The sequence below is a fragment of the Rhyacophila brunnea genome, unplaced genomic scaffold, assembly GCF_057557595.1.
Source record: "Rhyacophila brunnea isolate RB1 unplaced genomic scaffold, BYU_Rbru_1.0 scaffold_41, whole genome shotgun sequence".
Lineage (NCBI taxonomy): Eukaryota > Metazoa > Arthropoda > Insecta > Trichoptera > Rhyacophilidae > Rhyacophila > Rhyacophila brunnea.
The window spans coordinates 1,350,357-1,422,445 of NW_028233078.1; the positions used below are offsets into that span (position 1 = coordinate 1,350,357).

General features: G+C 25.9%; 1 protein-coding gene across 1 annotated transcript; it reads right to left on the reverse strand.

The window, feature by feature from the left end:
• Positions 1-24,035: 24,035 nt before the first annotated feature.
• LOC147066671 (uncharacterized) lies at positions 24,036-41,329 on the reverse strand. Its single transcript, XM_085955084.1, has 3 exons — positions 40,471-41,329; positions 39,485-40,386; positions 24,036-24,044 (listed from the first exon to the last, which is right to left on the reverse strand). The coding sequence occupies exons 1-3, from the start codon at positions 41,327-41,329 to the stop codon at positions 24,036-24,038; spliced, it is 1,770 nt and encodes a 589-aa protein (XP_085811210.1).
• Between the last annotated feature and the right edge of the window lie 30,760 nt (positions 41,330-72,089).

The following is a 72,089-nucleotide window of genomic DNA, read 5'->3' on the forward strand; positions in this document are numbered from 1 at the left end:
AAAATTCACAACTTCAAATTCAAAACGCAACGAATCGAACCGTTCACCTATAAATATAATTGAATCTTTCACCTACGACTATAACCGATTCTTTGTGTATTTTAGAAGCATTTAGGCATATTAATGGGGTTTAACACTTGCATATTACAATCAAAATAGCTTCATTTTTAATTCCAATATTATGCCACTGTGTTTTCGGAAGATAAGTATATGCTGATTAAAATAGGGCTAATCATAACTTGAATAGCTTCAATTATAATAACGTCACTGTATGCCATAAACACGTTTTTATATATGATCTGGAAGATATAAACACGATATTCAGATTTTTTAACAAGAATTTAATCACACTATCAAAAAAGAGAACTACAACAACTGGAAGAGGATAAGGTTCTTAAGAGTTTTTTTTTTCAATAATCGACGTAATTAATTTATTCCCCTGAATCTTTTGTTTAATTAAATGTTGAACTTGTTGAATTATAAAGGTTTCAGTTTGATTTATTATTAGTTTAAAAATCAAATTTGATTATTTAATTATGTTACGAGCACAACTACAATATCCAGCAAAAAATATTGGGCTTTATATGTGTATTTTAGTATATTCAAAGCATTTTGCTTTCTACACGTTTTTTAATCTAAACCTGTTTAATATATAGAAATTTAAAAAACGACTGTTTGTTCCATATAAACAAAAAAACTTTACTATTATAATTTAAACCAAAATTTTATTATATAGTAAAATTAGGTGCACGTTTATTATGCATAAAATATATATCTTGCAGTAAATTTTCTTAGGCTGTAAATCTATAAAAAAATTTTGATTGAGATTAACAAAAAACACCTTTCGTGAAGACATCATATAATTTTTGCTCTTTAAATAATTTTTCGTAACATAAATATCCTTTTATTGCTCGTTTAACGCAGATTTATATCTAGAAAACAAGTTTCTATCAGCTAAAAATCATGGTTTTTATCATAAAGAAGGCTTTTTAGATGGATAATTTAACTAAATTCTTCCCTAAACTAACATTTCACAATAAAATAATAATTATTTATAATAAAATATTTTCTCTCGTATTATTAGAATCACGTGTCGGTTTGACTGTAATCTATGCTGCATATTTGCATTCTTTTACCCATATTTAGTTTATTTTGATCAATTCCTGTGTAGTTTTTGTCATTTTTTCGCAAGGGTATTTATTTAGGATTTATATAGAATTTTATCATTTATGTATTATATAGAACGATTATATCTATCTGTTTTTTTAAAGTATAAGCTAAAAAGTACCGATTAGATTCTTCTAAGCACAAAAAGCTCTAATTGAATGAAAAAAAGTACTATAATTTTTTAAAATTCTAGATTTCCTCACATTTTTTATAATAGTTTATATGTATCTTCTTTGACTCCGGCATTACTCTGAAATTTTAATGTTAGTTTAAATATTCGAAATGTTTTATTTAATTAATAATACATCCAAAAGGACGGAATATAATATATTAGTTTAACACAATCTTTATAGGAACATATATTTATTTTATTCATCGGCGAATAAAATAATCCTGAAAATGTCAAATGATTCCATTGATTCCGAAAGAAACGCGAAAATTAGTCGGGTAGCTTATTAAAAAATAAGAAAATATTGTAGGAATAAAACTTGTATGATTTTAGATGCAACAAAATCAATTAATGGCTTTAAAAAAAATATAGTTGTGATGGTTATAAAAATATTTATTGTATTAGATATATGATAGAGTAAATCTAAAATAAATACCTGAACTTTGCTCAAATATCTGTTCTTCTATTAAAAAAGCCACCTACAAATAATATATGGGAATACGTTGGCATAAATCTAGGATCCACTGGCAGATTAATAAATAAGGTCAAGAAATCAATATCAGAACATCATAACCAACAATATAGTGAATAAGGGTGGGCCTGAAGGCATTTTGTAAGCTGATGAAACAATTATATATTTTAAGGTTCAGTCTCTTCAAGAAATGAATCAATGGATGAAATCTGAGCCTTGAATATTGTAGACACTAGCGAATCACCTAGAAAAACCTAAGAATTATTTTTTCCCAATAGAACTAAAGAACATAATTACCGTTGTTAATTGATTGTTCAGGGAGGGTTCAGTATATATATACTGATAAATGGAAAGACTATAATGATAATAATTAAATGACCATGAGCTTTTATGTTTCCCGCACAAGGCTAATTTTGCTACTCCAAATTCTTTAGTTCATGGGAAAATGTTGGATCATACGATAAAAAGCTTATGTACAACTGAAAAAAGAGAAATATTAAAGAAATAAATAGTTAAAGGTCTTTAAGCTGTTTATAATATTAAATTCAGATTATATAAGGCTAACTCGATTTTATATTAATTTAAGGAGAAACCTTTGTGTATTTAATTATAAAACATCAACAAGTTCCATAATATATTCCAAAAATTTCACCTGATTTTATATATTTTCTTATATTAATTTTAATAAATATAATGGACCGGGAAGTTTGTCTATTCATCTAAAAATGTTACACCCTTTATGGTTTAGGTATACATGAGGTTTATAGAAATTTAAATATTAATAAGAATATCTTTATTTATTTTTTGTAATAATTTGCCACAGTATACGTATGATTATTCACCCTCAAGAATTTAATCTTTAATTTTTTCTATTGGTTCAAAACATAGAGATACTAATTACAATATTCAAGTAAATCAGAGTTATCTTAGTGTAAAAATTATGTAAATAATAAATTTTATTAACAAAATAAAACTGTTACGTCAAATTGAAGATGAAATTTCTCATTTTCCCTATTTAAATAGACACAAATTAATTAGCGTGCCTTTTTTATAATAAAATATATTTTTATCATTGACGTTTAACGTTGATTTAGTTATATATTTTTAAAATAATTTTTTTCTTTAGTCAAGCTAATAGAAGAATAATTATACATCTATTTCAGAAGATAAGGAAGGTATAGTTTTTCTATATAATTTTGCCCTGATAAAAAGACAACAGCAGATAGTTACAGGTATTTTTTCGGATTTCAAATATTATCTGAGGTTTAAGTTAAAAAATCATACCCCTTATTTTCTGAAACTGATCGGAAATATTCTAGTTAAACAAACTCTTTTTTTAAGAACAATTCTTATTTGTATCTTTTTAAGTAAAAAAACTTATCGATTAAAGGAAACATATTATTTTTTTTGTGATTCGGTATTTTATAGTCGAACTTGTCCCTGGTTTTTGAATGTCCAAGAATATATTTATGATTAAGTAATCTTTTTATTTGATTGACGTAATCTAGTGCACAAATTATCATGCAGTTTTCTGCCTTCTTCAATCACTTCAGTCCGCGTTTTCATGTCCATTTTTATATTCTTGAAGACTTCATACCTACAAAATACTGTGAATATGTATCCCTTACTTATGTTTTTTTCAATATTCCGCGCGGCATTTCTTATTTCATATATTTTGGTTTCGCCACGTAAAGCCTCTAAATATCCATTTACAACAATAGCGCCCATTTCAAATCCTAGTGATACACAAAAAGCATAATTTACGGCCATCATTTCATCTCTTGGATCAAGAGTTATGTTTATAAAAATTTCCGATGAATTAAAATACTCTTTGTATAAATTCGCATTTTTAGTATATTTAGTTATTTCTTTAGAATCAACAAATTTATTGCCGATTGTATTATTATTCATGTAGATCTTGTCTTTCAGATTCTTGTTGTCTATTTCCTTTTGCATATGTTTTATAAACTTAACCCTATGATTTACAGCTTTGTTAATAAGATTTCTAGCATATCCTTGGAGTCTGTATTCTTTCATCGTTGTTATAGTGTAGAGTTGAATAACATGTCTTTGCAAGTTGTTGCCGCATTCGAACCCAATGCGCCTAACACATAGTGTAGATATCAACTCACCACCATCTCTTGACTGATATGTTTCGCGATTATCTAAGTCTTTGTAGTACTTCTCTTTATTCAGACTGCTAGACTTCAAATTTGGACGAATTTTAGACATATATTCTTTTTTTTCCAAATCATTTAATCTATTTCTAGGTATGCATTTGAATATTAAATCCTTCGCTTTTATTTTTGAAGAACTTTGTCCCACTTCGGAATCATCATATCTTTTTGTCCCATTCACAGCATATAAAAAAATATAAAATAACATTTTCGCAAAATAATTTATTCATGGTCAAATAAATAATTATTTTTAAGTAAATTTGATGATCGCATTAATTAATTATAAATCACGAATATGAGGGGTCAAGAAAGATCACCACTTATTCTAAAATATATAAATAAAGGAAGAAAATTTTAAAGATCAATAATTAAACTAAATGTTTAATTTCTATGTTAAAAACAATAATATTTATAAAATCTAATATACAAGTGTTTTTTTTTGTTTTTTTATTGAATTATAATTCTAAATCAATCAAATTAGCAACAAATCGTCAATTTTACTTTTTTTAATAAAATCGTATAAAAAATACGATCCTTTAATTGCATAATTTTATTATCTACTTGATAAAAATAAAAGGTAAAATTTTTTTTAATTATAACTTTGAAATGTGGTTTTTCATTTTAAAGAGCAGAATGATGATGAGAGTCGTAAAAATCAGATGCAAATTTCTGATTAATATGAATGTCATTCGTGTATATATATATTGCTTGATGAAGGATTTTTAATCAAATTATCGACACAATTGTCCCTTTTAATTTATATTATTCAAACTACAAATTTCAGCTAAAACTCTCAAAAAATTATTTTTATATATCGGTAAATCTAGACAGACTTTATAAATAATTATAAAAATTATTATAATACCAGCTGGGTGGTATGGTTGAGTGGTTTACAAGTCGGACCCCAGTGCGAGGGGTGTAGGGTTCCACTTTGACTCACCCCACTAATTTACGAAGCGAATTTACTCCAAAGAAAAATACCCAAGGGGGAGCCAGTGAACAGTAAAAGATAAACCATAAAGCATTGACAAGCCATGAGAAATAGGAGGTTGCTGTGTAAGCGGTTGAACTGTGCCTCCAGAATGAAAAAGATCCCACACCGCTCAGCAAGGATATAGGTAAGTGATATGTGGCTGTAGCTTGTAGCTCTTAACGATGAACAGTAGACAGAATATCATTCCCTCCCATAATGACTGCTGCCTATGAGAAAGGGCCCAATCCACGGTGATTATGGGTGACAAGAAGTGCTGGGGGAGTTCCACAGAGAGACGCATCAGTTAAGCAATAGTTCCTATAAGTATAAAGCTAACTTTCTAAAAAGTAATAGAAGTAAAACATAAATAAAGTAAATTCGATTATAATTTTTTTAATATCAGCTTAAGATGATATTTTTTATTAAATTTCATAATTTTTATAAAAAATATGATAAAACCTATAGTTATTCAAAAAAAAGGATCTGTTGAAAGATTAAAATAATATATTTATGAAGCGCAAAAATAGAAATTAATTAAAAACGAAATAGATACAGTCAGGATCACTTTATCATAATAAAAAAAAATTTTAAGCCATGATATGTAAATTCCACTACGTACATCAATTAAAACAATTTTAGGCTCGTAAAAATTCAAAAAAGCACACTTATCTTACTTAAGTATATTGGTGCTCATATTTTCTTAATTTTCGAGGAAAATCTGTCACGAATATCGACGCTTTGGAATTTATTTATTATGGCTTCGGATTTTTTTACATGAGGAAAGGACTAAACACTAGGGTATTAAATACCACACAAAGTCACAGAACTATGTATCTAAATTATTATATTCGTTTATTTCAGAATTTTGTGCAAATATAAATTGATCTTTCGATGTAGTCATGTTTTTGGAGTTAATACAGCTGCTTAAACTGTAATTATAAACACTTTTTGGTAAAAAAAACAGGGACGTATATTTTTTACGATTTTATTTTGTATAAAAGTATGAAATTAAATTTATGTATTATATTATAAGTTCTATAAGCTTGAGTTAGCACATTATGTATTTATTTGTAGTCATAGAACCACATATATAGTATCTCGATATGCAGTAAAAGTATATTAATCGCGGCTTCTGATTAATATTTATTTATAAAAAAAATCTATCGATTTTTTTAATGTGCTGTTATTTCCCGCAAAATACTTAGGATCATTTTGTATCCTATTTATATATTTTTTATGCTTAGACTACAAATCTGGAATAATATTTATGATTTATAGATTTAAAAATTCTTTATTTTGTGTTTATGCTGAATGTCTGGGTTAAAAGACAAAAAGGTTGCGTTTTTTTTCATAAAATACAAAATAGTATATATTTAAGGCATTTTATACTTTTTATTAAAAGAAAATTTAAAATATATCTAATCGCGTAATTATTCCTTTGACCATATTTTCAAATATTTCTTGTTTGTGATTCATAAAAACTTGTAAATTTTATTTTTTCGTGTGTAAAATATTTGATTAAAATGCCTTGATTGGTTTTTTTATAATAAATATGTTTGAATAAAATAAAATCTATGAATTTAAATAAGTATAAAAACATATAATGCCTAAAAATGCTTCTTTAATTTTGTATTAGAACGAACATCCGAAAAAAATTAAGTTAATACGATTTCTTATCTATATAATTGGGTTTTCTAAATGAAACAAGAAATATACAAATCGATTTTCAAAAAATTTACAAAAAAAATCCCGGTTTTTCTGACAATCTTAAGCATATATTCTTTATTTATTGATGTAAAAAACAGAAAACAACACTTTCCTTGGAAAAATAAGAGGTTTTAAAAATTTATTTTAACATAACACATTTATTAAAATATATTGTTAAGTTGTACGAAAATTCTATAATTTATGTTTTTAATTTGTTGGGGGGGGCTATTTCTTGTTTAATAAATGGTTTCTATACGAAAAGATATCTATCTTCGTGAAAATTTCTTTCTCTTGTTGTGTTGACTCAATTATTCAAACTATTTAACCATTATCCCCAAAAAAGTTAAAAGTCACAAAGAAAAAGCGTTGAAACTAAGAGAGATATAACTTGTACCGTTTACATAAATAATACATCTGCTAAAGAATCTAGATTATTAGAGATTTATAATATATTCATATATACAAAATAAAGGTTTTAATGTTGTAATATTGCAACAAAGGGTTTATTCATTGATACCTTTGAATAAATAACGTAGTAAGATTTCTATATTTATTGGGAGGTTTATATAATTTTTGGCTCAGGAATTCAACCGTACCAGTGCATACATAACTATGTATTAAGCATTAAAAATCTAAAATTTGTTTTTAAAGTCATGATTAAACATATCAAAGAAATAATAATTTATTATTTTGAAATAAATTTTTCTAATGAATTTTAAATGCTAATTCTAATCAATATGGTGTTAATTTACTAAGAAAAATACATATTAAATACAGTTTAATAATCTTTGTAATTTTGTTTTAAGGGAGGGGGGTTAAGGATATAAGTTCACTTTCCGGTGGGTAGAAAGACATGGTTCAAATAAATTATAACAACTATAACGTAAGTTTGGTAAATTCTTGTGTATTAAAGAAGAATTTAGCACGTGAAAACTTATTCAAAAGATACTAATTTTTTAAGCTTTTTTTTGATTCATTCAACTCAAATTGTATCTTCAATAAAAAAAAACATTTTAAAGTTTTCTATAATATCGTGATTTTTTTTGCCAGCTTCATGTGTACTTCAAGGTTTATTACTTCTCTATTTGTCATTTCCCATGCTTCCTTAATTAAGATCCAAAAAAAGGATAAACTATCTGTTAAATCTTTTATTTAAATGACTTGGATTTGTATAAAATGAATTGTCCTTATATCTAAATTTTATATCTATTTTTCTATAATGTCTAGATACTACTGGTTTTAATTCAAATTTTATCGAAGCTCACAAAGAAATATCAGTAAAGATGGGCTCAATAATACAAGGCTCATATAAAATATCAATGATACAGGAGCGTAAAGATATTGAAAAAACTATGGATTTATACATTTCAATTTATACGTTGGTCGTGATAGCGAAGCCTATTATATTAAATATTCGCTCAATTGTATATCTAATTTTCAAATGTTTTTCATCGTATGTGTATTAGATTCCTCAAACAGCTGTGAATAAAAATCAAAGTAGATGATCTCTGATATTATATAATTGTCTGTTTATAGAAAAAGTTATCTGCAAATATAAATTTACAGTAAAATAACTAAAGACGAAAAATCACTGGATTGCAACAAAAATATAAATAAAACAAGCATTTTAGAGCAAATGTTTATAATTACTCATAATTCTGAATAAAGCGATGTAGTTGCTACAATAATATTACAAATCGACATATGATCTGGTTTCTTATATTTTTTTCATGAGAGATTTTTGATGGAAATAAAATATATAGTCACAAAAAAATTCGGTGCAATACTCTCCGCTTTTAAATTTAAGGGATAATTATATTTTTATAGAGCCACGCTTAACACAAAAAGAATAAAAGCAAATCGATAAACTAAAAAAAATTGAATTATATTCGTTTAAAATGTAATTTAAATACCGTGTATCCTTTCTCAATAAGCTGATTATTGGATTAATAGATATTTGACAAGTTTAGCTATATGAATGACGCTGAATAAATCACAAATGGTTATAATTTTGACTATGGAATGTATAAATAATAAATTCCTCAAAATTATTAAAATACGAAAATATTATAAAATAAAAAAATTCATAAAAATCGCACATATACATATTTATCACATGAAAGTCTAGATTTCGTTACTTTTAAGTCTATATATTCTATTATGTTAGTTGGATCTGCTTAAAGACTAGATTCTGCTTAATTTTTGTGCTGATTTCCTGTAGAATCGAGTATTTTTTAATTTAAACATAGAAGCTACAGGTAAAACATCCTTGGCGTATATAAAAATTTCAAGTTTGAAACTATAAAAAATCCTTTACCAATTTTTACGATATTTTAGATGAAAGATGTCGTTTTCATTCTGCTTTATAAAATGCATGATTAATAATGAGGCTATCGTGTCTGACATTCTGAAGATAGGGGGATTCTGTATGACCTTAAAAACCATATAAAATTATATTATTGTGATTTTAATTCTTACAGAATTTGAATACGCAAAAACATTTACATTTTTTGTGCGTTAATATAATACTTGACACTAGTGGTATAAATGATTTTTTTTAGATTGATATTAGACAATATAGGTGCCTATTATCTAAAAAAGTTGAAATTTATAATTTGAATATTTTTTCTTCTAAATTTATCTTAATAAGAACATATTATTTTTGAAAGATTACTAATTTCTTGTCCAATCAAATTTCAAGACATTCATAAAAATAAAATAAAATAAAATTTAAAATTTGTGTTTTTGTCTGTTTGGGAAATGAATCTGAGGTTGTATTATAATAATTTTAGAGGCCAAAGGATTTCCATAGCACTAATATACTATCAAAAAGGCGTTTAAATTTTTAAAAAACCAAAATCATAATCAATAACCAAGGCATAAATAGAACATATATTTTTACCTTTAAAATGATGAGTATAAGCCACATGAATTATAAAGAACAATTTAAATGCTCAAATAAAATGAACATGGCATTTTTACGATGTAAAGATTTTTTATTTGACCTGGTTGATGGCTAATTATTTGAGGTTTATGGTATATAAGCTGTAAGAAACATATGAGTAATTTTATTAGAGTTCATATATTGTAAGCAAATATTTTTAGATATAAGATTGGTCAAATTCCTTAAAATACTTGTATTTAGAATAAAATAAATTCTATCTAGAGTGCCGCTTGCATCCGATATTTTCTGTTTCATCAATAAAAAAGGGGTGCACCTATCATGTTTTTTTTTGAAGCTGAATTTGTTTACATTTATCTGAAACATCTGTAAACATATAAAAAAAATTATTGTTGAAGAATACCTTTCGATACAAAAAACAATTTATAAGCATCGAAATTTTCTAATAAGAGTAAAACATAGTCTTTTACATTTTTTTGACTTTGAAGTAAGATTTTTTTCTATTGAAATGCTTTTGTCGATTCTTTCGACATAAAGTCTATGTATGTGAGGGGAAGATCAAGTACATTCATATTATAAAATTTAAATAAATTCCTTAAAAAAGCCCAAATATCTTTATTTTACCATAAAATAGATGTTATATATACCTATTAGCTATAAAAGGCATTAAATTGTTAATATTTCTACCAAAGTCGTCTTTTGCTTAAATCTAAAGAGTTAAATGATAAACAATAATAACAGAGTCAAGTTTTCACCCTTTCCGACTCATATGTATTATATTTATCAGTTAATAAAATATAATATTCTATAAGCATTCAATTTAAATGACTTTTTTCAAACAAAATCTATATAGTTAAAATTAGGAAGATATAGTAATAGGGGCAATTATTCAATAGAATATCTTTTATGGTTATTGTATACGAAAATCTGTTTTGAACGATAAATAATAGATTAAAACCCCTTTAAAGTGATTCTGTACAATATATTATGGTATTTTATTTAAAATTAACTCAAAATTTCAAAAAAAAATGAATGTAAAATGTATTTTTTATATTTTATACGTTGCCCAATTTATATTACATTGAAAAATAATTTAAATTTGTTTTTTATATGTGAAAGCGATATTTTTTATAAATCTTGCTTTGTTAGATTGTATGTTTTTATTTAGAAATAATATAAAACAGGAAATTCTGATAAAGTTTTCTGGAGGAATAACGCACACATGTTTTTTCATGCAAAAAAATATATTTTTTTATAGTTTGACATTTAACTCATCTCATTTGAGAGAAGAAGAGCAGTTCTGAAGATAGATGAGGGGAAGGCGTCAAAAGATGTATCAAGGAGTGTGCAATATTCTCAATGAGCTGACCACGTCCAAATAGATAAAAATAATATTAACCATTAAGTAAAAAACTATTCATATTTTACTAGATTACACAAGTCGTAATATAATAAAACCACAATTTATAAAAGTAAAAATAAAACATCACATTTTAGTATTTTTAGAATTAACGCATAAATTAAATTTTATCCATCTTATTTCGTGCTTGATTCGCCAAGGACTGAAATCGAGTCCGCAAAAATCAATTTTAAATGATCTTGTTCATGAAATATTAACTTGTGGATTTATTTATCCTTAAGAAGCTTTTAAATTGTCTGTTATTGTACGTTTCTTTTTGCTTTTTAGCCCGTTTTCAGAGGCTCTTCGTTTCTTAATTAATTTTACGCTTCTTTGGTGAACTCTCTCTTGTCTAGCAAGTTTGAAACAATTTCACGATATAAACACGTTCATGGTTCAATCTCTATTCGGATATTGCCTATTTACACTTTTATTCCAATATTCCATTGAAATCGGATATTCAGCTACACAAATCAATATATAGTTTTTTGCTTTCCTTGATAAATTTTCTTTTTGTCAATACATGTAACTTTCTTTTACAATACATAATGTCCAATGAAAAACTAAAATATAGACATTTTTTAGTTTATAGTATTAAGGTTAGTAAACACTCTTTATGAAATCATATATGACAGTTCCACTGGTAATCACCTCGGAATCCAGATCAACGATGGGTACGTCTATCACAAATCTGTACGATACGCAGATTATGTACACACAACGATAATTTCATGTTTTATAATTAAATACACATAAATATATATATGGGCGAGGCCGTATACGACCTATCGCTTTTTTTTATTAGTTGAATATTGATCATTCCCTGAACAGCCGATTATTTTAAAATTAGAAGATCAAACTTGTAAATGATTATTTAATTTTAATTTATTGCTGCTTTGCAATTTCGTTGTTTAAATTTAAAAATTAAAGCTACAGCTTTATTATTCCATAACTTCTTGTTTTTAAAATTTTAGTGCAAAATATATACTTTTTCATAGACTTTTCGAAAAAATTCGATTCTTTGTGTAAATACAAACAAGATATGTTTTCTACTATGTTATAACTGATATATTGCTATATAATATATCCATCTACGAAGCTTTTTTACATTACCAGCTCAAATTTGAATTTTATAGAAGCAATCTATATACTATTTTATATAAATCGCATATTTTATATTGGTTTATATGCTTAATATATAACCTTTTGTATTTTTATGATAAACTGCGGTATTTCAATTAACCTTAAATTTCTTTCTACTTATTCTATAATTTAAATGTGTTTTTATGGTATTTCAATTTCGCACAATAAACTTTTAATCAATATAGGTGATTTTAAGAATTCGAAAATTATATTTTACTAATTATTAAATATATCCCAAATGCCAGTAAAACTAATTTTGAATCTAAATGATTAAAATTTTTAATGTTTATAGTGATTTAAAAATAATAAACTATATGTAGACTTTGTATTTTGAGAAAATTAAAGGGTAAAAATAGATATCATCGTATCAGTTTTTGACAATTTATGTTTTTTATGTGGTATTGACCATATTTTTTTACTACTAACGCATTAATTTAAAAATAATTTAGATCTAGAGATCATAGCCATTATTAATATTATAAATTCATCTGTAAAAATTTGGATATCAACATAACCTAAAATAAATTATGGTGTTAATTAAAATATTGTTAAAAATTTTGATTCCTTATCACTGATAACATTTTAAAGCTAGATTTCTTTATTGTGATAAGAAAATTTTGTCTCGTCTTATTATTATGATCAACTAATTTTTAAAAAAGTAAAATAGGGTGATATTATTAATAAAAAAAAGTTAAACTAAATTTATTTGTACTTTTTGACCTTCTTTTCGTATCTTTGATACCGCATAAGTTTTTATTTCCGATATTTTTTAATTTCTTGTTTCTCTAAATTAAATGACATAAATTGGGATTCGCTATATTTTAGCTACTTGTCTTTATCACTAACGCAGTATTTTCTATATTAGGGTAAGATTTAATCTGGATTTATTCGGATTTCTCTTTTTGTAATATTTCTGATTTGGCTTTCTTCTTCATAATATCGGTATAAAATTTAATTACCCCTTCTAAAAATTCGTTTTTTAACACTTAATCAAGTGGTTTAACGCTAAAGTATAAATTCAATAAAATAGTGCTAAAACAAAAATTTCTTGAGCAGTCTATTAAAAGTTCCAGGCAGTTTCTTAAAATCGTCGAAAATAACGAGCATTTAAATATATTTATATGTGTGCCAATAAAAGGTTAAACCTATTTCACATCCAATAAATACAACATAACTAGTTCTATGAAGTCTTTTTACTTACTAGACTATTTTAAAACACACAAATAGATCAGATTATGCAAAATATTCGATAATTAGTTTTGGCTCTTATAATTTTATTTTATTGATTATATTGGAATTTTTATTGTCATTTAAACACTTATATCTTCCAATCTATGATCTAGTTGGGATTTCGCATTCGTCTTTACTAATGTTCTTGATAGATTCAATATTTGCTTAAACTTCACGCCAAATTAGTTCATAAATATACTCTTGTACTCTATACTCTTATGTTTAAAATTCCCGAATATATAAAAGTTGAATATATTCCTTTTCCACGTGAATTTTCTTTCTTTATAGACAATGAAGACTCTGGTTTTTTGCTTCTCATGCCTAATAAATTTACCGCTTACATATCATATATATGCATATTGTCTAAAAATAATCCAGAAAATTAAAAATGAGCTTTTCTATATATTTATTTATCTTGGGTAGTATTTTTTTCTATCGGACTTGTTTCAATTCTAATTGTTTTTTCTTTAAAAGATGTTCATATTTTTCGTTCCAGGATCATAATCTATTATTATGACTAAGAAACATAAAATTGCATGAAATAGTATTTTCATCAAAACGTTTCTTATTATATGAACAATAGGAGAATGTTCAAAAACCATCGATCTCCAAACAAATGAAAAAATTAATCGAATTGTGATTCATCATAATCAAACCGCCACTATTCAATTGGTAATTGATATTTAGGCATCTATTGATTCATTAAAAAAATTTTCAACATAGTTCTTATAAATAGTTATCCTATATAATAAAATTAAATGCATATTATATTACTTTGCTAATATTATAAAATTAATTGTTTTAAAAAATAAATAAGATGGTTTTTCAAGCGAAGAGTTGTTGCCGCTGTGCAAATTCAAGTAATGTACTTACAAAACTTTTAGGAATAATACCATATATGTTTCATTGAACAAAATTCTTGTTCTAAAACTTTTCAATTAAAATGGGTATATATTTTTCTGTCTAGTCTTTTGGGGATTACGAAATCAGATAAACATATAAATATTTCTTTCTAATACCTTTTTGATAATATATACATGCAATCAATAAAATTTCATTTGGATCTAATATGCTGCTCTATCGAGTAAATCAAATACAATTGACCATACATATAAATAAAAGATCCATTCCACTATTTTCTTTTAAAGAAAAAAATATAACATAATTTTTTGTGCTAATAATTAATATTTATTTTATTCTAAAAAGAACATAATTGGCTGAATAAGTAATATTATGATAAAAAAGGCTTTATAAATATTTTAAAGATCTATTCCCCGCTTATATATGTTTTATAATGATAAACACATAAGTTCTAACATTTATATACGACTTATATTTCAGATAAAGTTGTTCTTATCACATAGAAAGCAAAAAAGGGATAAACTGACAAATTTATCCCAATATAAACCTCAGAGCAAGAAGTTTATGTTTAAAACCACATGCATACACGCTCTTAAATAATAATTTTTGTGAAGCTTGTACATTCTGATTTTTGGCGTCAAATAACTGTATTTTAAAAATAAATGCAAATATATAAAATATTTCTTTGTAAAAAAAAAGACAATTATGCATAATAAAACTTTATAAAAACCATGGATTATGATTTTACTGTGATTACATAACCCATTTCATTATCGAATAATAATGCTATATATTTTGGGAAAAGTTTAAATATTAATTTCAATAGCAATACTTGTATTCAATTATAGCATCTAAATTATCTTGAAAGGATAAGGAAGCTTGAAAGCTGGTCAAATTGCATTGAAACGACTTAACCTAAAATAATTGAATGTTATATGGGTTAATGTTTAATTTGACCTTTTAATTGTAACAAACAGATGGCATGATAAAATCATTAGAAGATAATTCCTATTTGATTTTTACTATCTCTTCCTCTGCTAAATTCTATCAATACACCTTCTTCATAAAGACATATCAGGTCAAGAGTCGTTCTGAATCCTAGAGAGTTGATTTGAAAATTATGATTATAACATAATCTTTACCTCGATCAATACTTCATTCGTAAAATTAATATATTAAAAATTCACATTTATAACGATGAAATATAATCTCACCAATGATATATGTCGGAGTGGGGCTCTGTATTAAATGCAGATTGATTTTGAAACTTTTCGTGGGTTATAAATGTAATATTTGAATTTTTTGTTCTATAGTATATTTTTTGAATTATTTCTTAAATTTCATTAAAACAATTAGTTAAATTACATATTTCTTTGTGAATTTTAATCGGCATATATTGTAAAATGTTATATTATTCAATAAATGATGCTTAAATTTAGATTAAATTAATTTATGAAGGTTTTTAGTAATAATAACTATTTTAATTTTTAACTAATGTTAATTTTAAATTGTTTCTAAATAAAAGACTACACTTTTTTGTGTATTTATTAACACCAAACATTTAAGCAGTTTAATTATAGAAGCCTTTACCCTGAAAGCACCCCTTTATATCTTTTCAGATGGAATAAATACTTAGTACGACTTTAATGTGCTATCATAATTCATATTTAAATCTTTAATTCATGTTTACGCCCTAAATATTAAACCATTAATATTTTAGAATTTAATAGACTTTCGCCTGTTTATATATATATGTTTTTATTGTTGTTTTATTCTCTTCTTATATTGTAATGCGAAATAAAACAATATGATTTAATGTTTATAGGTCAGTGTAGAAAAAGGCTATATCTGTAATGTAACTAGAGCCTGGTTTATGTATTATTTTTACTTAAAATTCAAAAATGTACAGTTAAAATTAACTTACCAATATTCTTTGATTTGTGAGGCTTCTTCGAATTCAAAAAATTTGATGGTAAAGTTCTAAAGAAATGACAAATCATGATAACCATGATCTAGATCTATTTAACACTAAATTATATGCTGGAATTTCGAAATTAATTATGAATTCATGGTCAGCATGAAATAAATATGCTATTAAAGAAAGCTATTATCGGTGTAGATAATATACTTAATTGTAGTAAGGTTTTATTGTTTATAAATTTCGATAATGACACCTATAAATACATCATATACTAAGTTATGAAAATGAAATAAGGTCAATGGTAAGGGTAAGTAATATATAAACATAACAATGATAAGATTGTAATATGATGCATGAAATCACAAGAAAGAATTTAAGATAGTTAAATAAGAAAACCCGAAAATTTTAATGCTTTTCATTTTTATAGAAATGAAATCAGATAATCCTGCAATTTTCATAAATTTTTGTATGTTTTTTGCTTGTTTACCACAAAAGATACAATTGCAATATTTTTAAACATTTTTTTTTATGCATAGTGCAAGACGAGTTCCGATGTAGTATATTAAATCCCTTTGAATATATTATTTATAAGAATAATGTTTTGGTGTGTTTAGGATCACAATGGAAAGAATTCCATGTGCTCCTATTCATCCAAACCTTAAAATAAATACTTTGTTTGTGAACAATTCTAGAAGAATTAACATATCAGTCGATATACTCCTTAAAATTTGATTTAAATTACATAATTTTACTTCACTAATACATTTCACAATGTCATCTTAATGTAATTTATTAGTGAAATTATTTAATGCATCATTATGAATCGACTAGATCTGAAATAGATTAAAATTTAGATTATGTCAAAAGATTTACGATGGATTAAAATATATAGATTCAATCATAACATCATTAATGATTAAAATGTTTTGTGGTTCTTTTTGTAAAAATTTGTGAAATTTTTTCGTATTCTATTATGATTAATGTTGAAGTATGAATATATTATGCTTGAAAGTATACGACTTACTCAATAATATATTTGCTTCTATTAAAAATGCATAAAAATATAGGACTTACGTAATATATTATTTGCCTCTATTTAAAAATATACAAGATCCTTGAATAAGAATCTTTTCTTCATCACGAATTGATTATAATATCATCCTTAGATAAAAACCATTGAATCTATCATTTTGAAAAAGGAAAAAGGGATAAAAATTTAAATATAAATATGTTGAATAAAGCAAATTTATGAAATCTGAAATGGAGACCAAATATTTAAAACATTCAAAAACACATCATGGGCGTTTAATAAATGCACTAGGACTGTCTCTTAAATTGTTTATGTTTGTCACGTATTCAACCAACACCAATTCTTCCCTCGCTGATAGTTACACTATTAAAAATTTTATTGAAAAAATTGAAATGCACATTAAAAAATCAGAAGATCTATGTGAAAAGGGCATCTTTATGCAGCTTTATAAATTTGAACCTAGTAATGATCATACGAAACCTCAAGTGCAATCTAGAGAAGGTCTCATGAAAGCTTTAACCGGAATTTCTAAATTAAATACCTCTACTTGGAAGGTTAATAGTGATTTTATCATTATAAAGTTTAAGGTGAAAGATTCTAGTGTTTCAAAATGCTATAAAAAACCCAGCAAGGAATTAAAAGAGGCTGAAGAGGGGGTGGGTCTTGGAGTGCCAGAGAATACTAGCGCCAGTACTTCTGGAACTAGTGGGAAAATTCCATATGAACAGAAAGACAATGTTGCCAATACTAGTTCTAACGATGCTCTTAAAAGTAAGGTTGATCATTTAGCGGAACCATCTGGTGATGATGACCTCATATTTTCTGAAGATGAAGCCAGCAAAATTAACGAAAATATTTTATTGACGCTAATTTCAAACATAAATAGCCTAACTGAATCTGAATTCACCGACGGAGAAACTAGGAATAGCGAAACAGATGATTTTTTTATCAATATAAAATATAAAAATAAAACTAGTCTTCAGAAAGAACTCAATGATCAATGCAATGATACGTCTAAAGATGATAAATCTGTTAACATAAATGCATTTAATATTGAAATGGGGTCAAGTTTTGTATTTATGATCGAGAAAAAATTTTTTTTTGAAATAAAATCCACGATTCTCAAAAAACTATTTTCATTTCTCTTTAATTTCGAATTTCTTAATAATTCGAATTTAAATATTCTTTTGATAAGCAATATTGAATATGAGAATACATTAATGGTCGGTGATCAAAAAGAATTTTATTCGATAGTGTTGGAACATGATTTAGACACGGAATTTTCATTCAATAAGTATAATAAATATGGAACTACCAACATTTGCAAAAGATCATCAGACGATCTTTTTAAATTGAGACTAAGTACACCACTTCCTGCATTCAAAAATCGGGCTCCCCATTCTACTCCAGAGTCAATGAATTATCTTAAAACACTCGATACATTCAAATCTGCTTATTTTAAACTATTCAAACATTCCTTTGAAATGCATTTGAATGTTATTGAAACATACCCATATAGCCTGAATATTAAATATTCTATTATAAACATAAATCATAATTTGAATTACAGTTATAACCTTACTTTAGAGGGCTCTAGCGATAAATCATATTACGAAGTTTGCTTAGAGGATCTAAGCGCCAAATCAAATGATAATAAGAAAATAGAGAAGCATCTTCCTAACTGCTTGCCTTTATTTAAAATGTCAAAAACTAACACCCCGGTCGAGCTTTCTAATTTTCTGATAAATGTAGAATCTATATTGATAGCCATATTGGAAAATAGGGCGATACCATATAACACTTCTAACTATATGAGATTTTTGGAGCGTGATTTTATCTTCACAAGCAATGAATGTATAAAATCTGTGCCGCTATTGGGCATAAAAAATCCTTACTCTTCAGTCGTAAATTTGATACGTGATTGGTTTGAATCGAGAATGCAAAATATTTCTGTTTATCGCCCTATTTTGAATGAAAGTAGGAATGAGCCAGTAGATTCTGCAAATATCGTTCAAGAAAATGGCATTTTCGATCTGATGAATTGTCCATTTTTCATTCATTTTCTTAAACACAAAAAAATGCAAATCGTTGATCCAGGTGCCTATTTATGTCTTGAATTTGACATTCTTATGATTATAACAACTAAAAATCATGAAAAATATTATATGGCATTGAAGAAGTTAAGCAATCAGTGCATAGATCACGAAATTCTGAAACAAGAAATGGACAATTTGCTTATAAGATTAAGAGAAAGATTTTTTAAAATAAATACCACAAGCCTCCACGAATTCCAGAGTTTAAATTCTGGTTATATCTATGACATAATAAATACTATTGAAAATTTGAGAATCGAGTTATTGTCAGGTGTAGATAAACTTGATTTAAAAGTGTTGGGTATTAATGCATTAATAAAACATATGATTAGATTTACAGAACAACTTAAAATAAAAGAAAGTACATTTCAAGAAAAGAAAATCATTAAAAAGACCATTAATACGGCGGAAATTGAATCGTATAACAAAGAAATTGAATCTTATAACAAAGAAATTGAAAGTATGTTGGCTGAAAGTCTAAATTTGATGCTAAATCAATTTCAAAAAGGCGAATATATTTTAATTGGATTCATAAAATCTTCTTCATTAACACCAGATCTTGAAATATCCAATGTTAAAAAAGAAATTTCCAAATTAATGGAGAGTATAAACGCGAAAATAAAGACTGTGGATGATGCTAGTACATCATCTTATGGTCCTCCTAGCAAAAAAAATCGAATTCATTAAAAGTTATTGCATGTCTATCGTTTTTTAATGCTTATACATTTAGTATTCAGAGACGCTCTTGATCATATAAATTACAAATATAAATACAAAAACCTAATAAAAATAGATATTTTATTTTATAATTAAGCAAAAAAGTATAAAATTTAAATTATAAGTCTTTATATTGCCTCTAATTGATTTAAAACCTTTTCAATAATATAAATTTGTTTTTAAATTACGATCTGATGGCTGTAATAAATTTAAAAACTTAAATTCCTTCAATAAAATCTTCATATTTAGGATCCAACTTTTTCCATTGATAATGTTATCTATATACCCTATATAAAGGCAAAATTAGCAAAATATCCTCAATAAATATAATTTACATTTGTAATCATCTGACATGAAAACCCTGGGTTATATTTTACACTGAAAATATAAATAAACGGGTTTTTTTATCCCTATATTCATTTTTTTTAAATATTTGATGGCTCAAGATTTTACGTGGTGAATCTTTAAAAAAGATGCCATGGATATTAAACTACTTTTGATATTCCACGCGCATATCATTGGAATGAAGCCATAGGTTATTATATAATAATATTACACTCTCATAATGATATTCTTCATATATTAAGTGTATGCAGGTTTTGAATACATGATTTAAAGATGTTTAATATTTTTGCTTCTAAGTTGTACTATAACATTTCTTATCCTTTTTTGAACTTCCTTTGACAAAAAAATTATGCGTTTTTCGTATCTTTAGAGTCTAGTAATTGAAAATATTTTATGGGTACTCAGTATTTAGATACGTGAAAAACATAATCATGTATATCAAAAAAATTTCTTTAACGTGTCATACTAAATAATTTTCTTGGATAAATTCAAATATTAGCACGATTAAAAGTGTAATTAAGATATTTCATGCATCATGGACCCCTCTATAGTACATATTTTGTGTGCTGATACATTTAAATCATTTTACACCATCGCATATTTAGAAATTTTTTTCGTATCCCAACAAAAAACCATATGTTTAAAGTGGTCAACTTTTGGATAGAAATAACTCAAATAATATGTTATAATGTATAAAAATATAGGCAACTTTTAGAGCGAGAATTTTTATTTGATGAATGTTAATTGAAGAAAAATCGACTAACAGATATTCATTCGATCGGCAGAAACCGTGGAATTAATATTTTGGCACTTTTTTTTTAACTTTGACATGCAAAATATAATTTAAAACTAAGTAAAACCATAAGATAAAATAAGGTATCATGTTATAATCAGTGATGCCAACTTAAAAAAACCTACATAAAAAAAATTAGTTGATGAATTTCGCGACAGTAAACATGTAAAACCCGACATAAACCCTAGAAATATGATATTTAAAAGCTACATAGGAAAATAAAAATACGAAATAAGATGATTCATTGAGAAAAAACGTCAAGAAGATGACTAAAAATAAGTGTCGACTAAAAATCTTCTAAAAAGCCCTAAGAAGTTTTGCTTGGACAAATCAAAATAGCATTAAAAAAAAATTCTGGTGATAGGGAGATTTAGGGGGTTAAACATTAGATTGATGAAAATTATATTTATTTTATTATACCCTCCCCCCGAAATCCCCTGATTACTAATTTAATTATGGATACATTTGATTTTTAGATACTTATAGTTGTTTAAATAGAACTCTTAATTTATCTATAGAAAGCTTTTGTTGTTGATTCTTTCCATATCATAATGTTTACGATCTTTTTTTCTAAAGACTGATTAGCTCAAATGTATTCTACAACACCCTTTTGTATATATTTTATATATCTTTTTATTTGTGGGTTAATTTTGGTATACATAATTTAGATTTTATCTTAAAACATTGCGTGATCTATTTCCCGTGACCACATCATATCTATGATCTTGGCTATATCCTCCTCTCTTGCATCTTCTTAGATACCTCTACTATTTTAAATACCTTTATCAATTTTTCGCCCTCAATCCTACGATTTGTATATATGCCACGATTTGGTATGTGAATTCTAGTTCTCTCACAAATATCAATTTCATAAATTGCTAATTAAATTCAGTTTTGAACGAATAAAAAAATATGCTTAGTCTGAAAATAAGGAAAAGGATTTTGAAATAAATTAAATACAATGTTTAACGAAGGAAAAAAATACGCTTATCTGCACAAAAAAAAGGAAAAGTATCTAAAAATAAATACATTGTGAGCGGAGGAAAAAAATACGCTTATCTACACAAAAAAAGAAAAGAATCTTAATATAACACCTATAAATATATAAAAATACACCTAAAATTATAAAATATAATAATGATCAATATAAACATAAAAAGATGTTTAGCTTTAAATAAATTATTCGAACATATAATCTTCAATAATTCCTTTAAACAACAATAAATACTAAACATTTTATAATTTTTATGACATGCCATAGATTAAATACTTCGATTGTATTCTAACTAATTAATCTTAAAACTATTTACGCATCATATTTTGCGGGACGAACAAAGTGTAAATACTATAATAATTAAATAATTAATAATGGTTAAAATTTCATTTGGTTCTGAATAGAAAAAATCAAAACGCTCATAAAATAAAAGCCGCAATATTTTTTAAGTTTTTGATATTTGAATGCTTATACATTATTTATATGAATAGAAGCATATATCATAGATATTTTTGATCCATTTTATAGACATAACGCTGTTTATAAAGAAACATGATTTCTCATTCTTTTAAATTTACGAAAGTAGAATTTACCAATTAGTCGATATCCTGTAGATAAAGCCTGGTTTGTGAACATATTATTTGATTTTGTCCAATCCGAATTTTTTTTTAGCAATATAGGGGTGGTTGCCAAAAGGTTATGTTTTAAAACTATTTGTGATTTATTATCTCGTTTACAACCCCTTTATGAGCTCATGCTTATTTGTGGTATAATTTAATCAATGAACCCTTACATTAGACAGATATTTGTTTTCTTGTAGGTGATTTTGAAGGACATATTGATAATCCTTTGAACTCTCTACTTCTGTGTCATGGTTCACTCATCAATATCTTTTACATTCATTATACTAAACATAGTTTATTTTCCGTAAAAATTAAATAATTAAAGAATATATTTATTATGCTTAGAATTTTGTTGATGTTCATCTAATAGAAAAATTATAAATAGCTTTCCAGATACTTTATTTTTTTCTGACGAATTTATCAGACATTTAATTACACATTTTTATTTTCTTTTTCATAATTTATATCAGATTTTTTTTTAAATATGCACCAGCGGAAATTTCGTGAATATTTTTAATCTGTGCATCCATCTTTTGAAATAAAATAAATTGAAATTTAGGGGGAAAAATTTAATCGTATAGGATTTTTCTCTTCTATGCAGAGATTTCATTGAATTTCTTTACTTAGGAAATATTTTGAAAAAAAAATATTTTAGATTGTAATTACTCTGTTTTTTTATCTAAATTTTGGAATGGTATTTTTTATTTATATATTACACACCTTTTTGTACATTATTGTTATAAAAAATAAATTGTCATTATTTATAGACGCACATTATCATTTTTATATCTAAAACTTTCTTATCAGCCTTTTTTCGAGAAAAAAAATTCTTATCGCAATTTTTTAGAGAAAAAATCTTCCCTGTTTACTTAAATAAAACCGGTATTCGATTTTGTAATACTTTAAAAAAGCTGATGATTTTTTTATGAAAATTTGTGCCTTTTATTCCATTTTGACTCTGTGAACAAAGAATTTTCCCATATTTATCATCGAATATACCTCTTTTGTAATTTCTTGAAATAATTGTATTTGCCCGTTAATTTAAGTATATTCACTAAAAATTTGTCCTTTTTACTGGAATATACTTCTTTCATAATCATAAAGGGTTTTAAAATATTTGTATTAACTTATTTTTTTATTTAATTTCGCTAAAGAAAGAAACTTATGTTAATTTTTTAGGGAAAAGTCCGTGTTTATTTGTGATATTTCCTTTGTTAATTATTGATGCATTAAATTGATGGATAGGCATTACTATATATGTTAATTAAGAATAAGGGTGAAGATACCAGTGGTATTTAAAATCGAAGTATCAAGAACTTTCAACCGGCCTGTAACAGAAAAAGAAAATAAACCTTATGTAAACTTTCAATAAAAATAATTTTTTTAATTTATCAAGCCAACTATTTATCACTTATACGTTTCTTAACATAAAAAGTTATAGAAGAGAAATTAGGAAATAGTATTTTATCTTGAAATTTTATAAGTTCCTATAACAGGTTTGTGTCCTGTTTCGTAGTATAAAACATCCTTGAAATGAACATTCTGCACTATTCCTTGATATAAAATTCGAGAACAGTATCTCATGTGCTCGGATTTTTTGCTATAGTCGCCCGTTGGTGAAAATTCGATTTCCGAATCCTTAAATCCATTAAATAAATCCTCTATGTGATTGTATAGAAAATCAAAGGGCATTATTTTATCGTAGTCCATGTTATCTGATAGGCGATGCAAGTCTTCCTGTGATATTCTCAACCCGGTATCAAAATATCCAGTTAAAAAATTTGCACTATTTATCTGTTGTAAATTTGAGTAAACCGATTTTTCTATATGATTTTTAACCGAACTTGTATCTGGATTCTCGATATCATTTTTTCCGAAGTAATATTTACCATTTGTAAATGAGAGATCTTTATTTCGAAATTTGAATCCTGTCTGTGTCGATATATTTCGATTAAAAAGAGTCTTTTTGTGTTTATCTGTGTATAAGCCCATAATTTCATTGGATACTTCTTTTTTAACGAAAAGTAGAATACCCACATCATGTGTGAAATTCTGTGAAAAGAGTATGAAGTTGGGAGAATATCTTGAAACTTTGCGCTCGAAAAAGCATTTCCATTTGTTTCTTTCTGTTTGTTTTTCATCAAAAAATAATTTCTTGTAAGAAGTTGATATTTTTTGCAAAGACACAATAAAAAATGTTGTTTCATCCTCGATATCAAATTCAAAATCGTATGTTTCCGAATATTTTTTATCATTTATGCACCAATTTAGTATTTTAATTTGGATGTAGCAATCATCATTGGATTCTCTATTCTTCTGTTGCCCATTAATATCTTTTCCTAAATATTTGTAGGTTTGTGGGAAGTCATCAGATATATTTCTTTTTTCAAGCGCATGTTCGGGGATTGAATTTTGATGTTGATGATTTTCTCGAAAATTAACTTCTATATCTTTTTGCAAAATAGTGTTAATAATTTTGTCTTTGTTTTCATCCGTAAATTTACCACTGATTAGTCTATTTGCGTTGATCATCAAGTCCTCAAGTAGTCCCCCTAAACTTCTTTTCTCTCTCAACGGTAATTCGCTTTTTAGAGAATCTGTTCCCGAGTAAAAATTACTTAGTGCATGTCCATTTTCAACAAATAAAATTCTAAGAGTGTCCAGTATATTTTCATTTTTGTGATATTCAAAATTATTTAGGATGTAGTATTCAGTGATAATATATTGGGCTACATTTGTTCTATCTAAACAATCTAAACATGAAACTCTAAAAACAATATCTTTATCTTCAAATTTACTAAATACGGAATCCAGTTCCATAAAAAGCAAGTTTTTTAGTTTTCTATAGTCGTTTGTGTATTTATTTAAATCAAAATTTATATGGTCAATCTTATTTTTCTTTAATAGAAATGTGTATTTTTCTGTCAACTCTTTTTCATCTTCTCTAGAATTACTTAAGAGATTTACTGCAAGTATTTCTTTTTCTGGATACATTCTCTTTATATTATCGAAATGTCTAGAAAATGCCTCATTACTTACATCAATTTCTCTGCTATATTTTAGTTGTTTTCTCAATGGATTTTTATCTTGATACCAAAACAATGGAATCGAGCCTCTAATCAGTGTGATATCAAAAAGCGCTTTTTTCGCCGCGCTATCATAAATTTTAACATGCGTTTGAACAAAAAATGAGACGTTTCCATCATCATTTACACCCCGACACAAAAATCTAGGTCCTATTTTTTCAGTTGAAATAAGACTGAGTATTTTTATCACAAAATTTTGATCTTTAGTCTTTGTTGTTTTAAAATATCCACAGAAGACGAATGGTATCATGCTTACGTTTTCTGGAACTTCTGTATCCAATGTCTCAATATCAGATGACCAAGAATCGTCATCGGAGAAAACCAAATTCCTGTCATACCACGGTTTCCCTAAATTCAATAACTGATCGTTGTACGAAGATGACGAAATTTCTTCACCTATATATTTGAATCCACATGAGTCGTCCGGAATATCAGTTTCATATACGATATTATCGGTTACCTTCTGCTGGTTTTCGAGCTCCATGATCACAAGTTGATTTAATTTTCTATCATTTTCAATAGAAGATGTAAAATTGACTTCCATAATTCGATTCCATTTGAACCGATCATCATCTATATTTCTACTGCTATAATAATAGTTATTGTTTTCAATAAATAATGAAATTGATTCAGCTTCCTTTTCTACATATTTATAAATCACAGCACTTCTTCTTATTTTTTCACCGATTACGTACTTCACTTTAATTATTTTATATATCTTTTCTTCATGTTCTAGATTCATATTTCTAGTGCACATTGTTCCTGTCTGGTGGGATTTTTTAACATATAGAAGAACCTTACAGTGCTTTATTTCAATGATACCAATTATTGCATCAACATTATCAAGGTGTCTTGTTGTTATTTGATTGATATTGTCTATATCATCAGTGGACTCGATCTCAGCAGATAAGTTAACTATTACGGGATCTTTATCATCAAAACATATTATGTATGTATCTGGTATGTTACTGCTTCTTATATGATTCATCTTCAATTTCAGATTCCTCTTGTTCTCGTTTAATAAAAGGGGTCGTTCATGTATTATATCTACATATTTAGGGGCAACCAATGATATTTACCCCGTTTTGAAATTATGTTTTGAAAAACTTTATTTATTTAAGCTTAAATTTAGATATCTAATAATCCTGTCGAAAAAATTCGATGAATTCTCCTAATATGGATTTAATTTCGTAAATATCATAATCAATTTATAGATAAAAATCTACACTAGTACGAAATAAAAAATTAATCACCAAAGTATCCAAAATTGATAAATTAATTGAATTTTATTGATCCATTTCTTTAGTTTAATGAAAAAGGCTGTTCATCAAATAGCATAAAAATAATCGGGAATTTCTATTTTTATATCATAAGATCATGACTTTGAATAATTATGAAAAATACTACAATATTTTATTTATATAGATTTTCTATATTTTTTTCCAAAGTTTACTATCTCTATGAAGCGTTTATATTTGAAAATTAAAAAATATAATTTGTTTTCAGCGCTCCTTTAAATTAAATACGATTTGTATGAACATATGTTTTTTAAGAATATTAAATGCGCCATACACATAAGATTATACTACACTTACTTCTAATGACTCAATTTAAGACTCGAAAATTTAAATATAAGATGCCGAGATAAACACTAAAACGCAAAAATAAATATAAGAAAAATTAAATAGCAATGTTAAAACTTTTTTAAAAACATCTTTTTTCAGTAGTACAAAAAAATATAAAATCAGCCGGAAAAAACTATCTTGAACAGCCAAGCATTAAATCTTTACAAGTCTAGTTTAAATTGAATAAGTTTGCTTGATAATTTTTTTTTGTAGGAAAAATTTTAAATCTTTATTTTTAAAAAATCATTTTATTTATTTCATTTGATTATTTGTTTTATTTAAACTTCGTACGATAATCACGCATTATTAATATAATGTGTATTTACAAACATCATTAAATCTTAAAATGCCCATAAAAACAAGATTTATTTCCTATTTTTAAACATAACTAATACCTTTTAATTTCTATTTCTCGTTAGCGCGAATATTTATTAAATTATTTATCATCTACCCCTCTGGTTATAAAACTGGTTTCAACATACGAAAAAACACGATTTTTATCAATAAATAATAATATTTTTAGATATGATATATTTAATCCGTATTGATTCTGACACAGTCTAATATTTTGTGATATAGGTTTAACGTATATATTTGTTTAAACATTTGAATTTTTTGCTTAGCATATATGGAAATCGTAATGTTTTAATGAAAAAAAATATGGTTTAGTCCAAGCGACTTAGTATGGTTTTACAGATGGGTAAATTATTTATTTACAATGAATTGGGAAATAAAGAAAAAATTATTTTTATAAACGAATTAATCACACTTTTTCTCTTTATATTTTTTATAGCAAGATTGTTCAGCTGTATGATTGAAAAATATTTAGTTTAGTAAAGTGTATCTGAATAAAAAATAGGATTGCTTCCAAGATAATTTTATCATTTAAGATATTGAGTAAAATATTAAAAATAATTTCAAATACATATGATCATTTATTCTATAATATTGAATGAATTCTGTTTTAATAATTTTAAATATAAATATTCAAAATGGGCTCTTTATTGTATAAAATCACAATATATTTACTTCTTATTCAATGATATTATAGATTAAAAAAAACGCTTCTATTGAAGAAATATTTAGATGGCTGCTTTCTAGTTAGCCTAACGACAAATAATAATATTTATCAATTATTTAAGTATAATTTTTGCCTTAAACATTTTTTGATGATATACACACCCTTAAGAAGCAATTAAAAAGGCATTTAATTTGATTTCAAAAGTTCTTGAATATATGACTTTAAGCTTTAAATTTTTATTCAAAGCATGAATTTTTAAAATCTTTTTGTTTTTTCAAAATACACATGCGAGCAAATTAATTGCTCAAATGTTGTTTTTATAAATTGATTGAGCCCTCTTGATCATAATGATTTTTTTAAACTTCGCTATATTTTTTCCGCTTGTTTACATAGTTAGAAACTCAAACTAGCATTAAATCATATATAAAGTTTTTTGTAATATTAAAATATTTATAGTTTTACATCAATGTTTATAGTATACTGAAATATACCAAAAAAATACAATTCTGTTCTGTATATTACGATTCGCCTTATGCCTAGCGTCTTTTATTGAATTCCCTTTTGACAATTATGTGATACAGTGAGATTTCAGTTAATAAATTTTAAAATTACTTTCACTGTAACAAGTTATCCTTCATCTTCAACTAAAAAAAAGGGTTTTAAATGATTTAAAAACAATTTCTCTATTTTTTAGGCATATTTTTTAAGTTTCTTAATTATTAGACCCTATTCTAAAAATTTAATATGAATATGTTAAAAAAATTGACCATAGCGATAAAACTGTATCTTATATCATATAAAAATATTTTTTGTGCTACTTATGCAATAAATATTATCCAACTATAAATTATTTATTTCGCTTATATTTGTTCGCTAAAAAATTAAATATTGAAAATAAAGCATTGATCCGCCATGTTTAAAAAATTTTATAATATCACACAATAAATATTATTTTAATTAAATTAAATTTATGATTTTCTAGAAATTTTGTATTAAATAAAAATAGTTTCTAATTCTATACAGTACCGATATAAAAAACCATATGTAGAAACCTTTATTTTTATTGCATTAAAATCTTATTTTTTTAATTTTTTATCAAAGAAAAAAAACCTTTTTCGCATGTTTGTTACGAATATAACAATACAGGTAGAATGGATTGTTCCCTAAATTTTAAATATTGGTAAAATCACACCTTAAATACGAAACACAATTACATTCCTTACCCAAATCAAAATATGGCTAGTTTCAAAATAAAAAAAGTCGTTTTTTTTAGAAATTCGATTTTACTACTTTGATTGATATAAAATTTTATTTAAGTGTATTGGGGTTACCAAAGCTCAGAAAACAGGCGTATTTATTTTTTTTTGCAAAACCTGCAAATTGAAATTCTTTATAATAAAAAAATGCAGTTACTCGGTAATATTCGAATATAAAAAGGTCCATAAATATATTGCTTGCAGCATTCAAGAATAATGGCGATTTATATTCTGTAAAAAGAGGCAATCATGACCATAATGTTTTTTTCATAAATTTTATATTCGTCAATATAAACGAAATTTAGAAATGAATGTATGGGAATCTAGTATTTAATACATTAGCTTGTTGTTTCATATTTCTTTCATCAAATAAAAATAAAAAAATTTCTACTAAACGCTTATCGAAATATTTTTACTTCTCACCTATATATTATTGAAATTTTTATTTGGATTTCTTTTTTTTATATTGTTATATTCAATATATTTTATAGTAGGGTTATAACATTCTCAAAAATGTAATGATCAAAGTACAAGGATATTTTATGCGTAAAACATATTCTAGAAATACACAGGATATGAGTAATATCAAAACTAAAACTTTTAAGTTCATCTATCTATATTTAGTTTGTGTTTTTAAAAAATATTTTTAGCATATATGCACTATAAGTCTCACAAGCACAATGTACTTAAATTTGTCAAAAACAAGACACTTAAACTTATCTCATTTGAAAGAAGAAGAGCAGTTGATGGTGATAGACCAAGGAAGGGTGTCAAAAGATGTATCAACGAGTTTGTAATATTACCAATAGGCAGACTACGTCTCAATAGATATAATTTTTTAAAAAAACTTAACCCATAAATAAAAAATCATGTTATTTGTCAAAAATATATTCTAATAGAAGGCAGGCAAATTAAAACCGTTATATTAAGACAAACTGAGTCTTAACCATAGAGTGGCATTTGAATAAAACATAGATCGAAATAATATTATTATAATAGAATGCTTTTGAATTCAATTTCGATTTTCAAGAAGATTTAATTGCAAACATTATTATTGATCCTTCGAAAATTCTTTTCTAAATTTTTATTAGCGCAATAAAAGCAATAAAATAAAAATAATAATAGGCTAATAAAATTTATTTTAGTCAAAATATTCGTAGCAACGAATTAAACTTTTATGATTTTAAATTTATTTGAAAATAAATAAATACTTTAGTTCCTGTCTTCTAAATACAGATCTAGAGTGCTTAAAATTTAGATATACCTAGGCTATATTTTAAAAAATCATCTTGGATTTATATCATAAAAAAAATACAAAACGTTTTATAATAATTAATAAATTATACTATTGTAAAAATATCAAATCTTATATTTTATTTTTGATATCTAATTATATTCTCTGTCCTCTTTTGAGACTGTTTTTTTCACTACTTCTACTTCATTAGTAACGATTTCACCTTTGCTCATTATACGTAAAGCTAAGAACCCGCTTCCACCAAAAATTATGAGCAAACCTGTTGTAAATCCTTTGAATTGCTCGATGCTATAGTGTTCAAAGTCTTGAAAGTAAATCCCGGCGGTAAGCACACTAAATAAAGACCAGACAACATGAAATACTGGTATCACAAGTAGGGCGTCGTAGTGCCTTAAAGCTCTGTTTAACCAATATATTTGCAAAAATGTGCAGCACACAATCATGATAAAGAACATATATGTTACACCGTGAAGGAATTGATTATCACCGCTCATTGTCTTGTCAATCATTTCTCCGAAACTTTTGGCAAATAAAGTGGTTAATGATGCAATCACACTTGATAATCCCACATAAAATAAAATCATGAAGTAAGACAAAAGAACTCCATTCTCTTCATAGTGGATTTCGTTTCTTTTGAGAAAACCAAATATATCATCGGGCATGCCCCAATCCGAATTTGTCTCAATAAATTTTATGGCGACGAAAAGTGTCGTGATCAGAGCAAGCACAAAAGCAAACCATGACACTGTTTCTTTTCTCTGGTACATCTTGAGAAGTTCGCATAATGAAAAAACCTTGTGCGATCTTCCACTATTCATGACGATGACAGAAGACCCCGTGAGAACAAATACAATGGAAGCAAAATCTTTCCATGTAAATATCTCTTGGTTTATTAGTGGTGCAAAAATACTGTTGGCAATAAGACCGACTGCTCCAAGGGATGCGAGCAATGATTGGTTTCCAAAGATATACGAACTAAACCCCGAAATCTTTCCTGCGACATATACGAGCACACCAACTGAAAAAAGTGAAGTTTCTATTCCGAAAAAAGTAACTTTAGGTTGTGAATATGATTTTTTTTGAAGGTTAATTCCAATATTAATCAAAAGATTTCCATTTATAGAAAGAAGAACACCAATAATCCACGAACCTCCATTTTTAGATTCACATTTATATTCACCACTTTTATTCATTAAACAACTTTGTTTAGCATCACATCCATTTAAAACACTCGGTCTTGAAGAGATACAATCCTTTCCTTCTGGAACCGATCGGCAACAGTACTTCGAATTGGCGTTAGTATCTGATTGTTGGTTCTCACATTCATTTTCTATTCGGCATTTTGCTGAACAAGCAAGTGGTCCGTAAAAAAAATAAGAAGCACAATCTGTTGGTGTTGCACATCTTCGGCCTGGCTGCAGTAACTTTTGGCAAATGTTATCTACACAAAAAAGTGAGTGAATATCTGGACGGGATTTTGACCAACAGTCTTCGTCATGCACACATGATTGGGTGGTTTGTTGAAATGGTGCAATAAGAAGAAGTATTGTTAGAAATCTGGTATTATAAAATAGCATGGATATATTGGAATTAATTTTGATATTGAAATTAATTTTTATTTGAAACAGTTTCACTTATATTGAAATAAATATATGGAATTATTTTATTGTATTCATTCGCATTATTGTGTATTTAATATAAATGAATCTTTAAATTGTATGGTTTGCCTTTCTAAGTACATTTTAATGTTTTTTTTCCTCTGTCGATTTTTAATATATGCAATAATTTAAATATATTCTAAATATTTAAGTTTTATATTTAGCATAATTTCAAATCAAAAGGGTGTATATTCCATGATATTGAAATACTGCAAATATTTTTATTTATTAAAAACACATGGGCTGTCAAATCTCATCTAGATAACTTGATTGTATATATGTTATGTTTATTGCACGTTCTAAAATATTATGTTGATTAAAATAAGGAAAATATTTTAAAGGACAATAAAAATATTACTATCTTACAAACAATAGTTTTCTCATTTAATTACCAACTACTTCAAGAAATTTAAATGCTCAGTTGTCATTTTTTTTTATTAACTGTAAATAATGAGATTACGGATACTACTGTATGATGATAATAGTAATTTATATATCTTTTTTATAAATTTTTATTTTAACACCGAAATAATTAATTATTTTATTATAGATATTATGCCATGCACTTATAATTTATTTATACACCAAGCAAAATATATTATCCAATCATTATTATTAAATTATCAAAAAATTCAATTCTCATAAATTATGTGATAATAATTTTATTTTAGGGCTAAATTATTCTTTATGATTTTAGTATTTTTTCTCGAGCACAACTTGCTTAATCTCTCGTGCGCAAAGCGTATTAGTACTTTCGGCTATTTTCTCCCCTCTGAAGTCTTCTTCAATGCCTCTTCTCTGTTCAAGACTTATTAATTCAATGGTTTTCCTCATTCCAAGGTTTGCATATATGCATCAATCTGGTCGGTTAGTTCGATTGCTTTCTGATACTTTTTATGATAGTTGCCCTATCATTCCAAGTTATAACATGTGGAATAATTTTTGTCTTAGACAGTGAAAATATAGACATATTCTAAACTTTATTCCTACTTGTAAATTCTGAAAACACATGGTAATATACTTCATAAATGCGATGATGCTATATGAATTTATAAAATAGCATAAGTCGTATATTAAACTTTTAGGATATCAACTATATCTATAAATCGACAAAAACCATATAATCAATAAATGCTGGAATTAAAAGTCTTAAACTAAGAAGATATTTTGACTTAGAACAAAAAAACGATGACTTTCAATTGCGTTTTAATAAATATGTGATTTTTAGCAATAAAGGTTTTTACAGAAGAGTTTTCATATGCAAAACAAAATTAACCGCAGATATTTTTAAATTTATTTTTGAGAAATCGAAAAAACCCTTTTTGTGAGAATGTCGTAGTAATTAATTGTTACTTCATCTGTTTTTTTATTTGTTCTTAAGTTTACCCTAAATAAGATTATATTTTAAGTAATTTAGTTTACAAATTTTAAAATAATTTTATGTTTCAAATATTATCAGCATATTCATTTAAATGATATTTCGATTTTCTTTGAGTTAGAAGGTTTACATTTTGCATATTTTTATAGTATCGAATTAAACAATAATTCTAGATACGATCTTTTTTGTTTAATGTAACGATAAGAGCTAATCAATATTTATTTTTTAAATAGTCTTTGATCATTGAGAACCAACTTGGAAATATTGAATGCAAACAAATATTTGTGGTTAGGTCTCAAATTCCGTTACTTTTGATGGTAGTAACCTTTTAATACTGAATATATTTTGGTATTATAGTATAATAATGAACTTTCTTCATTTTTACAGCTAAATTATATTACAGTATTAAAAAATAGTTGTTAACGATTTCACTGCCCGTCGTAGATAATATAATGCAATAACTATTTTATTATTAGACTATATACGATAATATTAAACTTTTCATGGCTTAATTTTATTTATGCACATTTAAATATATTCAATCTAAATTTAAGATTGTTTCTCTCAACAGATTATATTTAAATCGTTTGTAATAGTATAACCTTTAAGATCCTAAAAATACATATTCTCTTTTCAAATTTTGATATTTCAAGTGTTTTCCTTAATCCCGTTGTTTGTGCGTGTGTTTAATTTAGTATTCTCAACTCCTTAATTTATGACTTATGCTATTAACCATTTATTTCATAAATTATTTCTAATTAATTATTAGAAGAGAAAAAAAATTAAGGAACGAATATGACATGCAATATTTTGTGATAATACAACAACATTAACTTATCTTATTTCTTAATAATATTAAAATAACTAATATAGGTGCAAAAACTTGTATTTTCATTTTTTTAATATATTAGGCTAAAACAAATAATATGACTTTTTATTTTAATATTTAGAATTTTAATTTAACACTAGGTTTTGAAAATTCGATTATTTTTAAAAGTTACTTGTATAATTTTATTTCGAGCAATAATTTCCATCTTTTATTCATTTTAATTATATATGAGGTTTTGATATAATCGATTATTTTTTTAAATTTTTTTGAATATTTTTATTTCGAGCGATAGCTTCCATCCTTTATTTATCTTTTGTATATTTTACCAATAAACTTTTTATTCTTTTAGCAATATTTACTGAAAGTCTAATTTAAAAGGACACAAAATTATTAACGGTATTAACATATTAAATATATAATTTCATTTTTTTGAGACACTTTTTAAGGCTTATTGATAAAAGTATTTTCTATAATCCTTTCCCATAATAATCATTTTTTATTAAATCCACAAAATCTTTCAGTCAATAAGAGAGATAAAAATTTAGATTATTAAAAAATTGTTCTATTTTAAAAAGGATAGAAATCGACAAAATATTTAACAATTTTTATTTATACCACTCCCAAATCTTGCTGTTTTTACTATCCCGCAAATAATAGGGGATTTCGAGAAATTCTTTTATTCCCTCTAATGAGAAAGTAATTTTATCATTTAAAATTTTACTAATTTTTAAACCTCCACTCATATCATTATATGTTTTAGTTTTTAAGTTAAAAAATAAAAGAACACTTTTGTCCTCTACAGTTTCTTGAATATTATATAAATACTCTTCATCTTCCAATTCTCTTGGAATTTCCATTTGCTTTCTACTTTGGCATATCCTGCCGCCAAATAGATTACAAATTTGCTCAAAATTTTGTGATTTTTCTATATTTTTTCTTGAAACCAAAATAAATGGTTTATTCTGAACCTCTAAATGAGATTCAAATCTTTCGAGGTACTCATTCTTTCTAATATTCATTTGTATATTGTTTATGCAAATATTTGTTTGTATATAAATTAGAAACTTGCTATAATTAATTTTGTTTCATCATAAATCATGGTGTATTTTTAGATTCCAATATGATTTAAATATTTTCTAGAATAAAATAACTATAAAAAATAATAATGTACACCTTTTAAAATAAATATAGAGACATATGTAATATATATTGTTCATATAATCAAATTCATAATCATGTATTACCTATCGTGTTTTTAATATAAAAATACGATTTAAGAGTATAATATTGATTTTATGAAAGAGCAAATGTTAATTTTGGATCAGAATTTATATAAGATTAAATTAGATTGATCATTTCATATGGATCAGAATTTATATATAAGATTAAATTAGATTAATCATTTATATGGATCAAATTTTTGTAATAAAAAATCCAATCAAGTATATTATTTAGCTGTAAGCACGAAACTAGTTTACTTTACAATTAATATTTAGTAATCTATAACAAATAATAATATCAGGCAGGTATAAAATGTTTAATAATATTCGAGTGAATTAATCATAATATTAACATGTAAAAAAGGTTTTGTGGAATATATAAAACCTTTAGGATAAATCAATTAATAGTATTTTTTTATATTAGAAGCCATGTGTTTTTTTATATAAATTAGCAAGTCATATTTTACAAGCAATTTATTTTCCTTGATGATACCAATATTGTTAACAGTGATAAATAATTAAGATTGTATATATTAAACTAAATATATCAAGACAAAAATTATTCCATATGTTATAACATGGGACGGTGTGGTTACACGATATCATAGAAGGTACCTGAAGGAACTAGATGTCACGAACCAGGTTGAGGCATATATGTAAACCTTGGGATTGAGAAAAACCCTTGAATTAATAGGACACGAAAGAAGGAGGGGCATTGAAGAAGACCTTGGAGAGGAGAAGATAGCCGAAAGTATAAATACGCTGTGCGTACAGAGAATCAAGCAAGCTGTCCCTGAGAACAAAAACTAAAATTACGACTATAAATATGGCCCATAAATAAAAAATAATTTAAACTGAATATATTATATGACTGTATAAAAGTCTATACAAAAAAATCAATTTATTTTTAGATATAAGCAAGCTTAATTCTATAAATGAATGATAATATTCACATTTTCAAATACTATATTATTTTTATGGTGTACAGAATTCCATACAAATACTGGTAGGTATTTGGACATCTGAATACATTAGCGTCACAAAATTTCATATTACATGATCAAATTTATTTCCACAGTACAAATTTTTTTTTAATGTTGAATGTGACACAAATATAATACAATATACAATACTTTTATTCAATTGCATACTTATGCCAGATACAAATATAATAAATTAAAAATGGTGCTAAATATCATTAATTTCTTGGTAACGCGAAATAAAGTCCAAAATAGTAATAAGAACTTAGATCAAATGATGTGGGTCTGTCCTTTTATAATTTAAAGAATCAATGCACATTATGATTGAAACATGATGGCGGTATAACTTAATATTATACATAGAAAATTATATAAACAATTTTATTTCAAATATCTTCTTTTTTTGTTTTTATTGATGAGTTAATTTGATTTTTAGAAATCTTATCACATTCAAGTAAGATTTCTGATTGCTATATAGTACAGATTTGACTTATACCTCTTTCCATCTCATCATCTTTACAACCTTCCTCAATGAGCTTCTTCTTTCGAGACTTATTGGTACGAGTAACATCCTCAATCCTGCTGTTTGTGTATATACATCGCTTCTGTTGGTATTCTCAATATAGAACTTATGGTGCTAAAACATAAATGTTTTTGCCTAAAATCAAATGTTTTATTTTGTAGTTTTTGTAAAGATTTTGCCACAAACTCAATTACAGATTTAACATTAAACAATTTTAAGCATAAATATCGGGAAAATAATAATAAATAAAAAATTTGTAATATTTTCTTGAAGTAAATAAAAACAATTAAATAATGAAAGAGCTGGCATCATATAACATCTAGAAATTTTTAATGATAGTTTTGTGATTTTTTATTGCCTTTATATTAAATTTATATGTGTTTATGAAGTTTATTTTGTTTTTAAAAAATTGTTTCTATCACTTTTTATTGATTTGGATATTGTGTTGTGTTTTTATATTATCTGGAACATTTGTTTCTTATTCTTCATATTAATTTTCTTTATATGATGTTGAATGTGTTTTTTATTTCGATAACTAGCATCCAATCGTCTTTTTTGAGGTCATCTTTGAAATGCTCTTTCAGGCAGTCGATGTCGCTTCTGTTCATTTTGCTCCATAGAATATTTTGATCGTCGAAGTGTCTTTTATACATTCTTGGGGTTCCGTTTGTTTCGATTTTTATTGCTACATTTTCGCCTGTCTTGGCGGTATTAACAGGCTTCATGTTGTTTTCTATGCTAGTTACTTTTCCGAGGGACATACCACATTCCAGAATAATTTCGGTTCCTACTTTTAAAATTCCCACGACAGAGACGCCCATTATTAGGGGGCTTCTTTTATTCCATACGCTGTTGGGAAGAATTGTGAGTTTGCATGGGAAAGTTGGATTTACAGCAGCCTTTTTCTTTGAGCGAAGGTCTTCAGTGTATTTTGTGAAGGAGTCTAAGAGGTGGTAAATTATATTAGCACTAAATATTTTAACACCTAATCTTGATGCTTCTTCCTCAATTTCTTTATCTATTTTCACATCGAAGCACAGCATTAAAGCGTTTTCTGGGCTTCGCTCTAACATTGAAGCAGTTTTTTTCACATCCTTGAGTCTTATATTTCCAAGGTCTATGCTTGATACTGGGACATCATTTGTGTCAAGAAATAATAAAAGTGCTTCTAAAGACCCAAGCGTTGATGCTTGAACATGAACACCGAGTTCAGAAAGCTTAATGCTTCCAAAGACTGAACTTTTCTCATCTTCTACCATTCTTTCGGCTTCTTCATCAGTTGAGGCAATATTACTAGCACTTTTTTTAGAAACTTTAGAATTCGAAGCATAGATTTTGTTAGAATTTTCATCTATTTTATCAGTTATTTTCGAAAAACCGCCGTCAATAAGATTTTTGTGAATGTTAATCGGATTGTTTTCATTTTTACTGATGGAAGTTTCTTTAATTTTATCTTCCTTTTTCTTAGCATTAATGTTTTTATGCTTAATAGCATTTGTATTACTTTTTCTTTTGTCTACAATTCGCTCTTTCTTATCCATTTCCCTTTCGATTTTTCTACTTATGGTCTCATTCGACACAGAATCATCGAAATTATCTATACGAACCTTGGAATCAATATTGATTTCATTTTTACCCGCATTTATACTATTAATAGCGATCTGGTCTCTTGTGCTTTTCTTTCCTATGTCATTACTGCTCTTTAAGGTATCATGAATTTTCTTATTATTGTTTTCGATTCTGGTGCTTCTGTTTTTTAAATCATCACTCTTGGTATCATTAGTTTTAAAATCAATGTTCTCGGGTTTTGTGATTATATTAGTGGTCCCATCATCTTTAATATCCACATGTGCGGCAAAATTATTGGCGTTATCATTAATATCTTGTGAATGATTCTTAGGATTAGCAATTATTTTTTTCTTTCTTATGATCTTTACAATGCTCGTTCCAGGAATAACCTTTTCCAAGTCATTTGCTGCTATTCTCACACCACAACTTCCTTTCGTTTTCTTTACCAGAGCACCTGTACCCTTTATTCTTGTTTCTCTGCATGCATCCGGAACAATAACAGTTTTTACGGTTGTAATAATGGGCTTTTCGAAAGTTGCAAGACAAATGCGATCGCCTTCGCGTAATTCCCCGTTTGAAAGAATTGCATCGACTGTAGTTCCATATCCCTCAACATTTTTTGTTTCGAGAACTGTACATTCAAAAACCTCCGAATCAAAAAGAAGCCTTTTCAAAAGATACTTAGAGCTGAATTCTATGACCATGGATAAAAGATCCGGAATTCCCTCTCCTGTTATCGCACTTGTAGGAACTAAAGAAACATACTTTAAAGGATCGGGATTGTTATTAAATAAACATGCATTGATACCAAGTTCATTTAGTGCAAGTATAATTGTTGAAAGCCTTTCTTTGAAATGTTGTTGTGCTGTTTTATTTTGTTTATCATGTGAAAAACGAATGAAACTGGAAGAATCGTCGCTATCATGAGCTTTTATATTATTTAAGTCTTTAAATGTTTCATTATTTTTTTGAATAATTGTTTTATCATCTTCAAAAGTCTTCCATTCAAAAAGTCTATCTATTTTATTTAATGCCACAACAAAGGGAGTTTTTCTAGCTCTAAGCAATTCAATACTTTCTCGGGTCTGCATTTCAATGCTATGCATTATGTCGATTACAAGGATTGCAATGTTACATAATGAAGATCCCCGGCTTCTGAGATTAGTGAAAGACTCGTGACCTGGAGTGTCAATTATAATGACACCTGGTAACTGATCAAAAGTTTGATTTTCCAAACTTCCTTTTTTATTATTTTTTATAGTTTTTTTGAGTCTAGAAGTTGGTCTATCCATAGAACTTTTATGTAAATCTTTAGGAATTCTATTGGTAATCCCATATTTTTCGCATAAGTAATGAATAGGAAAAAAAGTAGCCCCAATTTGCTGAGTAATCCCCCCTGCTTCTCCAAGCTGAACATTAGTATGCCTGATACGGTCTAAAAGCTTTGTCTTTCCTGTATCTACATGCCCAAGAATGCAAAGAATAGGGCTTTTATAAGGCGTATCCAAATTAGGTGCCATATCTTTATTAAAATCGAAACCTATTGCATCTTTATTTTCCATTGAAGTCGCCCCATCTTTCGATATAAGACCAGACTTTTCATCATCATGATTATCTTTATACATAATTTCCTCTTTATCATTAACTTTGCTAACTACTACTCGGTCAACATTATTTTTATATTTTGCTTCTTTAGCAGTCGCACTATCGGCTCTTATAGAAGAACTGGTTTCCTTTGGCCCTGACCATTTTTCTTTATTACTGTCACTCCTCAAAAAAGCAAACCTAGGCATTTTTTTAACCTCCCTTCGTTTCTTTTCTTCTTCCTCTCGCTTCTTCTTTTCTTCTTCCTCTGAAAGACGAAGCAACTCCATCTTTTTCTGAACTTCCTCTCTTTCTTTATTTAATTTCTTCTCTAATGCCTCGGCTTCAGCAATGGCTTTTTCTTCCGCTATCTTCTTATCAGCAATGGCTTTTTTGATCATATCAATTGAACCTGCTGGTCTTCGGGATGAGCGGCCAACATTCGATCCTGGTTTCATATTGGTAACCACTTTCTTTGCATCAACTTTATTATTGCCGTCTGATTGTGTTGCAACACTTCTTTTAACACTCGAATTCTTCTTTACTTTAGAGGTATCTGATTTTTCTGTTTCCTTAGAAGCCGTTTCAATATTTACTAAATCCTTTTTATCGAGATTTGCTGACTCCATGATATTGGAGCCATCAATTTTCACATCATTATTATTACTAACTTCTTTTGTGCTAGTATCTACTGCAGCCTTAGCCCCTCGACCTTTTTTACCGTTATTCTTATCCTTTCTTCTGACCATTTTTACTCCACTTATATTTGAAATATCTTCTTTCTTCGAATTCCCTGACATCTATTTTTTGGGTATGAAAAATCACTTTGTTATATAAAATATATATCGCTTATTTAATTTAAATTGCTTGATATATATTTCAAATCATATTTTAATGTCTTTTATGATTTAATATTCAACATCTTTGATGCTCATAATACAAATAAAATTAAATTTTAATATCGATTAATATATGAAATCAATATTCTTTATGATTTAATATTTCTAATCTTTGATACACATTAATACATATAAAAATAAATGATATGCGTATGATTATAGTCATTAAATAGCATTAAAATAAAATGTACATATGGAGTTATTTAATATATCATTGGGTCTACCTATAACGTCAATTTTAGGATAATTAAATTATAAACGAAAAATATTGTATAATTTTATATTTTATGTGTGTAATTCTGATATTAGACCTTTTTTATCTATATATTAAATATAATTTTAATCCTCTTTAGTCCGACACTACCAATGCTTTTAAATGATGTATTTCAGTACCAAAACTAAAAATCAAAAAAAAATTGAAGCGCATATTGTTGTTTGTTGCAATATTCACACATATTTTTTTATAAACAATTCCTCTTTTTAGCTAATAATCATAAATTTTTTATACTATTTAACTGAATTTTGCCAAAAAACCGCAGGCTTATTTTATTTTCAAAACAATTTTATACACTAAGAAAAAATTAAATTATTTTAGTTAAATAAATCTTAAATTTTTATTTTTTATTTAAATGTAAAAATTAAATACTTATTTCTCCCTGAATCCATTATAAACGATTTTTTAACTGTCTATTAAATATATTTTCATGCCTCGGAATATTTTTTTTCTTCCTGAATCCATTATAAACGAATTTTTAACTGTCTATTAAATATATTTCTAAGCCTTAGAATAACTTTATTTCTTCCTGAATTCATTATAAACGAATTTTTAACTGTCTATTAAATTTAATTTATTACCTTAGAATAACTTTATTTCTTCCAGAATCCATTATGAACGATTTTTTAACTGTCTATTAAATGTATTTTTATGCCTTAGAATAACTTTGTTTCTCCCTGAATTCACTATAAACGAATTTTTTACGGTCTATTAAATATATTTTTATGCCTTAGAATAATTTATTATTTAATAATCGATTTTCACCAAAAGGGTTTTTTCAGGAATAAGTTCACAATACGGAATAAAATAAAATAAATAAGTTTGAGGTTTTATCCGTCCATTATTTTTTGAAAAACCTTGTTTTTTTCAAGCTAGTTCCATAGCTCTATAATAAAATCAAAAACTTCCTGAAATGAAAACAGTTATTGATTGAGCCCAATGTACTGTTTTCCCCATCGGCCGCCATTTTAAATCTACCTTTTACTAAAATATTTATACATTCGCCTCCCATCATATGCTAATGTGCTTGATAAACGTTTCTTAGTATTCACCAAATCAGATTTTAAAGGTAAAATCTTAAATCTAGAATTACCATGAAATATTGTCTTCCGTTTATCTTGGTGCTCACAATGATATGCATTTACGTGTGAGCGTAAACATTATGTCAAAATATGCCATAATATTATTTTATTTTTTTCGATTTTACATTTTTTAGCAAAATGTTTTGCATATGGGCAAAATAAATTTCATAAATTTAAAAATAGCTTAATGTGCTAAATAACACAACTTTATTATTAAAATAATAATTTGGGCCTCTACACACAAAATATTTTTTTATTTTGCATTCTTTATGTGTAATTATCGTTTAATACTAAAATTTTGTAGGCTGAATTTTAACCAAAACCGGCATTAAATTTATTTGTTAAATTCAAAAATGAATTATATATTTATCCATTCATCTGAAAATCAAAAATAAATGCGATTTTTTTTGGTTGATGATTATACGAATCTAAAGAAAAGAAATCGATAACTTGGAAACTATATTATCTAGATTATACCATAATAAAATACATTTATTGATATGAGGGCTTTTAAATAGAAAATTTTATATTATTCGCAAATTTATATGAAGACATGGTAATGATTTGAGACTTGGTGTGTTTAAATAACTAGAATTCTATAGAACTGAAACTTCGAAAAGGTTCTTATTAAAATATACCTTCTCTATATGAGGGATATATATTTTTGTTTTTGGATTTGTCTATATAAAAGTATTTTTCATCTAGATTCAATAGAATTTTTTTAGATTATAGAAGCAACTAAAACATAAATGTGGTTTTGCATGTATCATAGATCCTAAATTTTTAAAAGTTCAAGGGTATTCACAACTATTCTACTATTTAATTAGTATATATTGATTATAAAATATATGTTTCTCTTTTTGGAAATACACACAAACGATCAGAAAAATTATATTGCAATTTTCCAAAATTAAAAATTATCTGATTTATTTTTATTTTGCATCATAAATACATTTAATCGTTTCTTTGTTCTGACACAAATAATTTTATATGGTATTAAGCATAAAGTTTTAACTAAAAAAATTCTTAGTCGGGGATTTTTAAACACCGTTAAATCAATAGAAAAAATAATTTTGGAGCTTCATATGATAAAAATAAACATATAATTTTAAAATTAAATTCTAAAAGAGTTGTTTTGGCATAAATTATTTAAGCGGTTTTTTACATCCTAAATTAGTTTTTCATAGATATTCAATTTGCTGATAATTTCTAAAAAACACAAAAAAAGCATAATAAAAAACATCTCTTCCAAATTCATTTAATACCATGAAATTCTACTCGGTAAGTTATTTCATCTTGGCTTTTTTAAATAAAAAGAGTCTATTTTATTGAAATATCCGCAGATTTTTCTATTTATATACACTTTATAAAATCTTCGATAATTGCATATATAAATTTGTAAATAATACATGAAGAAATGCTCGTAATTCTATGTGCATTGTTTAATAGCAGATCACATGCGTCTATATATATTTTAAAAAATCTAGAAACACTTTACTAAAAAATATATCTCTAATGGTGTTTTTATTGGTAAAAAAAATATGAACATTTGAAAAAATTCTCATGTTTTAACATAACTTTTTATTATTTATATTTTGTTATGACATGCTACTTATATTATCCACCTATTAATTTTGTATTAGTACAAAATAGACCAATCAAAACCTGAAAATTTATAATAATTTTTTTATATTATGCATGCAGGATTGGCTTTCGAAAAAAATATTAACAAAACTTAAAATAAATATAATTTCCCCGTTATATAGATCTCACTTTAAAATGAGATCATCCATGTATTTCGTTATAAATTGATTATTGTAGTGTGAAGAATTGTCAAATACTCTTTTAATTTTTTGTACTAGTTGGTGATAGTTCTTAATATCCTGTATTCTTAAATAAATCTCCACAAGCCCCTTTTCTAAATAATTATAATATAAATATATACTAACACATAAAATAAAATTATTTAGTAATTCCACTGAAAAAAAAATAGATTTTAACAATTAATAAATATATTCAGATTTTTATAATATAAAAAATAAATGGATATAACACAATCTATAAGCATTAGAGATCTTTATAACCTGACTTTTTTCTCTGTAAGAGTTATAAGAATAATAATTTAGGCGCATACATGACATAAAGTGCTATATTTTTATCAAATTAGCTCACACTTTTAGTATACTCGCAATTCTAAGAAGGTATCTAGGACATACTGTTGATAGAAGTCAATTGCATATGTAAAAGCTATAAAAAATATTTGTAATTGACCCTTAGATAACATCTAAATTATATTATATTTTACATAGAATATGAATTTATAGAATATGATAATAAAACTAATAATATACTATGGAGTCAATATATGATTAGATAAATAAAAGTTAGCTTATGATTTAACTATGAATAAATTAAATAGATTTCCATATGTAGATTATATTCCATTCCCATTTCTTTAAAAATATTACTTTATTTCAAGGTTTATTATAAAGCATTTAAATTTAAAATACGAAATAGAAAGATTCTGAATATACTACCTTTGTATTATTTTATAAGCATCTTTATCTTCTGTATATCACAATTATTTTTCGAAAATTTCTTTATTAAACTATACTAATGATATCATTTAAATATTTTTCATTGAATCGTAAAATATTACATATAATTCGACGAAAAACTCGAGATATTCTTTTATTTTTTATTGGAAATATCTTTCTTTCTATAATTTGTGCATCATGTATTTATTTTTAAATTTGCCAATTTTAATTAATTTTTAACACATACTGTTCTGCATAATTCTATGTAATTTATGAATGCTCTGCGTTCATAAAAAATATTCATGCCTTTTCTTTTAAGATTCTAATTTTATGTAAAGGATGACACATCATTTTATAACTATTAGATCTTATTTGGCTTGGGTTTAGCATGATCATAAAAATTACAAAAATTTGTCTCTTTTATATATATGCCGTGAAATACGAATCCCTAATACATCACTGTTATTTTTTTTTAATTTTTATTGATTTCAATGAGAAGATACAATATTTTATCCTTTAAAATAATGATTATCTGTTTATATAATCACTTTAAAAAAGTGTTTACAATAAAAACTTAAAGAATAATGATCTACATAGGCATGATTGCAGAGAATTCTTACACAAATTTTATTAAGATGGTATATATGAATATTTTAGCAAAAATTAAAAAAAACATAAAGCTACAGTATTTCTTAGGCCTTACGTAGATTAATCAAAAACACTCACTGCAATGGCTATTGCAAAGGGGAAATATTTATGTTGTTTTTAGATGTTTAAAGACCGTAAAAATGTATATATTAGTCATTATATCCTTGATTTCATTCAAACTTTATTCATAAATAACTTCAAAAGCTTATCTTCAAATTTTGGGTATATTTTTTTGCCGAAATTATGTAAAATTCCATTGTTTTTTATGTTTGTTTGTTTCTTGGTTGTGATTCATAAAAAAACCGTTTAAAGATATATAGTGATTTTTTTATTATAATGCACCCATGTATTATGTTATCTTTAATGCTTTGTTAAATTTTTTCTTATATTAATTTTGCTATTATAATTTATAAATTTTAAGTTCAAAAAGTAATTAATTTTAACTGTAAGATATAAAACACGTGCAGTTTTTATATGGTTTTTACATCAAGAATGTTTCTAAATAATTTTTTAAATATTTTTATAATTTCAGTTCAATAATTATTGCAAGAAATTTACACCTGGTTGGAGATAAAAAGAAAACATAAGCAGATTAATACGCCCAAATGTAAAAATAAGTTTTTCTTTAAGAATTATCACAGGTTTAAACACGAAAACCTCTTGTATAAATTTAAATGGTAGGTATATTATGAAAAAAAAATAGTTAAATTATCCACCCCGAAATAATTTGTTGTTGGAAATTAAAAGATCCTGACTTTAAACCGTTAAAGGTATTATTAAAAGACCACGGAAATATGTTATTGTATTTATAAACTATATTGTTCATTATTTATATTTCTCGTTTAAATTAATATCATTTGTTTCTTTTATTTGTGCCAGTGCAAATAGTTTTTATAGTTAATGGTATGTTACGCTGAATAAGAGTTTTTGATTTTTTTATTAGAAAAAAGATTATATTGCAACTAAATTTATTTCAATTCGCTTTAACATTTTTTTATACTTAAAACTATATATTGTGGTTTATAATATTTTCCAGAAACTATGCACAGAAAATTGTATATAAAAAAGTAAATTATTATATTTATATAAATCAAATAAAATTTAAAATAAAATCGAATCTTTGTCTGTTATAATCAGATAAACGTGATTTTTCTTTTATATAATTCAGCATTTGTTTAACCCTAGCACATTGAAAATATTGCATACACGCAACAAAAATATTAGTGATATAATGATAAATATTATTTTTACTATAAAATCCACATATTCAATATTTGCGCTTAGATTTTACTGATCTACACTTTTATATGATGCAAAAGAAAATAAGAAGGGAATGTCGATTTTACCTATTTTTTGGTTTAAATTTATTATGAATATGATTATATTGATTTTTTCTATTTTAAAAATAGTTTTTTTACAAATTGCGATAAAAAGTAAATAGGGTTCTAATCTGATTATATAATAAAAAACTATAAAATAATCAAGATACACATGAAATCGATTTGAGATAGCTCTAAAAATGTTTATAAATGCTAAAAAAACATTTAAAAGCAAATTTTAAACAATTATATACTCAAAGTTGTTTTAAAATGCCCGAGCCATTGTATTCGTGTTTCTCAAAAAAAAGAAATTGTCTTAAATTTTATTTGTTTAAGGTTTTTTTATTGTCCAAATAATTAGTACATCAAGTTAAATATTATAGTGCATGAAAGCTAATTTCCGCTAAAATCTTGTGTTTTTTGTATAAATTATTAAAGATATTCTCAGATATCAAAGCCGCAAGGTATGATGGTAGTGTTTTATCCGAGTAGATTAATAAGAAAGGCCGTGCAGGTGATGGCTTTTATCTGATTTACACCAAACTCATAAAAATCAAAGCCTGTGAGGTCAATACGTATATAAAAAGTACCCTTTTTTTTATTTATGATATTTTAAATCACCCAGGATCTCAACATCAGTTAGTATAAAATCGATATAATTATACACATGCTATGAATACATTCTATGTTTCTTTTATTTTCGGTTAATTGGTTTTTATGCTGTATTTACCATAAAAAACGCAATCAATTACTTAAAATTTTGATCAATTTCAATATTCCCTCTCACCGCAAAAATACATTATTTTAAAGGTAAAATACGTCAAAATTTATAACTATCTTACTTTTTGACTGTAATTAAAGTGTAAAGATTATAGAATTTCTCATAACACAAACAGATTACGATCTTGTAATTTTTTTGATAAATGAAGGTTTAATAAAAATATAAAAAAAGCATATATAAAATTCATTATGGATATGCGTCGCAGTGCTTTAAGTGTACTTGCACCTAATTTAATTTTTTTTCGATTAGGATAGCTCATTTTTTGAAGACAATATCATAAGTTTCAAACAAGCTTTTTGACGATTTTTTATATGATCAGTAAAAATACAATCTTATGAATACATCGGATCATCGAAAAACTCCCACAAAAAACATTTTCTAACATTCATTTGGATGTCTAGGATCAAAGTTTCAAGTCGATATATCCATGCGCAATATAAGGTAAAATCGTATTAGAGACAATCACCTATAAATATGATAGATCCTCTATTCATTTTAGAAACGAATGGGTATATTACTAGGTGTTTTGAATTACCATTTAGGACGTTAAAACTTCCATTATAGTCTCAATTATATGAACATATGTTATGTCATTCCGTATAATTATTACAGATGTGAATAAGACACATATTTTAATATCATATGAAATTCATACAAATATGTATTCAAAAATTCGTCTTTTATATGATCTAACAGGAATTATACACATGCTATTCAATACTTAAAAGAATAATTTAATCTCTGGATAAAAGAAAGAACGATTATTAGAGCTGGTGATTGAATACAGCTTCTCAAGGATTTTTTTTTATTTCAATCAACGTAATGATCAGCTTTTCGACATCTTATATTAAATTAATAATAAATTTAATTCATTGACGTAATTTTTTTTGAATTCTAGTTTTCTAATAAAAAAATTCATTTAGTTAATGATTATATTATTCAAAGCTTTTCGTAATATAGCAAATATCGATTTTTTTACATGCTAAAAAATCTAATATGCACTTTTAGTATTTTTTTCGGAAAAAAATTAGTGAACAAAGAATTATAATTGGAATTTTTTTTACTATGAGTTCTATAGCATTAATATGACTAAAAATTGTATAATGCACGATTTCTTTTCAAAACTAAAATTACACCTTTTTATGCCTTTAAAAATCAAAGAATCCTCATTAGCTTATAATTTTCACAATAAACTACATTTATTTGTGTTTTTTGTATAGATCATCTACCCGGCTTATTCTCGAATAATATATTCTTTTATTATTGCAATAAGATTTTTTTAATTTATATAATATATTTGATAAGATTCGTCGACACCTATATAATTATGAAATCCCGCACGAGCCTCATAAAAATTGATAGCTTTTCATTTGATACTTCCATATCCGATCTCCTTTTAATTATATGAAATAAAAAATATACGATAAAATCCGAAAAAAAGCGAAGAAATACATTTATTGCGTGATAAAACCAAAGAAAAACCATCTTTCATAAAATAAATTCGGTCTTATTCGAGACGTAATTGATGAATTTCATTTTTACGTAAATTGCTAACAAGCAGTTTTAAAATTATTAGCCTTATTTTATATATTTAATTTAATTTTAAGATATATCAGATCTTTTTTATAATTTATATTATGTTTACCCAATAAATACATTTTATTGTTTTTGATTATTATAGTAGCACATGTAAGCTTTAAAATCAGAAACCAAACCATCAGAATATCTATATTTTCATCAATTTAATTTTTCTGTAAGTATGTAAGAAGACATAAACAAATATTTTATGAATAGTTAGCAGAACTATTTATTATACCTATATACATTAAAAAATCTCAAATTGTTTTCTTTTGCATAAAAATAAAACAAAAAAAAAAGATCAAAATATGTCTAAAATTTAAGTGTTTAAAGCAAAAATATATATAAAGGTTAAAATATCCGTAAAGTAGCCATATAATTATGATTTTAAATGATAATTTATCTTTTTCCCAACAAAAAAATCCTATAGATAAAGAATATTTGAAAGAAATATTTTGCCGTTAAAGACTATAAGTTACTTCTATAAAATCAAAGTAATAAAATTAAAAAGAAAGCTTTATTACACAAAAATATTATTCATGCAACATTGATCTATTCTTCTTTTTTATAATGCTAGGCTTTTAATTCAATTTAATGTAAATATTTATTATCTATTTTTTATTACATCTAAGTTGTGTTGTAGTTATAAAATGCGAGTTTAATGCACAGAGAAATTTCTTAAAATAGACAAAAATTTATTGCTGAAACAATAATGTTTTTCTAATGGTATACAAATCAGAACCATGGAAATTGTGTGTAGTGTAATTGCAATACAGTATAGCAGTCAAATAAAGGCGAAATATTTTTTTTTTGCTTTGAATATTTATGATATACGAAAGAAAATTTTTATCGCATCTTAAATTTCCTAATTAGAAATTTATTTTTGACCTTATAAACTTTATATTGCTTGGTAGAAAGTATTTGCTTATTTCTTATCTTAACTTTATCATCTATACGATTTTGACATCGTATCTTCTATTCCCCAGGCTTAATATACGTGTTTTCGATCCAATACTATTGTATATTAAAATTAAGATGATTAGCATGTATTAAAGACCCGTTAAAATAAGACTCAGAGTGTGCTGTACCAAAGTATCACATTTTACGATGTATTGTAATTTTTTTTATTAATAAACATTTATATTTTTAATTCAAGAAATTGCATTGATAATTGAATCTAAAACGAATTTTTTTTTCTTATAATGCGAGTTGAATAGTATGCTTACTAAGATACATAAATTGACTTTATTGTGACAATAGAGTTTCAAAAGAAATTTTTTACCTGTAAAGTAGGTTGAATAGGCATCCTTTCAAGTTAAATATAGAAATTTACTAATGTACAAATTATTAAAGGGAGCCAAATATAAATTAAGCCTTCTATGTGATAAAATTCAGCTTCTTTCTCTATTTATACATTTTGATCGTTTGAATAATCAATAAGTGTTAGGTATTTACTTGATTGAAAAATATATTGTTCTGGTTTATCTTTGTAAAATAACATAAATGTTTATAACTTGATGAAAACATGAGATTCATTTGGATTATAATTCTAACTTGGCTCTGTTTCATTTCTTGATATCACATATTGTATTTTTTAGAAAATATATCTTATCTTTTAAACCATAGCCCGATCTTTTAATTTATTTTTAGTGAAGTTCAAGTGGTTTAATACATTCGATATGTTATAGAGGTTTACGTAGCCCTCTTATATTTTCAAAGACCCTTTAATTCATGAAATCTCGTATATAACGAAAAATAAAAATAAAATATTACGAACAATCCATTGCATTTAAATCGATTTTAATGATTAAATTTGTTATAGCATCTACTTTTTCAAAAAAAAACCATCGAAAAAATAATATTTGTGACTATATAAGACTTTATTCTTCTTTAAATCTATTTTTAATTTTATTTTATAAAATATGGTGGAATTATAATTATATTCTATTGGCTTAACATTTATATATTGAAAAAGCTAGCATAATAAGAAGCTTTTGATGATCATTCTTCAAAATATATGGTTAGGTAATTTTTAACCATTGTGATAACTAATTTCTCTTTATTTTTAAACTTTGCATCATAATTTCATCTCTTTATACAAAAGTGTGCTTGATTTATTTTTGCAATAAAAAAAAAGAAGATTCATTTCCTTTTTTTATAAAAAAAATATCGGATTTTACAGTATATAACTATAATATCCTCAGATAATAATAGACTATATCGATTAATCACACATAAAAGACAAACTAATAATTTGCATATTTTTCTCAAATAAGTTACATAAAACATATTAAAATTTTTATTTTTTGTTATAGACACTAAAACGCAAATCGATTAAAAAAAATGGCTATTAATATAAAAAATCAGAGGAACATACAAAAGTATACATCATGGAGTTTTGGAATGATTCTAATTGGTTAATTACAGATTATCCGAAGGAAACTGATGTGTTAACTTGTTTCAACATATAAATAAAATTATAAAACCTTTTTACTTTGCTATACTGTCTTATAAATTAATACTTGGAATCCATAGTTTATTTTAGTATTGTAATTATTGATTTCCTCATCGAACATAACGTGATTAGTTTATTGGGAGCACATTTTATCGGTAATTTTAACATTATACAATTTTCTTGCATTTTCCACATATTTTCAAGACCTATTAAGTTCATTGGTTTTCCTGTATCCTTTAGTTTGGAGTGATGACAAGGTTTGATTTGTAACTTCTTGCTTTTTGGCTTGAAAATTTAATAAACAATATAGAGAACGTTAATTATAAAGAATTTTTTAGGTCTTTGTCAATAAAAAAATAGCCGTGAACTAATACTAGTTTTATGATTATGATTCTTCAGAAAATAGAGTATCTTAAATTGATATAGCCACAATGCTTGTCGAATGAAATATCTCGCAAATGTTCCTAAGAATATACCTTTAACGAAATATCAAATAATGTATTTTATTCTTTAATCGGCAATATGAAACACATTAAAAGGTTTAATGATGCTGAATTCAATATATAAAAAACATTTGAAGTTTCTATATTTATCTTGGTACTGACAATTGATCAGGCAAAGGTTTTATTCTTAAATTTTTGCAAATAGATAACAACCAACTCAGTTTATATATATAAAACTATAAAAAAAAATATATGCTTATTATAAATTTGAATCTATTAAAAAAAATATTGCAAGTATGTTATTACCAATTAAAAAAGTCTCATTTAAATATGATAGGCGAAAAACACATATATTTTTAAAAAAATCTTTAGAATTTTTAATCTGTAAAATAGAAACAAAATTTTATCAAGACAGTGAAAATAAAATTTACCATCGAAAACAAATTTATTATTGCATAATTATTTTAAGATTTTTTGCTTGGTCTTTTAGTTATGTAATTAGTGATAGGGGCTTTTCTTTTTACAGTACTTTCTTTAATTTTTTTTCCGGCAATAAGATCTATTCCGTGTTCAAAATCAGATACTTTACCATTTATTTGTTTCCAAAAATAAACATTTTTTACCCTCTTGCCATTTTGAAATACCGGTACTCCTACTTTGACTCTTTTATGTTTAATACCACGTATCACAGCGGTTTCTTTGGTTAAATCTGCATATTTTGGACTTTTTATGGTATTTGATTCTGTATAAAATGGGATTATATCGATTTTTTTGCTTTCTGACATTTAAATTTGATGGGTTCTAAAGTATATCCTTCCTTAATTGAAATCTGTGATCCTTTGGATATACATTGAGTAATATTTAACACCTTAAATTTTTATGTTAATGCGGTCAATTTTGGCAGCAATTACTATATATTTATTACCGTAAACTTCTTTATGATTTTATTTTACTCGAGATTTCCATAATAAGATAAATTATTTATATTTGAATCTTGTATTTATAAAAGAATAAATTAAATTTCTTAAGTTTTACTATTTCTAAAGGACGATATTTTATAATTAATCACATAAAATATAAATTTTAATCAAAATTCTTTATACCACTAAATTACCATTTTAAGAAAATAATTAAAATATGAAATTTTCTGTTATTTAGTTTTGTTGGGGAGTGGAGTTAGCGATAATGTATTTAGCACTTAAGTACTGTTTAATGAATAAAAAAACATAATAATAGAATATGCATGCTATTATTTATTTTTATTGTGGGAGTGGAGTTATTCATAATGTATTTAGCAGTAAATTACCATTTTAATGAAGAATAAGAAAAATATGAATTATTCTATTATTTAGTTTTGTTGTGGGACTGGAGTTGACCATAATGTATTTAGCACTAAATTAATTTTTAGTGAAGAAACAAAGCAAAATAATAGAATACTCATGCTATTATTTATTTTTATTGTGGGAGTGGAGTTAGTCATAATCTATTTAACACTAAAGTACTGTTTAGTGAAAAAACAAAGAAAAATAATAGGATATTCATGCTATTATTTAGTGTTGTTCTATGAATGAACCTAATCTAATGTCCATAACACTAAATTTTACTGTTTAGTGAAGAAACAAAGCAAAATAATAGAATACTCATGCTATTATTTATTTTTATTGTGGGAGTGGAGTTAGTCATAATCTATTTAACACTAAAGTACTGTTTAGTGAAAAAACAAAGAAAAATAATAGGATATTCATGCTATTATTTAGTGTTGTTCTATGAATGAACCTAATCTAATGTCCATAACACTAAATTTTACTGTTTAGTGAAGAAACAAAGCAAAATAATAGAATACTCATGCTATTTTTTATTTTTATTGTGGGAGTGGAGTTAGTCATAATCTATTTAACACTAAAGTACTGTTTAGTGAAAAAACAAAGAAAAATAATAGGATATTCATGCTATTATTTAGTGTTGTTCTATGAATGAACCTAATCTAATGTACATAACACTAAATTTTACTGTTTAGTGAAGGAACGAAAAAATATTAATCATTTTATTATTTATTTTTGCTTAGTGAATATGCCTAGTTTAATGTATTTACGGAATTAGAATCTAGATCATTTAATTATAATGACTTTCATAAATTAGGTACACATATAGGAAACTATTTGTATTTGCAGTTTGAAAAATGAAATTAATTAGTTCAAAATAATTAAACTAAAATTTTTAGCATTTTATGATGAACAAATTTTATTTTTAATGATAACTTTCATTTTCAATTAAATATAGTATATTTCATTGAAATCTATATCTTTTTTAATGTTAAAGATGTTTACCGCTATGCTTTTTAATTTTCCCGTCCTTGTATGTTAGAAAAAAATTATAAGCGAAGAAAAGAAGATGAATGCTGTTCAGAAGATTGTTATCTTAGAATCCCAAGAGAAAAAGGTTCCGAATATATTTATCCTACAGAGGAAGAGACTGATTTTTTAATCAATATAGCAGAAACGTATGAAGTAAATCCATGTCTTTGTCATTTATCACTAAAATATATATTTGATGTTAATTACAGTTGCAAAGACCTGCATAATTATATTTCTAGAGCAGGATTAAAAGTTAATAATTTTTTGTACAAGGAGAAGCCAAGAACGACCCGAAACAAATATATTGCCGATACAATATATCAACCATGTTCGCATTCAGGACACTGTGATCAGAATCCGAAATGCCAATGCTTTAAATCCAAATATTATTGTGAAGCTTATTGTCAATGCCAATGCTGCAACAATATAACAAGATGTAAGTGTGTTGAATGCGACACTTTATGCCCCTGTTATAAATTAAATAGGGAATGCACTTTGTTTTGCCATTCTAATTGTAAAAATAAACCAATACAGAACGGTCTTGAGAAGCTCACCTTGATTAGAGTAAGCAATAAAGCTGGGTACGGTCTTTTTGCAGGTGAAGATATTAACTCGGGTGAATTTGTTGTGGAATACACCGGTGAATTAATTTCTAATACCGAGGCTGATCGTAGAGGTTTCTTTTATGATCTTAAGAAAATGAGTTATCTTTTTGATCTAACCCCTAATCTTGAATTTTCGACTTTGGACGCAACAAGAATCGGAAATAATTCTAGATTTGCTAACCATGGAGATGAACATGAAGCAAATATCTCTTCACGCAAAATTATGGTTGATGGGCAACTGAAAATGTGTATGTTTGCAACTAGAAAAATTAAAAATGGGGAAGAACTTCTGTTCAACTATAATTATAGCCTTGATAATAAAAGGGATCATAATATTTGTAAACCCAGTAAATAAATTCTATTTTCTATGTGAAAATAAATTTTATAGCCTAATAATAAAAATAGAGATAAAAACATTTGTAAACCCAATAAATATATTCTAATGTATAAGATAAAACCAAATTTAAAGAATTAATAATAAAAAGACGATAAAAATGTTTCTAAACCAGTAAATATATTATGATATATAGGATTTCATTTTAATTATGGCTTGCTAATAAAAAGAGGATTAAAATCTTTACGAATCCAGTAAATACATTATATTTTCTATGATAAAAAAAATTTATAGCCTTAATAATAAAAATAGAGCTAAAAATATTTCACAAACCCGTAAATACATTATATTTTCTATGATAATAAAAAATTTATAGTCTTGATAATAAAAACAAGCTAAAATATTTGTAAAACCAGTAAATATATCATATTTTCTATGTGAAAATAAATTTTATAGCATTAATAATAAAATTAGAGTAATAAATATTTGTAAAACTAGTAAATAAATTCTTTTTCTTATGATTTCATTTTAAATTATATTTGGAACTGAAGAACGTTTTATTTTCTTTAAACAAGAATATTTACTTCAACATCTTTTGCTTTTTCTCTTATATTAATCATCATGTGTGCTAGACTTAATAAAAATAAAGTGATCCTAGAGCCCTTCTAATGTTAAAACCAAATCGGTTAATGTGCTATAAAGATTTATTAAAATAATATTTAAACACAATACACATAAATAATAATCGAAATATTCCATGCACGATTATCTAACACATAAAATTAATATATGTGATTATTTATCTCTAATTTTTTTCTATAAAATAGAGCTACCCCATATAGATCAGATAAAAAGGGTATAAAAAAATTGTTTTATTGCAACCATATTTATAGTCCAGTAAAAATCTTTAAAGATATTCACTGTTTCCAAACCACCACTGAAATAACTTATTTTATGCCCTGTAGAATTCCAGTTATATCCTTTCTTTTTGTAAATCAAAATTAGAATAAAATTAAAATAAATCTTAAACATGCTAAAATTAAATTTACCGGAGTTATTTACAGATGTAGACAATAAAATAAAAATAAAATTTTGTTCCTAATAAAATTAGATTTGCCACAGTTATTTTTAAATTTAACCATCAAAAAAAAAATGAAAATATAATTGACCCAGAAACTTAAATAGGCGATGAAAACTTATAGATACGAAAATTTTAATTTTGTTTTAGATTTATTTAGGTTTTTTTTCGAATAAAAAAGTGTGAATGTAGAGCAAGACTATGAATTACAGTATTAGTAAGTATAATTTAAATTGACATAAAATAATTCAGCTAATATATCAATTAAATAATTTCTTCGATTTAAAGACCGTTTATACCCAGGACATCTTTTTATATCAGCTGTGAAAAAAAAGATTTATTCTATAATTTAATATTATCATTTTTAGTCTATTGAATCGTAGCAAAATTTATGAAAAATTTTAGTAATCGTTATGAAATAAAAATTATATAAAAATGGCTATTTAAATCCGGTAAACCCATCAATTCCAATTAAAATATAGTTTCGTTGAAGTTAAATATTATAATTTAGTAGTTATTAGAACCAAGAATATTTTTTATTTTTATTGTGGATTTAAAACCATCGATGTTGAATATTATTTTTTTCATAATTTGTATTTATCTATAGATAATTCATTATTTAACATAATAAAAGACCAATTAAAACGTGTCCTAAGTCAAAGTAATTATAATTTATTTCAAAATATAAAAGCTGATTGAATATCGCCCTTTACATGAAAATACTACCTTTTTAGCTTTATTTTCTCCAAAATCCTATCTTTAGTTTTTAAACTTTTAAGTCTGTCGAACTTGCAATATTGAGCATAGGCCTTTTTTCCATAGAAATAATCCATCTTATGTGATATTTATTGAACTAAATAAATTATAATTATAATTAATTTTGACAAAAAATAACGTTCACAAATTTGCGTATGTTGTGCTGTTTGATTAATCAAAGAGGCGCAACTTGTTTTTTCTATTGGATTTGCCTACATAGATGAAAATGTTGCCTTTCATTGATAAATATTATAATTACATGTGATTATGTATTATAGGGGGCAATTAAAAGTTGTTGTTCTAATGATCATAAACATCGAACCAACATGTCTTAAGATATACCTATGATATAAATGATATCTAAACTAGTGTTTCAAGACCATTTTATTCTTTTTTAATTAAGAAAAAGAAGTAAAAAGCAAAACAAAAACCTTTTTTTTCCTTTATTTATTCTTTTCTAACGTTAAATACAATTTTTTTTTAATAGAAGGGCCTAGTTGAGAGCTCTCTATATTTGTATCTAATTAACTCTTATTTCTTTCGCGCACACCTTAAAATATAGTTTAATCTTTTTATAAATAATTTTAGCTATCGTTTTTGTTATTTAATTTCTATTGCTGTCATTCATCTTTTTATGCCACTGACATCCCAAACCTCATGAATTTTTAGGTTTACACGCATCTAGTAAAATATGAAATTATATTTTGGTGCATTTATATGTTATTTGTGTTAATATCTACTTATAGTCACAAGAATTTAACTTTAAGAAGAAATCACAAACTAATAAATATAGAAAAAAAATAAATTAGAAATGTTTTATCCCAAAGATGCATGTCCTGCAAAGATACATTTTAATCTATAAAATCGATCCAAATAATTCCTAGAGAAAAACTATAGCGTATTGCACAAACCATTTGAACTATAATTATTCTTGTACAATTTATAATATAATTCTATCAATAAAATATTTTTTTATTATTAAAAATACCGACTCGCTCATCATTACTAATTCATAATCGCCCCTTCTAAATATGCAATAAAATATTTGTGTGTTATATTTCATATATTTATATTTGGTTATATGTAAAAACTAAACTATTGATTTCTTTCTCGTTTTTTTTATTTTTTAACGTAAAAAAATCGAATTCGTCACATAGTATCTTTCTCGGCTTGATTATAACTGCATAACCCAAGAATAACCCGTATGTTTAATAAGAATTCATAAAACAGGTACCACAAATGATATAATATTATATTCAGAAGCAAGTATTTTCAAACACAACTTTTAAAGAATTATTATAAGCTAAGCCAATATAATAACAATGTTTGATCCTCTACGTTAAAAAACTTACATTACTTGTGTGAAATGCTTTATATCAAGGTCTAAATTATAAAATAACATCTTATTTAATCAATTAAAGCTAAAATATGGTGTTTCTTTTCAAATTTATCGTTCCTAATCTTAATAATCATAAAAAAATCAGTATGTAAAGTCGATTTTGTTCAATTGAAAAAAAATTCGATTAAGATTCATGTTCAATTAAAAAAAACAGTATAATCTGTGTATTTATAAATAAATTATTGAATATTATTTTATATCGAATATAAATTTATAGGCAGTATGATTTTAATGCAATAAACACCGCTTATTATATATATTTTTAGTTGGTTTGATCAAAGAAAAAAAATAGCTGCTCTATTTAAATTATGTAAAACTACATACAAAAATTTAAAGACATATAAAACAACACAGAGGGTGCTTTTATCAGAGTTGATTTGAGTTCTGCACTAATTATAAATTTATTGATAATTATTTTTTCTAAGCTGATAAATATTGCATTAGAGATATAAACCCAATGCCATATTCTATTAAAAATTGTTTTATTAATTTATCAAAATAAATATTTTTTAATAAATAGAGAATATTTTTTAATAACGATTTCCTTAGTGTATTGTAGAGTTTGAATATTCGAGAATACAATAGGTAATTCTATGTAACACGTATAAACCATAAAAGTTAAGGATCTGCAATGTATAAATTATGTAAAATATGTTTAATTTGCTATTTTTCATAAAAAAGATATAGATTCATCTTTTTAGGGCATGTAAATTTTTCATCTTTTTTTTTTGAAAATATATAATTAAATTTCTTATTAAGTAGAGTAATATATATAAAACACAATTTTATTTATGTGAAAGATTGAATGGATTTTTCGTATTACAAATAAATACTTACATTACACTAAAAAATAAATGATATCGAAATATGTATGTTTTCTTTTTGGTAAAATTACATCAAAATAAAAGATTGCTACAAATTATATGGAATTTAAGCCTATAAGAACTATAAATATTGGAATTTTGTTTATGATAAAAAGATGAGAAATAATTTGTATAAATGCATTTTTATTTACTTGACTCATTTCCATCAAAATATGTGTCTTTATCTTGAAATCAAACTATCCATTCAAAAAACATAAGATTTCGTAGTTTAATTATATAAAAAACCAATTATTTTATCCCTAATTTAATTCACGTGAAAAATACATGCTTAAGCAAAAAAAACAGATATTTTATCTAGAATCAAGTTTTATTATAAAAAATTCGTATTTCTCTTGAGATTGCTCATCTATTATTGCATCTTTTTGGTTATTTTTTATTTATATGTCATACCATTTTAAGTCACAAATATAAGTATTTTTTATTGTAGATTTGGATAGTCTATCAGTAAATCATCATGATCGTAGTATTTTTAGCTTGTATTCTAAAACTAGAATCTCATAATAAAAAATGATTGTAGAGATATTGGGTTTACTTTTTAATATAATAACCTTTGATCTTAAGTAATATGAATTAAAAAATATCACGATTTTTTTTTAAAATGTGATAATTCATCAAAAACTATCAATATAGATTTAAAAATTATTTATAGGGTGTTCTCAATGTTTTGAGCAAAATCATGTTTATTGAAAGAAAAATAGAAGCTATTATGCTTTTATTAAAGAAGAGTATTCTTACATCTTAAAGAAACATTCTTGTAAAATTATTTTGGATGCCATTAAGGATTCAATTAAGAACATATTTTAACCTTAAAATTTAATATAAGCGCTAACCTGAAGAAAGTTAGTAAAAAAACCACATCAAAGTAACTGGCATATTTTTAATCTACATATGTTCTTTTATAGTATATAATCTTGTGCAGTTTTCTACATTTTTTCAGGGAACCTAAGTTATAATATATATTTTAAAACTGGTTTTTACATTTAAAACATATTATTTTATTTTATATGTGCTCTTTTGAATCCATAAACTATATTTAGCGTTTTATCTATATTTAATCGTTGTAAATAACTTCAGAAAATGCACCAGTGATCAAATTGATTTCTCGATGTTTCTGTTGATTAAAATTAAATTATCCATACTGTATATTTCTAAATTATAACATATAATTGACGTTTTATTTATTTTGAATGCACAGTTTTTCTCGTAATATAATCCATTGATAGTAGTAAACGTATATTTCTACATATTACCGTTAAATATACCAGAATAAATTACAGTAAAAAAATTCTTGATAAAAGTAACAGAAAACATCAGTTTTATATATTTCATCATAGAAATATAATTTATGATGGTAACAAGCTAAATAATAAATATAGAGATTTCTAACGTTCAAATCTGGCAATTCGGAGTTTCTTAGACAAAAATTATATGTGGAAAAAATACAATATTTTTTTCGCGAAGAATCATATTATTTTTATGCACAATTAAGTTAGTGGTCTCTAGATATCAGTTTAAAATGATTTTTGCACATTAGACACTAAAAATAAAAAATTTGTGTAAGTTATTTGAATTTCAATAATCAAATATATCTTTAAAACATTTTTTTCTGTATTTTAAATGTAATATAGCCGGTTTAATTATGAACGCAAGACCAGGCAAAAATTAAAAACTAATACAAAGGAAATTAAAAAGCAAGAAGTAAACTAAATTTTAAATACACATTGTAAAAAGTTAAATATTATCTGATGATACGAATAAAACACAAAGCCTTTTGCAGGCGGGATTTTAGACACTTTCTAGCTTCTCTATATACTACATTAATGTGTGAACTAAAATATGATATGCAAATAAAAACCAGATAAAGACACTTTGACTACTTTCTCGCAATTATAGATTCTTTATTATTTTTTGGTTCTGTTTTTACTAATCTTTGATTTTAACTTAACCATAAAATCGGTTCCCTTTATAGAAATTTTTAGTTCAAAATGCATAATATAGCAAATATTATAAGATGCCGGGTAAAGAACCGGCATTTTATATATTGTATTATCGTTATTTTCGAATTAACAACCAATTCGGTTCCTTTGAAGACAAATTCTAGATTTAAAATAAAAAATTCATAAAATCATTTAAAAATATGCATGATTTTTTATTCTATTATTTCTAGTAGGATTAAACAAGTAATTATAACCAATATTTTTTAAATATGCAAAGATTAATAATATTTAATATTTAAGGATATCTATTTTCGGTTAAAACACCAACCTGGTTGCTTTACAAGCAATTTTAGCTTATAAATTAAATAGTAACAACCAATGTTTTGCGGTTATTTGATTTTTTATAGATTTACAGGCACGATCATATATTTATTAAGTTTGTATTATATTAATTTCCGAATTTACAAATTTCAGCTCTATAAAGCAGACTTGATGCCCCAAACAGAATTATTTTTATAAATTGAATCATTTAAATAATTTAATATTGATTTTTTTTTTCATTGATCATAAATTCAAAACAGAAAATTTAATTAAGTCTACGATATGTAATTAAGATGATTTTCAAATCGATGCGTGAATAGAAATAATATTTGGAATAATACTTAATGACTATTTTTTGCAATTAGTCAGACACAAGGATATATAAAATCCAAAACAATTAATCTAGACAAGACAATATTTATAAGCAAATCTTAAATTTACCAGAAACACAAAAATTACGCTTAAAGATTTTATGATAGAAAAATATATCAGCCCATAATATTCTACCTGTGCCATGGATTACGAACCATTAATGATAGAACTTATTAAAAAAACATCACGTATATTTTATGAACCAGGACCGGTTGTTGTACTAGATATCCTAGTCAAGAATTTAGTTCTATTTGATTACGAAATTTCCATACGACTAAAGATGCTTCCCAAGGAGTTCAATAAAGCGATGGTAAAGTTAAAAGAAGATCGGCTTGTGTGTAGCGAGTCCAAGATAGACAACACCGATGTAGCAACAAATACAAACAAAAACTATCATGTGCAGTCGAATCTACTATCGGAAATTGGTACTAAAGGGTATATACGTACAGTTTATTATCTTGATTATTGTCGGATAAAAGATGTGATAAAATACAAAATATTTAAGATGTCGAAGAGGTTTGAGGAAAGCACAGTCAAATGTGCGGATGATGGGTGGTTATATATCTGTAAAATTTGTAAAAGAGAGTTTAATCTTTATGAGATACAGGCGTTGATGGATGAGAATTATAGGTTTAAATGTGATGATTGTATGGGCGAATTAGAGGAGAGTAAAGTAACAGCAAGTAGTGAAGAGCTTCTTTTACATAAAAAGATGATGGATGAAGTTGGTGAAATAATTGAGATACTTAAAAAGTTAGACAAATATGAAATACCGAATGTTGATTATTTCCAAATTATTAAGTTACGAGACGAAAAATTAAAGCAGGAAAAAATTGATAAGGAGCTTGAAAATATTGCAACGTTGAAAGAAAAGGAGGAGGGCTTTGTTGATGTTTTTGTTGATGATGAAAAAACAAAGTCTGATGGAGATACTGGTTTTTTTGAGGAAAATATAACATCAGAGGTTAAAGATGACACATTAGAAAAAAGTGAGATTAACGTAAAATTTAAATTTGCGGGGATCGAAAAATTATTTCATGAAATAACAGAGGAAGATAAAAATATTATGAATGATGAAGAGTATGAGGAGTATTATAGCATATGTGAGAAAATAAAAGAGTTGCAGAAGAAATAAATTAATACTACTAACAAAAATAACTAAATTCATGATGGAAACATGATTTAAAGATCGTTATTTTATAATCACACAGAAATTATCCAAACTTCATAAATAAAAAATAAACCAGGAAATTATATACAAATTAATATGCTGGATAAAGGAATTTGTTGTGATTTCTATTGCCTAACCATGGTTTTAGATATGATCACAAATTATTTTTATTTTTTCAGTAAAAGAGATGTAATTCTAAATCATCGTTTTAAATATTTTTATTTAGATAAATGTTTCAAATAAAAATATTATTTTTTATTCATGGGTTAGAGTTTCTTTTTATCTATTACATCTATTGAGACTTAGTCAACCCATTGGGACTGTCGCAAAACTCCTCAATGCATCTTTTGACACCTCAACAGGCTATCTTCGACACCAGCCATTCTTCTCTCAAATGATATGAATTCAAGTTGTCTTGCGAAGTGATAGAGCTTGCACGTATGCTTTTACAACTTAGGGGATTTTTAACACCTTAACATATTTTTTATTTCATCATTATATTAATTATATTTTTACAAATCTTCAATTTTCTTATTACCTAGCCCGCTCTTATTTTCTACATACAAGTTATTTCTAAATATTGAATCTTGCAGGGGTCAATATAATATTTATAGCACATTATTTATTATCAATGTCGTAACATATGATTGATTGGTGACACAATATCATAAAGGTGCCCGAAAGAACTTGAAGTCACAAATCAAATCGAGGCATATATTCTAACTATAGGATTTAAAAATACACATGCACTAATTGATCTTGAAATAGAGAGGCAACGAAGAAGATGTAAGAGGATATAGCGAAAGTAATGATATGATGCATCTACGAGAAATATATAACGTTATTCTTGAGGATAAAATCGAAAATTACATACAATAAACCCATAAAAAATGAATATTTATCTGGAAGTATATAGATTAAAATAATAAAAGGTTTTTTTGAGACTTGATTCTTCTTTTTTCCAGAAAATATAAATATATCAAATACTGCATGATATTTCTATTTTAAAATTTATCTATTCTATAAATCACCGTCAACTGTTGTCAGGTAATTCGCACGGGATAATATTGTGGCATGCAGAATCATCTTTTCTGCTCGATATATGATTTTAGTGCCTTATTTGTTTTAAAAAGGATTTTTAATGCATATTTCGGGCCATATAAATATCGTGATCTGTAATTTATATGGTAATACCACAATGACTATAATTTTTTTTTCTTTATATGATTCTTTTTTATGATGTAGTACGCAATTAAAAAGATTGAGAAAAACATAAAAATTATAATGTTTTGAAAGGGTAAGTTTGTTAACATGATGAGATAGAAAGAATCATCTACATGGTATGTTGTATAGAGTTTTTCTTGAAGAAGCTAAATTGTGTAAAACCTAATTTACTTATAAAATAGAGTCATGCGTTCTAATAGATTAATTTAAAAACTGATTATTAAACGATTATTTTTTTCAGTGTAGATAAACAGGCCATGTGAGAATCATATTATATTTAAAAGATATAAATACTAAATAATTATAATAACATTTATATATTAAAATGAATATTTGTGTTTATATTAGCTAATTTCATTATCCCTTTATAATTTCTTTAAAATCATATCTAATATTTTTATATTTAATTATTTAAAATGAAATTAATCAGAAAAATATATAATTTTATAATTACTTATTTTGAATTATAATCACAACACAAAATGGATAAATATGATATATTTATATTTGAAATTTGGGAGTATTTTGAATAAAAAATTCAAGAATTATATTTTTAGTGGTTGTATAAAATTTAGATACCCCTTTGTAATGGGACTGACCTTAGAATCGCAAGTGAATATAATAACGTATATTAACCAAAAGCCGAATTTCTATACCGATTTCCGTGTTTCGTCAACAACACTACCGAATATTTTATACCTTCATGCACACGGACTTAATATTTCAACTGTTGAGTGTGTTTCTAAAGAAGGAATCGTTTACAAATTAGAGCATCATATTTTAGGAATTGAGAAAGTGTTTATAGGTAAGAGTATTTACCCGAATATAGTTGTATTTTTTAATGGAGTTACCAACGATTTGTCAAAGAAAGGTGATTCCAGTTTTGTTCTAAGAGTTATTTATGTTCCGATGGAAAATAATCCATTGGTTTTTTTGAGTCGAGATAGTTATTGTGAATTATCCTCATATTCAGTCTTTCCTGTTTTGCATATTTCATATGATGAATTTATTCCAAAGAATGATATTTTGATTGAGAATGTTTATGTTCATCCAGAGGAAATGATTCTTGTTTGTAGAGATCGGATTGTAAAAAGATGTGTAAGACATGATCTTGTTTATAGTTCTGTTGAATTTAAGGTTCCTCTGGAAGTATATTTTAAAGCGATTTATTGTGACCGTGAGGAAAGGAATGATACATCTAAGTATATATATAATGCCCACGAAACTAAAAATAATCATGGAATTAATAATATTCTTGAAAAGAGTAATGGTGGTAATGATATTCTTGAAAAGAGTAATGGTGGTAATGATATTCTTGAAAAGAGTAATGGCAGTAATGATATTCATGAAAAGAGTAATGGCAGTAATGATATTCTTGAAAGGAGTAATGGCAGTAATGATATTCTTGAAAAGAGTAATGGCAGTAATGATATTCTTGAAAATAGTGATGGTGTTAATGACAATTTAAAAAAGAAAGAATGCAGTGATGATAATGCTAATAATGGGGATGTGGGTGCTAAAAAGGAACATAACAACAGTGATAGTTTTATAAAGAAAGAATGCAGTAATGATAATGCTGATAATAGGGATGTTTATATTAAAAAGGATCATAATACTAGAGATAATATACAAGGACATTGCAATATTAATGATAATATTAAAAAGAGTGAAAGTGGTAATGATAATTTTGAAAAGGATCATAATACTGTTGATAATATTAAAGGACATTGCAATATTAATGATAATTTTAGTAAGGATTGCAATGATAATGAGTGCGTTAAAAAGGATAATGATGGCGTTATCCTTAATAACATCGATAATAGTGCTATTAATAATGGGGGTGTTAGCAGGATTGGTGATGATAGCATTAAAAAAGATAATTGTAGTGAGAATATGAAAGCTAGTAATTCCATAAGGAAGGATAATGGCAATATGAAAAAGGCTGAAATAGAAAATGCTGATATGGGTATTAATAAAGGTATTTGGGATTATTCCCCCTTTAGTCGTATTTGTTTTAGTATAGGTACGTATAAACAAACTGATATTTCACAGGAGAAGATGCATGTAAGAATATTTGCCCCACCAGAAATTTTTATAGAGAAAGAGCTTAAACAAGATATATACAATGTTCTTCTATTCATGCATACTACATTTCCTGGGTTAAAAAGTACTTTAAACAAAGGTACTAATTTAAACAGTAGCATTCAAGCTGGTTTGAATGGTAATACCAGTGCAACTCATGTAAATAGCAGTGTGAATGAGTCTAATATGCCAGATTTTGAGATAAAGATAGTGTTTACGCGGAACAATATGTTCTATAATGATGATTCGGTAATAATGATACCATATTCTCTATTTCCTTTTTCAGGGATAGACCAGAATATATATTTGAGGGAAATTATTTGTGAGATGTTTTCTCGTATTTTATTTTATCATGTTAGTTTTGAGTCTTTATGGATTTGGTTTGGTGTTGTTGAGTATTGGAAAGCACAGTTCATGAGGATTATTTTTGGAGAAAACGAGATCTTATATAGAACCAAAGAGGATCTAGACTATGTTGGATCTAATGATGTTTATTCATATGCATTGATACATGAAAATGATAGAATTAAAAAAAAGAATAAATGCGGTAATGAAAACATGGGTATTGATAAAATTAAAGGAAATGATGTTCAAAAATTATGTGATGTAAAGAATGATATATGCTTTGATAAAGATAAAGAACTAAATAATTGCAACAATACATGCATTGATAAAGATAAAGCAATTAGTAATGAAAACAGTAAATGCATTGATAAAGGTATAGAATCGCATAATGAAAACAACACATGTATTGATAAAGATAAAACAATGCATAATTTAATAAATGTGGGAATTAATAAAGGTAAAGAAATTTATAATGAAAACAATACATGCATTAATAAAGGTATGGAATCAAATGTGGGAATTAATAAAGGTAAAGAAATTTATAATGAAAACAATACATGCATTAATAAAGGTATGGAATCAAATGTGGGAATTAATAAAGGTAAAGAAATTTATAATGAAAACAATACATGCATTGACAAAGATAAAGAAATGCATAATTTAAAAAATGTGGGCATTGACAAAGATAAAGCAATGCATAATTTATCAAATGTGGGAATTAATAAAGGCGTGGAAATGCATAATTTATCAAATGTGGACATTGATGCAAGAAAAAAACATAACACTTGCATTGATATTAAAAATAACCCTTATTATAGTGGCACTACATCTATATATAACAGAGAAAGGGATATGAATATAAGACTAACACCTTCATTAAAATTTAAGAAAATCAAGTCACGTCTTTTCTTTCAGATTTTGGAGAATAACCTTAGCCGCGCCTTTATGACGAAAATGACACAATCTATTTTATTGTTAAATAGTGTATCAACCACCAGGCTCATACGGCTTTTTAAGGAATGTACGGGAAAGGATATGTCTCGATTCTTTTATTATTATGTCTATCGACCAGGTATAGTCACGGTCAGAGTTACTTATGAGATGGACAGGAAAGGAAAGGTTGAATGCAACTGCACATATATTCCTACATCCAAAATGAAGAGTGCAAACAAGAAGCCGATGTCAAACGATATGAAAATGAGAATATATGAGAATGAAGGCGTTTTTGAGCATAAGTTTGTTAATGAAAAAATAAGCTTTCAATGCCACATGCGAACAAGAAAGAAAAAAGAGGTTAAGGCCAATAACAATGAGACTAAAACGGAAAACAATGCGGTTAATAGAGATGATAATGTTTTTGACAATGATAATAATTTGGGACAGGGTGATAATGATCCCAGTAAAGTAGAAAATGATGATTCTGTTCTTAGCCCACTTCTTTTTATGCGGGTGGATCCCAATACCGAACATATGATTAATATAGATCTTGCGCAACCTGATTATATGTATATTGAACAGCTTACGACAGATAAAAGTGTTAAGGCACAGGCTGAATCCATCTTTTCACTCGTCAAATATCCCTCGGAACCTACTTTATGCGCATTCGAAAAAATGTTAAATGACACGCACTGTTTTTACAAAATTAGAACACTCATATTATCTGTTCTTTCCTGCATGAAGATGGATGATCGACTTGGGTTCCAGAATAATATTCAACATTTTATTCGAAAGTTTTGTATATGTGGATCCACTCTTCCCAAACCAACTGACTTTAATAATTTTGTTTCTTATTTTATATGTAAAGGTACGGTAACCTCTTTATCACACAGTGACCCAGAACACGAAAAGATATATTATAGATCCAATAATCAAAATGAAAACGACTACCGCAACTATAAAGGTAATAAAGAGGATAACAGTGATACAGAATATCCGGTTTTCAATCAAAATATTACCGCTAACCCCAATAATAACACGCGCTTTAACAATAATTTAAATATCGAACACCCTGTGTATGATGTAAATGAAACAAAGCATTCGACACGGAACACAAAATATAATGATTCGGAATATCCAATGTATAATCAAGATATTAATGTGGATTTTAATAAGAGAGGAATGATAAATCGTAAAACTGAAGATGATAATAAAAATACCGATCAACAGTTACAGTCCAACACTGTGGGAGAATATAGCCATACCAACCAAAATAACGAAAATAAACCAACCCGGTCCAAAAATATAATCACTGCCTTTCTAATAAACATACTCAAATACAATTCAATAGAAATGGATTCAAACCAGATCATCAAAAACGATATAAACACAACAGCAAACACAAACTATATATCTGCCGTGATAGATACCCTTGGATATATGATCTGCTCTAAGTCAAAAATTGATATTGCTCCACTAGTAAATGAAATAGAAAGGTACAGGATCAAAGACATCGTATTCCCATCTTTTCAGAACAAGATCACAGAATCCATAATAAAACTATATTCGAGAATGTGCTTTTACGGCATTGTTGATTTGAACTACAACCTGCTCATAAAATATACCAAAAAATCGAATTTTATTGGTGTGAGAGAAGCTGCACTATCAACCATGATTTCATGTTATCTTCATAAATCATTTTTTAAAATAACGGAGATTCTTTTTGATAACGAGGAAGAGCGCAGAATAAAGATCTTTATTTTGGATTTATTGAAAGGAATTATGCATCTATATGGTAATAAGTATCCAGGTAAAAGAAGAGATTATAAAGCATGTATAGAAAATGACGATGGTGAACTAGCGCAGACAATAGACAGTGCACCTGATGGCTTTAGCGAATATAACATAGGCATTGACATTGTTCCTGGTAATGATATCAAATCCAATGCTAATATTGGTAATGAAGCCTGTAATAATTCTAATTTTAATAACAATAATGTTTATGAGCCTAGCAAAGATGCCAATTTGCCTAGTAGTGAAACTAAATTCAATAACAATTGTGATAATGTGGCTATTAACGATAGCAAATTCAATATCAAAGGTGAGAATACTTTTGGGAACGACAAATATGATCGTATTAGTGAAACTAAATTCAATAATAATGGTTCATATGTGCCTACTAAAGACAGTAAATTCAATAATAAAGGTGAGAATACCTTTGGAAACGACAAATATGATCGTATTAGTGAAACTAAATTCAATAACAATTGTGCTAATGTGCCTACTAAAGACAGTAAATTCAAGATTAATGGTGCTAATGATGAGAATGCATTGGGGGACGACAAAGATAACCAAAGTAGTGATTTCAATGACGTATTTAAAGGAATTCACAAAGATGCTAAGTTTTCAGAATCATTTAACTTTATAAAAAGATATGGGTCGATTATAAACAACAAAAGCACATTTATAAACTTATTGGAAACATACTATTATGATCCGGCAATGGTTGAATACCTAACTGACATTGTCTGCATGATCGACGGAAAATTCAAAGAGGTCATTCTTGATGAAAGTGATGAATTTATTCCAGTCGAAACTAATAACGAGATCGTACAAACCAGTAATAAAATAAGATTCACCGTAAACACACTGATAAAAATCAAGATTAGAAAAGATCCAGTAGTTAAAGAGGTAACGTACATACCAGATGTAAAAATTGAAGAAAACAATTTCGAAGATCCACTAACGATAAAAATAAAAAGAATGGACATGATAAATATCGAAATCGATGATTTTGTTAATAAATTTATGACAAACTACGATGATTATATCAAAAGTTTGAAAGAAACAAGAATAAACATTGATGAAAATAACCCATACTGGGAAAAGATACAAAATGAATATATTGGTAGGAATAATAACAAGAAACAAGATATAAGTCTTGAGAGGGTAAACGATAATGGCACGAGTGCCGAAAAATATATAATGTACATCACCAATAAATCACTGAAAAAACACAAGTATACTCAAAGGCTTAACATCACCTTTCAACCAGTTAAAAATATAAACGAGTACAAATTCACAATGCACTCTCAATTCTCTAAATTTTACTACAGCCAAAAATATAATTCTCACTATTATTTAAATGCGAAGGCTCTTGAGACATATTTCGAATCACTCATCATGGAAAACACCCCGATAAAACCCCTTATTCGTTTGGATAAAAATATTGACTCCATGATAGAAAAAATTGTTGAATTTATGAAAAAAAACAAAGGAGTAAACGAAATAGTTGCTAAAAATAGCATTATTGAAAACACAATGCAAAATTACAGCGACGTTATCAGAATTCCAATCGATATCGCCACAATACTCGAAAGAATCGAAATAAAAGCATACAGAAATTTAGACGTCATTATTGAAGATATCGAAAGATTCTTCTTGAACGCAATCGAGTATGGCTTTGAAGACCAGTTTTTCGTAGAAACGTGCATCGAAATATTGAATGAAATAAGGAACATAACAATTGAAAGCACATCACACAACAAAGATAGTTTAAACATTAATTTTACGGA

Excerpts from the sequence above, each read along its gene's own strand:
- LOC147066671 (XM_085955084.1), bottom strand. The coding sequence starts at position 41,329 with ATGGAGTCAGCAAATCTCGATAAAAAGGATTTAGTAAATATTGAAACG. Across the intron at positions 40,387-40,470 it reads GGCTACTTTTTTTCCTATTC|TCAAAAAAACTATAAAAAAT; the intron begins ATTACTTATGCG and ends CAACTTCTAGAC.